The sequence below is a fragment of the Sapajus apella genome, unplaced genomic scaffold, assembly GCF_009761245.1.
Source record: "Sapajus apella isolate SASKATOON/1434 unplaced genomic scaffold, GSC_monkey_1.0 scaffold15, whole genome shotgun sequence".
Taxonomy (NCBI): Eukaryota; Metazoa; Chordata; class Mammalia; order Primates; family Cebidae; genus Sapajus; species Sapajus apella.
The window spans coordinates 29,166,603-29,236,389 of record NW_022436955.1 but is presented as its reverse complement, the minus strand read 5'-3'; the positions used below and the strand labels follow the sequence as shown (position 1 = coordinate 29,236,389).

General features: G+C 50.9%; 2 protein-coding genes and 1 pseudogene across 4 annotated transcripts; 2 read left to right on the top strand and 1 right to left on the bottom strand.

The window, feature by feature from the left end:
- Positions 1-16,238: 16,238 nt before the first annotated feature.
- Positions 16,239-23,080, bottom strand: LOC116555722. Of its 2 annotated transcripts, none has more exons than XM_032284610.1 (5): positions 22,912-23,080; positions 21,384-21,457; positions 18,100-18,267; positions 17,350-17,481; positions 16,239-16,493 (listed from the first exon to the last, which is right to left on the bottom strand). In XM_032284610.1, exons 2-5 carry the CDS (start codon positions 21,454-21,456, stop codon positions 16,357-16,359), a joined length of 510 nt encoding a protein of 169 aa, XP_032140501.1. In that variant the 5' UTR covers position 21,457; positions 22,912-23,080; the 3' UTR covers positions 16,239-16,356. The 2 variants fall into 2 exon arrangements, with proteins under 2 accessions (XP_032140501.1, XP_032140502.1); XM_032284611.1 differs by lacking the exon at positions 22,912-23,080 and adding an exon at positions 22,396-22,417.
- EMC8 (ER membrane protein complex subunit 8) lies at positions 23,057-43,372 on the top strand. 2 transcript variants are annotated; one of them, XM_032284608.1, is made up of 5 exons: positions 23,121-23,610; positions 33,629-33,705; positions 40,763-40,832; positions 41,569-41,663; positions 42,160-43,372. In XM_032284608.1, exons 1-5 carry the CDS (start codon positions 23,380-23,382, stop codon positions 42,317-42,319), a joined length of 633 nt encoding a protein of 210 aa, XP_032140499.1. In that variant the 5' UTR covers positions 23,121-23,379; the 3' UTR covers positions 42,320-43,372. The 2 variants fall into 2 exon arrangements, with proteins under 2 accessions (XP_032140500.1, XP_032140499.1); XM_032284609.1 differs by lacking the exon at positions 41,569-41,663 and having other exon boundaries at positions 23,057-23,610; positions 42,160-42,709.
- LOC116555865 lies at positions 40,177-40,301 on the top strand (annotated as a pseudogene).
- Positions 43,373-69,787: the final 26,415 nt, after the last annotated feature.

Sequence of the window (69,787 nt, the reverse complement as noted above, 5' to 3'; positions counted from 1 at the left end):
GCGAGGCCCACCCTAACTCGTCACGTGGAATTGGAATTGTGGGTTGATGGAAAGTCCCACCACGGCCCCTCTAGCCTCCGAGGGCTGTCTGACCCCACCCCCAGCCACAGCCTGTGCAGGTCACCCCTGAGGACCACCCCTCCCCTCCACCAGCCGTGTAAAAGAGCAACCCCGACGCGAGGAACCTGCAATGCCTCTCAAGCCCAAAGACAGAAAACTGCAAGCTGCTCAGACACCTGAAACAAACACTGACTTGGCTTTCGTGACCCTGAGTTCCACAAGGATCTTTATTACGTAAACATCTGAAAGATCCGTTCTCTGGAAATGGACAAAATACATGATTCACTCACAGCATAAACAGCCCAGCATCCCACTGCTCCAGTCTGCAACTGTCTATCGTCATTTTTATTTCAAAAAATTCACAGAGGGTTTCATGGCCAGTGACCAACGCTCACCTCCACGAGCAGATGGACGGCAGCGGCAGCTCTGCAGGGAGAGAATGTGGGAGGGCCTGGACTTGGCATGATAACTCAAGGTCCCTGGAGGTCCCCATGCCCTTGCCCACCCCTAGCCCTCTTCTGTGCATCTGGCGTGGGGTGGGGGCTGGATTCTGAACTTTAAAATACTGAGATTGCTTCAAGTTGAAAACACTTTTACAGGACAGGCAACTATGCTTTAAAACTTACTTTTTTTGAGACAGAGTCTCAATCTGTTGCCCCGGCTGGAGTGCATTGGTGCGATCTGTGCTTGTTGCAACCACCTCCCAGGTTCAACAGATCCTCTTGCCTCAGCTACCCAAGGAGGTGGGATTGCAGGCATGTACCACCACACCTGGCTAACTTTTTTATTTTTAGAGACAGGTATTCACTACGTTGGCCAGGCTGGTTTTGAACTTCTGGGGTCAAGTGATCCACCCTCCTCGGCTTCCTGAAGCGCTGGGATGACAGGCATGAGCCACCGCACCCATCTTTACAGGTCACCTCTGTGAGCCTGAGGTCTTTCTGTCCGTGACACGGGTGGGTGGACTGGATCGGTGCAGAAAAGGTCACCTCACAGATCCAAGGTGTCTGCGGTGACCCTATGAACAGCATCGGAGGTAGAGGTCTTTGGTCCCAAGTAACGGAAACCTGCCCACGCTGATGAAGCAAGGAAAAGAGAGGTGCATGGACCCACAGAACCAGGAAGTCCCAAAGTGGATCCACTGTGAAGGGGTGCAGAGACTCAGCAGTATGTGTACACATGTGTGCCTGTGTGCGCCTGTGTGTGCATGTGTGTGTGCTTTTCGTGGGCATGCATGCATGTGTACATATGTGTATGTGTGTATGCATGTTTGTGCACATGTGTGTGCTTTGTTCATGGGTGTGCATGCATGTGTGTGCTTTGTTCATGGATGTGCATGCATGTGTGTGCTTTGTTCATGGGTGTGCATGTGTGTGTTCATGTGTGCATGTTTGCACATACTGTGTGTGCTCTGTTCATGTGTGTGCATGCTTTGTGCATGAGCGTGTGAAGCCCAGGACCCAGTGAGGCCTCTGGACACAGGCCTCCTAGGGAGTTAGTTGTGTTGCCTGGAGCAGACCCCTGCAGGAGAGTTTTTCTGTGTTTGTTTCAGAGAACGGAAACATCTCAGATACAGTGGGGCCCCTTCAGTCTCACGATCCTCCTCCCCACCCTCCTTTCCCGAGGTTGGTAGGAATCCCACACGCCTGTATTTCTTCTGCTACAGTGGAAGGCACTGTAGGAACCGTCTGTTGCCACCTTCTGTCTAACATTTGTCCAGAGAGGCTTTATACGGCGCAGACCCTCAGCTGCCTCTCTCCTCACGCCCTGCATGTTTCCAGGATCCTCCCGGCTGACGGAGGTACACCTGCTGCTCCCGGATTCACTGCGGGATGCGACTCTCGGGTGTAGCCCTGTCGCAACTGGTTTCTTTCCTGCCTCGATAAACGCTGGGGCAGGGACCTCTACCCACAGCTACGCCTGGCATGGCCAGACAGCCTCCACAGCATGGTCACACCCGTTCACTCTCCTCCCACCTGCGTTTGAGACTGGGGGACTTATTTCTACTCAAAACAGGGTGGGCAGGGGACCTGCAGTGACGAATGACGGAGAAGAGGAAGGATCCCACCCAGAGCAGGAGCTGAGGCACGGACACCCCACGCTTGCACCGGCGTGGGGATGCCTGGGAGGAAAAGCCAGGCCGGCAGCCCGTCCCATCCAGTCTCCCAGCCCGGAAAGGCTCGATACTTCCAGTGCAGGCTTCCAGGGACTTTCTAAACATTTTTAAAAGTAAAATTTAGCCTGAGATTCCTGACTCCTTGAAGGTCCATGAAAGAGATCCATGGGCCTGACAGCCTGGGTGCAGGAGACTCTGTGATCTTGCCCATACTTGTGGAAGATGGTTGTCAGCTCTTGTTGGGTTTTTAGGAGCTGGGAACTCTGAAAGTCAGGATCGGTGTGTTAGGTCAGGGCTCTTTCTGTTATGAATGACAAAATAATAACAATAATAAATAAATCCAACCTAAACTGGCTTGAGTGAGAACGGAGAACAAATAGAAACGATTGGCTCACATAAGCAAAAGGTCCAGGAGTACCGGGGCTTGCCAGCCACACCAGAAAACAGGGTCTCAAAGGCTTCATTGCCAGGCGAGCGCCCTCCACCTGGGGCCCTCCGAGCAGCTCCGCATGCCACGCAGCAGAAACTGCTGTCCCTCAGTCCCTCCAGCAGAAGCCCTGGAGTCAGTAAACCCATGTAGGTCATGTACCCGTTCGTGAACAATCCCTCTCACAGAAAACTAGGATGAGCAGGTGGGCTCCGGCCGGGTGCCACGCCCACCCCTGGCCTGGGGGATCCTGAGTCACCTGCCCCCACGTGGCTGGGCATGGGAAGTGCGAGTCCCCACCAGAAACGCACACGATTCTCTGCAGGATACAGTACAGTGGAGCAGGACGGGGCATTGGACATCCCTTTTATTCTGGAAGAGGCCCACTCCTGAACCTCAGGCTAAGCTCTTGGGTAGTTTGCTGTGGCCAGCCTGGATGAGGCCTGGTGACCCTGGTACACTGTCTGCAGGCATATGCTGGGGGCGGGGTGGCAGTGCCGTCTGTCGTGGGCTGGATTGGGTCCCCCCACCCCAGAAGTACGTTAAAGTTTTGGAAGTCCTAACCTTATGGATATGCCCTTACTGGGAAATAGGGTGTTTGCAGATCGAGTTAAGATGAAGTCATGCTGGACTGGGGGATCCTAAATCCAATGACAGCTGTCCTTAGAAGAAAAAGCAGAGAGGGATTTGCAGGCACCAGGGAGATGTCCTGGAGACAACACAGGCAGAGACGGGGGTGATGTGGCTGAAGGAAAGCAATGCCAGGAAGCACCAGGAGCTGGAAGAGGCCAGGCAGCCCCTCTGGAGCCCGCATAGAGCGTGCCCTGACAATGCCTTGACAAAGGGCCCCCAGAACCATGGGGAACACATCTCTGTTGTTCTAGCCCCCCAGTGTGGGGTCGTTTGTCACAACAGCCCCAGGACACTGTCACACCCTCTGTCCAGTCGTGCTGTTGGCTCTGACCAGGCGGTGCACCCAGGCACCCCGATGCAGGTGCACTATCACCCTGGCTCATATCCCTCACAGCCGCAGACACTGGCTCCTCCACACCCATGACGATCCCAACCTGGGGTTTTCCAAAAAGGCCACGAGGAGGTTTGAGGAAGTCATGGCCCCAGTGGCTGGGAAAGTCCTCTGGGCAGCCTCATGACTCTGCTTCCCAGGTGACCCCAGAGAGTCTGAAGACGTGTCCTCCCCCAAATCCCCAGGAGGCTCCTGATCAAAGGGAAAACCCCAGGGACCCCCCTCCAGCCCAGCACACCCACTGCTTGTGTGGGACGCCTGGACAGAACCAGAAGCCTACACAGCCATCAGCCAGGAAGCCCAGACATAGAATGACTGCCTGAGTCCCCTGCTGGCGAAAGCCTCTGACCACACATGGTCACCTGCAGTTGGCACTCTCTGGTATCTGGACATGCCTTGTCTCAGCATCCAGTGGAGGAGCCAAGCCACAGCCATTCCTGGCCAAGCTGGCCTCAAGGGCTCGCACCCCCTGAACTCAACTCCTATCTGAAGTCTGCTTCAGCCAGGCTACGATGCTCAAGGCTGAACGCCCAGGCTCTGGAAGTAGACAGACCTGAGTCTGAATCCTGGTTCTATCAGGATCGGCTGTTTTCCAAAGGCATACACTCTTTGGAAGTTGTTCGACCTTTCTTGGTGTCCCCACCTGGAACAGAAAACCATACTTCCTGTCTCTCAGGCTTGTAGGAAGAGCTGAGGTGATGTACAGCATAGGTGCTAGCGTGATTGTATGAGTACAAGGCATTCAGTAAGTGCTGACTGAATGCCTGATACGTGCCAGACAACATCCCAGGAGTAAGGTACAGGAGAAACAGACACCATTGTCTTTACGCTTATGAAGATGACAGATGATGGTGATGTTGAAGATGAAGCTAAGACCACAGGATCCTCCTGAAGAGGAACTGTATCTCACATTTTCTGTCCTCCTCAGCGTGTAGCACAGTGCCTTGCACATAGTAGGTACTCAAGAAACGTGTGTTGATGGACTTATCCTTCTTCAAGTTGCTTTCAGCAAAGGAGAACCCTCTGCCCAGAGTAGCTCCAGCTGGCCTGCATGCAAAGTTCTTTGAATCTGTGTATTTTGAGATTGACTTGGGCTTTTTACTTCATTCCACTGTATATCCATGTTTGTTTTACTTATAAACAACAAGAACTTTTTTCCAAAACTTTGAGTGAAAATGATGCCCCACGAAAACATGGCTTGTTTATATCTGTGGCTTTTGAGACACTAACCACCCCCACACACTCACTGACCCTCCCACCCCTAACCCCGAAGGCCGCCACCGCATGTGTCTGGAGGTTCATGGAGCCCGGGGCCAGATGCACAAACCCAGGCTGCTAAGCTGCTCTGGAAAAAACACTTCTCTCTCCCAGTGGTGCTGGGCTGCAGCAAACCTTTGAAAGCAGGGGTCTCTCCTGCCAGCTCAAGTGTCTCTCTGCAATCTGAAGAGACACTGGACGCCAGCACTGGATTCTTAGAGCCAAAAGCACATCCAAATAAGAAGGCCCTGAAAAGGTCTCTGGAAACTTGGCTTGCCCTTTAAAACCGGGTGTTTCCAGCACAGGGGCCACATCATGGGGCTGAACAGCCGCTGGATGGCTTGGACGCCGCGGCGTGGGTTCTGGTATCACCCCCGCCAGGCAGTCGGCAAGGGGCCAGCAGCTTAGTGAGCCAGGACGATGTGCAGCCAGCACCCTGGGGTCTGCTCTGGAATCCTCGCAACTCCCAGGTGCCAGAAGTTCTCTGATTAGGCCCCTTCCCAATGGTAGGAGCAAGCAGGAAGTGGGCAGGGCCCTCACCCAGGAAGTGGGGCAGCCCAGAGCTCCGCGCAGAGCGGGGCCCATTGTGGCCCCCACCGCCTGCCCTGCGGCACCCAACCTCTCTGCCAATTCCCTGAGTTTCTATTCCCGGTTCCTAAAGTGAGGCCTTTCTTTACTCGACTGCCGAGATGCATTCCACTCTGTTACCCACGCTCATCTTCAGAAGAGTGGGAGTGGAAGGCGCAGTACGGATCATTTGATAACAACACGTGCTCAGAAGTAAATTGAAATTTACTGCGCAGATGAGAATGCTCTGGCTGGGCCCAGAGATGGATGCCCCGTCCTTCCTCTGGCAGAAGCATGGCAGAGATGAGGAGACAGGTGCGGGTAAAGCCCACCCATCTCATTTTCTCCCTCTTAAGTCAGGAGGGAGCCCTGCAGCCCGACCACGTGGATTGTGCCTCTCACGCCAAGGAGACTTGGTCTGCTTCCGAGGGTGCGCAGTGCCAAGAAGCCTGTACGGCCGGTGCGTCTTTGGGAGACGTAACTTGTGGAATTTATGGAAATACTTTTATTTCTGTGTTAAACACAGCAGTGTCATGGAGCAAAATGGGAAATTTCCATGAATTTTCAAGATCAAGCACAAGACTTTTAAAGGAATTTGACATGCGTGGTAGGACAATCAGGTCACTGCCCGGTAATCCAGAGGGCGCAGGCTCCCCCTCCTGCTTCTCAGCAGGTGGTCTCAGAAGAGCGGTTAATGGGGGAAGCGGAGCAGCCGCCGGGGCTCCAGGACAAGCGCGGGGCCCTGGCGCCACCTGGTGCTCACACGGGATATGACCGTCAGCTCTGCGCCGCGGGCTGGGAAGGTGGCCCACATTCAAACGTGGACAGGTGGGTAGAGTCTAAGGGGAGGGGCTGCTGTGTGGAGGGCAACCTTGCCTTACGGACCTTCCCCTCTGCGACCCCTGCCAGCCTTTTCCAGAAGTGGGGCCCCATCCTTTATGAAGGGGTTCCTTTGGCCTCAAGGTGCTCACCTGTGGGCCTGTTAAGCTCAGGTCCCTTCCCCTGGAGATTCTGATTCAGTAGCTCGGGGCAGGGGCCAAGAGATTTGTGTTTTCAACCAGTTTCCCAAGTGACTTTCTTGATCAGGCAATGTGGGATGCAGGGTTGAACCTGCATTAGAATCACCTGAAGAAACTGGAAACTATAGATGCGTCTGGCGTGAGCACCTTGAAGCAGTTGCCCAAGGGATTCAAATGTGCAGCCTTCACTGAGAAACGCTGGAGTGAAGGCCTTGGGCCAACAGGCTGTTGTTCTGTTTTGTGACAAAATATTGCTCTGCCACCCAGGCTGGAGTGCCGCAGCGCAATCTTGGCTCACTGCAACCTCGCCTCCGGAGTTCAATGGTTCTCCTGCCTCAGCTTCCCGAGTAGCTGGGATTACAGGCACCTACCACCACGCCCTGCTACGTTTTGTACTTTCAGTAGACATGGGGTTTCGCCATGTTGCTCAGACTGGTCTCAAACGCCTGACCTCAAGAGATTGTCCCACCTCGGCCTCCCAAAGTGATGAGATTACAGGCATGAGCCACCACACCCAGCCTGGGAATGGGATTTTGATTTTTTTTTTTTTTTTTTTTTGAGATGGAGTCTTGCTCTGTCGCCCGGCTGGAATGCAGTGGCACGATCTTAGCTCACTGCAACCTCTCCCTCCTGGGTTCAAGCAATTCTTCCGCCTCAACCTCCTGAGTAGCTGGGACTACAGGCGCCTGCCACCATGCCTGGCTAATTTTTTCTATTTTAGTAAAGATGGAGTTTCACCATGGCCAGGATGATCTCAATCTCCTGACCTCCCAAAGTGCTGGGATTACAGGTGCGAGTCACCGCACCAGCCTGGGAATGGCATTCCTAACATGCATCCCAAAATGAGGTGCTGGCCACAGCACAGGTCTAGGAGTGGCTCACCAGGTCATTGGATAGTTGGAGACTAGTGGACGTCTGAGTTAGCTGCTTTCACTGTTGACATTTGGTTAGGTTTGGAGTGGTGGCAAAGGGGCAAAAGGTGAGGAAGCTGTTTGAAAAGACCCTTAGAGGCTGCCCCAGGCCTGCGGTTTGCACGTGCTTGTTGATTCAGTAAATACCATGGGCTCGGCGCTCACAAGTACCCCACTGGATTGGACTGACTGAATTCTGGTGTACGCTGATGAAATTCATATCCCAGCTCTACCTTTATTGGCTGTCTGGCCTTGTGCAAGTCACTTAACCTTTCTGTGCTCCTGACCCTTAACTTGTAAAATGGGTATAGTAACCCCAAGGGCTCTGGTGAGGAGGTGGTGCATGCAAGGCAGCGCGGCGGGGCTCACATCAGGTCTGGTGAGTCAGCAACCCTGCACTTAACCCTGTGCCAGGTGACTTCAAGAATAAAGTCCTGGCCAGGCACAGTGGCTCCAGTATGTCATCTAATCACTTTGGGAGGCTGAGGCAGGCAGATCACCTGAGGTTGGGAGTTCCAGACCAGCCTGACCAACTTGGAGAAACCCCATCTCTACTAAAAATACAAAATTAGTCGGGCCTGGTAGCAGGCTGAGGCAGGAGAATTGCTTGAACCTGAGAGGTGGAGTTGCATTCCAGCCTGGGCAACAAGAGTGAAACTCTGTCTCAAAAAAAAAAAAAAGAAAGAAAGAAAGAAATGAAGTCCTGGTGCACTGTGAGTTAGGGCCAAGCAATGCCAGATGCTACATGCAACTGAAGCTGGGGAAAGACACATTTTTCCAGCATTGTAAGCCGGCAGCAGACCCTTATAAACAGTGTGCTTGCTTTCAGGAGCTGTGCCAAGTCAGCGTCTGTGCAAAGAATTCTTGGTGGTGAAATTATGTTTCCAGGTTGTAGGGCTGTCACCTGCTGTAAGACATTCCTGCTGGCCACGACCCTGCAGAAGGCAGAGCCCGGCAGCTGGAGGAGAGGGAATCACGGCAGCCGCCCAGTGAGTAATGTGTTTGTCCAGAGCCATCCTGCAAGTCCCCTGCCTGTAGGCCAAGGGCCACTGCAGGAAGAGATGCAGCCGGGCACGGTGGCTCATGCCTGTAATCCCAGCACCTTGGGAGGCCGAGGCGGGCTGATCTCTTTAGGTCGGGAGTTTGAGACCAGCCTGACCAACATGGTAAAACGCTGTCTCTACTAAAAATACAAAAATTAGCCAGGCGTGGTGGCGCATACTTGTAATTGTAGCTACTGAAGAGGTTGAGGCAGGAGAATAGCTTGAACTAGGGAGGTGGAGCTTGCAGTGAGCCGAGATCGTGCCACTGCACTCCAGCCTGGGCAACAGAATGAGACTGTCTCAAAACGAGAGAGGGCTTGGGAGAGAGATGCATGTCTCAGAAAAAAAAAAGAGAAAGAAGAGATGCGTGTGTCCCTGCCTTGCTCTCTGGGCTGGAGGAAGCTTCAAGGAGAAGGAAGTTCACTGAGCCGCGGGACCAGTTTCTGGACCTCCCCGCTCTACAAACAGGACGGGTTTTGTCTCTGTGCGCCCTCTGCTGTCCAGAGCTGAGAATGCAGCCCAGAGAAATGCAAGTCTAACTCAAGGTGCATGTCCCAGTGCCTCCCATCGCTGAGGTTTGAGATGCCTGCAAGCTGGAAACAACGCTTTAAAAGGCGTCTGAGGCTGGGCGTGGTGGCTCACACCTGTAACCCCAGCACCTTGAGAGGCTGAGGCAGGTGGATCAGTCCAGCCAACATGGCGGAACCCCGTCTCTACTAAAAATTAAAAATTAGCCAGATGTGGTGGTGTGCTACTTGGGAGGCTGAGGCAGGAGAATTGCTTGAACCTGGGAGGTGGAGGTTGTGGTGAGCTGAGATCGCTCCAAAGAACTGAAAGTAGGGACTCCCACAGATACCTGCGTACCTGTGTTCTTAGCAGCGTGATTTGCCAAAAGGCAGAAACAACCCAATTTCCATTGACAGATAGATGGATAAACGAAATGTGGTTTGTCTGTTCAATGCATTGTTATTTAGCCTTGAAAAGGAAGGAAATTCGGACACATGCTACAACATGGATGAATCCGTTAGACAACATGCTAGGTGAAATAAGCCACACAACAAAAGGCCACACACTGTGTGAATCCGCTCATCTGTGGTCCCTAGAATAGGCAAATTCATGGAGACAGAAAGCAGAATGGGGATGGGAGGGGAAAGGGGGGAGTGAGTGTTTGGTGGCGACAGAGTTTCGGTTTGGAAGATGAAGACGTTCTGGAAAAAGTGGCGATAGTTGCACACGATGGAACGCGGAATGTCCACAGTGCCTGAGAGCTGTGTGCTTCAAAACAGCTACCCTGACACCTTCAGTAGGAAATAAGACAGAACAGCTTCTTAAAGGTAAACATGGCCAGGCTCAGTGACACACGCCTATAATCTCAGCACTTTGGGAGGCTGAGGTGGGCAGATCGCTTGAGGTCAGAAGTTCGAGACCTTCCTAGCCAACATGGTGAAACCCACCTCTACTTAAAAAAAAAGAATACAAAACTTAGCCAGGTGTGGTGGCATGCACCTGTAATCACAGCTACTTAGGAGGCTGAGGCACATGAAATCGCTTGAACCTGGGAGGCAGAGGCTGCAGTGAGCTGAGATCACACCACTGCACTCCAGCCTGGGTGACAGAGTCTCAAAAAAAGAAAAGAAAAAAAAAAAAAAAGAAGGCACAGCTGACACTTTTAGGAACAGAAATGGATCATGTTGAAGACAAATCATCCAGCAAGTTTGTGTTCAGTAACCAAAACATCAAAGGAACGCATGACCATGGAGAAAGCTGTGACATTTGAAACCTCAGGACTCCTCTGACCATGAGCTCCAGGAACACGCACAGAAACCCTGGGGCTCGCTGAAGAAATCATGTGATTGCTGCATGTTTCATGCATGCTGCCTTGTCAGGAAAATTAAGCGATGCATTTGAAAATGAAAAAAAAAAATGGTTAAAGTGGCAAATTCTATTTTATGTGTATTTTGCCGCAATTTGAAAAATGGATGTTTTTTACAAAATAATGTACTGCATCTGGTGGGATGGAGCACCATCTCCTCAGAGTGTTGGCGCTCACTGGCCTGTCACAGAGTGTTGGGATGACCATTTCACCTGGGCAGCTGCTTCTGGTGAGGGCAAGGGCAAGGCCAGTGGCGACCTCACCACTGAGGGTTGAGCTCTAATCCTTAACACTCTGGCTGTGAAGGGAGCTTCTTGAGCAGAGCGATGTGTGGGATGTGCAGACAGCAAAACAAGGCATACATGGTGCAGTTTTAGAAAAGGCAACTCCATTTCCAGAATATGGGTCTATTCTTGGGGGACAAATCTCTGCCCCTCCCCTGAAGGAAGAGGTCTAATGTCACCCACCTGGTGGCTGCCTGGTGCCCCCCATTTAGCTGCCGTATCAGGGCTGGGGTTTGCAGATTAGGCCCTCAACAGCAGTCCCTGGCAGGAGCCCTGGGGAGAGGAAGCTGTGGGGAGGCAGTCCATTGCATGGCAAGAGTGATGCCATGTGGGAGCACAACTGTTACGAAGGTCTTTTTTTTTTTTTTTTGAGGCAGAGTCTCGCTCTTGTTACCCAGGCTGGAGTACAATGGTGTGATCTCAGCTCACTGCAACCTCCACCTCCTGGGTTCAGGCAATTCTCCTGCCTCAACCTCCTGAGTAGCTGGGATTACAGGCACACGCCACCATGCCCAGCTAATGTTTTGTATTTTTAGTAGAGACGGGGTTTCACCATGTTGACCAGGATGGTCTCGATCTCTTGACCTCGTGATCCACCCGCCTTGGCCTCCCAAAGTGCTGGGATTACAGGCTTGAGCCACCATGCCCAGCAGGAAGGTCTTTAAACAACGCCATCAGCACTCATAACTCCTCCCAAAGATGCTTATCTAACCTCCCCCGTGGCCACAAGTTTTGGCAAGAAAGTCTCATGATCAGCTGCCCATGTCTTTACCTTAAACGCTTGCCCTATAAAGGTTACTTTCTGTAAGGCAGGTATGGGGATCCACTGCCTCATTGCCGTCCATTCGTAAGTCCCTATTTCTGATTTCTGTACCTGGCCCACACCTGTACTCTCAACACTTTGAGAGGCTGAGGTGGAAGGATTGCTTGAAGCCAGGAGCTCAAGACCAGCCTGAGCAGCATAGCCAGACGCTGTCTGCACACAAAAAATTTAAAGATTAGCCCGGCGTGGTGGCACATGCCTGTAGTCCCAGCTACTCAGGGAGCTGAGGCGGGAAGATGGCCTGAGCCCAGGAGGTCGAGGCTGAATTAGCTATGATTGCACCACTGCACTCCAACCTGGGGGACAGAGCGAGATCCTGTCTCTAAAAACATAATTATTATAATTAATTAATTATTTCTGAGAAACTGACTTTGTCAGCCTCTTTCTTTGGGCTCCCTCAGCCCTTGGGGGTGGGTCTGCACAGACCTGCTCCCTGCAGAATAATAACCCCTGTCGCTGGGCCACGCAGTGCTTCCATCCCTGTGCCGCGGTTCCTTCTCCACAGCCCCAGCTTGTGTTCCCTGCTCTTGTTCCGAGCCCTGCTCATGCTCTCCTGCTGCTTTGCCTGTCCCTCCACCCGGGATTTCTATCCATGACAATGCAAATTCTTCATTGCAGCCCAAACTCACTTTCCCACACTTCTGGAAGGAGGCGGGGCTCAGGATAGCTTCTCTACTCACAAGAGCTCCCACAAGGGTTGTTTTCATTTGTGGTTCAAAAGCGTGGACCTGGCCTCTGGGATTTCAGGCTCTCTTCACTTTCTCCACGAGAATCTGGATCTTGACTGTACTTTCTTTGCCTGTCCTGGTCGGTCCCCTTTCACTCCCAGCAGTTTCTCTGCAGCGTGGGTCCCCGCCCCAGACAGCAGCCCAGGAGGGTGGGTGTAGAAAGTGCACCAGCCCCTTTGGGACCCACTGAGGAGACCTGCAATCGTCTGTTTCTTCGTGGGGTGGCCTCCCAGCTTCATGGGAGGGTCACCGTGCTTCCCAGGGAGTGCCCTGCTGCTGTATCCCAGGCCCACCCGCTGTCCGCCAGGTTCATCTGCTGTCCCCTTGCTTCCCTTTGCATCCTGCTGCACCAAGGCAGATGCTGTGCCAGGCTGTGGCACAGGTAACTTGTCCCCACCCATTTGCATTCTGCAGATCATGGGGGATTTGTGGGATATCTCCTCACCTCATATTGTCCATTGGGTTTATGGTTTTGCTATCTAGTTACTCCATCTTTACGTGCAGATTCAGGGAAATTCACACACTCTGCCACCATCCCTGAACCCCCTCCCCTCTATGTTTTAAACCAATTGGACACCATTGTTTTTACTGCAGTATTCATCCAGTGCTTGAGCAGCTTTGCCTTCATGGTTTTCAGCTCCTTTGCTCGCCATTTCTCCTGGCATCTCACTTCTCTTTGAGTTCAATTTTCTTCTTGCTGGGCCACATCCTTTAGCATTCTTCTCCGCAAGGGCTTGGTAGTGGTAGACACTCTCCATCTTTGCCTGGAAATATCTTTATTTTTTTCTCTCCTCTTGGTTAAGAGCTTAGCTGGTACTATCAATCTAGAGGAAAGCACTGCTCCCTTATCTTCCAGCTTCTAGGATGGCTTTTAATATGTCTGCTGTTGTCTTGCCCTATATAGGTAATCCTTTTTTAAGTGGTCTTTTTTTTATGAGACAGGGTCTTGCTATATTGCCCAGGCTGGTCTCAAAACTGCTGGCCTTGGCTGGGCACAGTGGCTCACACCTGTAATCCCAGCACTGTGGGAGGCCAGGGTGGGTGGATCACCTTAGGTCAGGAGCACAAGACCAGCCTGGCCAACATGGCAAAACCCTATCTCTACTGAAAAAACAAAAATTAGCCAGGTGTGGTAGTGTGCACCTGTAATCTCAGCTACTGGGGTGGCTAAGGCATGAAAATAGCTTGAACCCAGGAGGTGGAGGCTGCAGCGAGCCAAGATCACACCACTGCACCCCAGCCAGGGCAAGAGAGCGAGACTCTGTCTAAAAAAAAAAAAAAAAAAAAAAAAAAACTGCTGGCCTCAAGCAGCCCTCCCACCTCAGCCTCACAAGTAGCTGGGATTACAGGCATAGCCACCATGCCTGGCCATGGTTTTATATTCTGGAGGGTAGAAAACTGTCAGCTGGGAAGAAGGTAAGCAGAGTTAAGAAGGAAGACGAGTCACAAAGAGGGACAACGTATCTTAAATTGCAAGGGGCTCTCCAAGTTTAGGCTGAGGGACGGGGTCTCTCATGGCCCCACGTGGAGATGCAGTGTCTGGACGGGTCCTCCCCTTTGAGGCCTGGGCCTGGGGAGACAGGGGCTCCTCCAGCCTCCAGTGAGCTAAGCTCAGAGTCCTCCTGCTCCAATTTCATGCCTTGATAAAGAGCCTTGATAGTCTCCCTGAGCACCCTGGGAGGGGCGGTCTAGGGGTGAAATGAGACCCCACGCATCACCCAGAAAGAGCTCGGTCCTCCTCCTCCTGTGTCCCGCAGTCCATGTGCCCTGGCATCTGAGTGCTCCTGCCTGGCCCCCACCCTGCCCCCCCCACAGTGGTTCTGCCTGGTGGTTGCCTTGCTGTCCTTTGAACATACCCCGCCCCCTTGCACCTCCCGCATTGCACCTGCCATGCCTGCTGGGTGCTGTGTCCACCTGCCAGCTCGACCTCCCCTCGGGTTTCAGCATGAGTGTCTCATCTCATCTTCACGTCTCAGCTGAAATGTCCTCTTCAGTGACAGCTGCCCGACCAACCCCCACCCATAGCCTTCTCTCCCTGCACCCCTTCCCTCAGCCCTGCTGGATCCTCTCCTCTGTGCCTTTGTTTCACTTGCTGTCTGCCTCCCTGTAAGCCTGGGAAGGTGAAGGCCTGGGGTCGAGTCAGCATCACATCACCATGGCATGTGGGTCGTGACTCATGAAGGGCTGTGGGCAGAACCCAGTCATGAACCCTTGCGGCCTCCCAAATTCCCACTAAAATGGCAGTAATGGGATTTTTATTTTTTTCAGCATGAGGACAAGGAGATCAGGGTGGACAGTCACGTTTTGGAAACTGAATCCAATGGCCAAATGGCAGCTCTCTTAGCAAAGTCGAGAGCACGGGTTCCTAAGCAGGAGGAGGGAAAGGCCGGGAAGAGCCTGACTGTTCTCAAGCAGACTCACTCAGAGCCACTCCAGGCTAAAAGCAGAGGGATCGTGCAGCAGGCCCAATCCCAGACAGACACCTCTGCCTCCATCCTGGGGTGACAGCTCCTTCCTCCCTGCCTGTCCTGAGGGGGATGCAGATGGGGATGAGCCTGGCCTGCTCCCTGGCTCAGGGCAGGTGGCTGTGGCTCCACCAGTGCTCGCTGAAGGGTCAGCAGAGCTAGGCAAAGGGTGGGGGCCCAGGTCAAGCACTTCAGCCACCGCCCCCCACCCCCAGGAGCCCACCCTCAGGGAAGGAGCTAAAAATGGCATCCCCCAGAGGGCTTTTGTAGTTAGGCCATCAAGGGGCTCACACTAGTCCCCACGGCAAGACTTCACAAGGCCCTGTAGCACCCCCACCGCCCCCCATCCCACTCTCCCAGGCGGCTCAGCTGGCCGTTGGAGAACATGGGATCAAGGGTGTTTCCATGGCCGTGGAAGAGACGCTTGATTGGGGTGTATTTGACCTGCTCTTGATTTTGAACTCAGCCCAAACTTTCCAGCCAGCCAAGGTCCTTGTCCTGTGCACTTCCTCTCGTCAAGCTCTAAGGGCCCCATTTCCCTTCCTGGCTACAGCTGGGCTTCTCCGAGCCACTCTCTCCGCTGGCCTCATTCCCACCCACCAGTGCTGGCAGGACAACCCTCTCTGCCAGCCGTCACTGCTACTCCTGGTACACATGCTACGTTGAGATTTGTTCTCTTCTCCAGACAGGGTCTCCAGTTTGGGAACTGGTGCTTGGATGGGACAGGTAACAAGATGAGTCCTGGAGGGAGCGTGCCAGGGACCAGGACAATGCTGGTAAGACCACCTTATTTGACATTGGCTTTGTGACTACGTTTTAGATCAAAGAGCTGAGAGTAGCCAGGCAGCCGAGTAGGCTACAAACAGGCCAAAGCAGGCGGGGCCGGCACCCACAACCCGGTCAGAGCTCAGAGTGGGGCTGTCACCCCAACAATGTGTCAGCTGCAGGGAGGGAGGGACAGCCCCAGAAGAATAGTGGGGCCAGCACCCACAACTCGGTCAGAGCTCAGAGTGGGGCTGTTCACCCCAACAACGTGTCAGCTGCAGGGAAGGAGGGACAGCCCCAGAAGAAAAGTGGTTCATAGGCTGGGCGCAGTGGCTCACGCCTGTAATCCTAGAACTTGGAGAGGCCAAGGCGGGCAGGTCACCTGAGGTCAGGAGTTCAAGACCAGCCGGGCCAACATGGCAAAACCCAGTCTCTACTAAAAAATATAAAAATTAATTGGGCATGGCGACGGCCACCTGTAATCCCAGCTACTCAGGAGGCCGAGGCAGGAGAATCACTTGAGCTGGGGCGGTGGAGGTCGCAGCGAACTGAGATCACACCACCGCACTCCAGCCTGGGTGACAAAAGCGAGACTCCTCACCAAAAAAACAAAAAAATTGGTGTGTGGTAACTTCCGCCGGTGTGCCTACTATAATGGGATTTTACTCATATAAAGATCTCTTGCCAAAAACCTCAAATTCCCCACATCAAGGGATTCTATATTTTCAGTTTGTATGTGTCTCCTTATGCAATTTAAGACACTTGATTTTTGCCATTTCATTCATACCCAAAATATATTTACTCCAGACCCTTGGCAGAAACCTACTGCTTTACTTGGCTTTCATGCAGGCATCATGAAAGACCCGATGACAAGGGTTTCAGGTAAACTGGTCATTTATTAGCAGTGGTACTGTTTGGCATAACGGGTTTCCAGTACAGAGGCATGGGGTCACATGGAGGTGACAGAGCCTGGCTCGGCACAGGACAGCATCTCTCATTTCTTCCACTCCTTCTTGTCGTAGTCCCACTTGGAGGCGAGGCCATCGATGGGGTTCACCTTCAGGTCCAGCATCCTCTTGGTCTGCATGGCCACCCACTCTTTGTCAAAGGTGTGCGGGAGGGGGCCGTACACTACAGGGCGAGACGAGGCTCTGGGCAAGACTGTCCCAGCAGCTTCTTTCTAAGCCAATCCCTTCCAGGTGAAATCCTCCCGACACTGCAGCCACCAGGTCAGCAGAGCCACCTGCCACTCAACACCCGCTCACACACACGGTTTCTATTTCTGACCACTGACAACCATGGGGATTTAAAATTATCCCTCTGTTTGTAAAAAGTTAGCAATGGAGTAAGCTAAAAGCAGCAGGTCCTCTCTAAAGGCTATGGACAACAAGGTCTAACGAACAGCCCATGGTCACTTGGGAGATCAGACTCGGGTCTGTTACTAACCCACGTCCGCATTCAAACCAAAAGTACGAGAATGTACCTATTCAGAATGCAAAAACACCTGTTCTGCCTGAACAGAAAGAACCAGGAAGAGTTGTTACAGTGAGTGCGCAACCCAGAAACTGTCAGGTCGGAAGCCCCCAAATCCCAGCAGTTGAGATGTGGTCCTCACAACAGTTGACATGTCATTAAATGACAGAGTCCCCTTCTTGCTCAAACCTTCACAAAGTCATCTTTCGGTAACTGCCTGGTGAGCGTATAACCACAACTGAAAATGTGGTATGCTGTACGACGTAGTTAAAGCATTTCACCACGAAACAAGTCTGCCCGACTACGAATAATCAGATGCTGGCTTATCAACTAACCCCCCATGACTTCGATTCTGCAGGTCGCCAAGGCCTGGAAACCAGTCCTGAGATGAGCTCCGGAATGGAGTCCCTATCTCATGGCCTCAAGGTGGGGGATCCCCCCACAGCCCCCCATTGGGTACTGCAGGCTGGAGCCCCAGTCCAGGCACCCCATGCTTTCCACCGTCTCTACTCACCATAGCGCTTCTCCAAGATGATAAGAATTGCTGTGAAGCCGATGAAGAACATGGCAGTACCCACAACCGTCTTCCACTCATTGGAGCCCCTGTTCATCTCAGCAAAGCTCTCCTTGAACTGAATACGATACACTGGGGGCAAAGAGGAGAGCCATTTACAGGCACAAAGAAGTGGGTCAGCAGCTCCCTCCTCTACAAGGTTCAACCACTTCTCCCCAAAACCACACTTGTGAAGGAGAAACCCAGAGGTGAAGGACACAGCAGCCTGGGCCACATCATGTTCACATGCGTGTGTCACACATGTGGCTGCACAGTCTTGTGACGGGCAAAGGAGGGAAGAGAATTCATGGAGTTTGCTTTAGGTGGAAATTAAAACTGTGAAATTCTTTGCTATTTGAGTGACAGTGTTAGGGTCTATTTGATCTCGTTATTTTCACACCCCTCTCATACCAAGCAGTAAGCATTTTGCTGAGTTTCTTTCAATAATTTCCAGTAAACAATGTCCTACCCAGCAGATATGCCAAGAGGCTAAATCCAGCCAGCACAGAGAAGGGGGCCTAGCAAAAGAAGTCAGCTGGCAGAGCATGCAAACTGGGGCCGTGGGACAGTGACCCAGAAACCCGGCAGAGCAGCCCCACTGTGCAAGACTGCTCTCCGGACAGTCAGCCCAGAAGTGAGCAGAGGCTCTCGCACACACACACACACGTCCGGGAGCTGCTGGGCTCGCCTGTGGGTCCCTTCAATACCCACACTCGACTTTCTCATCCATGGAGAGGCTGCTCCAGGAGGCCTTCTCCTTCTCCTTCAAGGCCTTCTGGCTGGCTGACAGGTGCCTGACATGGGCCACGTCAGGCAAGGGATAGTCACGCCGATCCACATAACTTGGGAGCGCATAGTCTTCACTCTTCACAACACTTCCTGAAAAACACATTGGATAAATCTTTGAATCCATGTAAGTTGAGAGTCACAAACAAGGTGATACTTCTGAAAACTGAAACAAACACACGTGTGCACACCCTGAAACCCTCAGTCATCTCAGGGGGTCACAGCCACTGTTTCAAACAGGTGCAGGACTGTGTTGGAGGGTGAACAGAAGCACTTTTCATCACTGCAAACAAAAACCCACCAGGGGCAACTGCTAATGAACCCTGGGGCCAAGGTGGCCGGGGGCAGCTCTTCCTACGTAAACAGTTATCCCCTGCCCTGAACTGAAGACTGGACAAAATGAAGTCCCAACTGCAAGGGACTCAAACTACGAGGAAGAACAAAAACAGTAAAACACTCAAAGCGTTTCAAGTTCAGAAACAAAGATACGTGAAAAGAACCACAACAGCACTGTTCAGGGAAAACCTGTGTCCAACCAGGACTGAGTGAGAAATCGTGCTGGCTCTGTGAAACGAGGATCATGGAGCCACTCATTCAGGGTGTTTACCAAGCACCCTCTACAGGCAAGGCAGGGCTCAAGGCATCTGGGCTCATCTGTGAACAAATCAAACATTCCTGCCCAGTGGCACTTAACATTCTAAGAGTGGCAAACAAACAATAAACATAATGTGCAAATCACATGTTTAGAAAAAAGTACTCTGGAGAAAGAAGAGAGCAGGAGGGCATTGGCAATGTGTGGATGGCAGGAACCAAGAGGCAAGGTCCACAGGACGAGGCAGACCTAGAGCCTGAATGCGATGGCAGCGTGCACTCAGGAGCCACAGAACGAGGACAATGCTGTGTGCCTCCTTATGGAAATCAGGCACACATACTCACACACACACTGACAAAGCAAGCCCCAAACTGTTACACAGAGGAGGCAGGTAGAACTTCGTGAGGATTTCCGCTCTATCTGCTTGTGATTTTAGTGCCTTCCAACCAGCAGGTATCACGAGGAAAGCAGTTCAGAAATCAGACAGCTAAGGAGTATCTTGGTTGTAGTGAGAGTCCTCCCCTGTTAAAGCATGTTTCTCACTTCTGTCCTACACCTGCAAGAACTCTGTTAGATACTGATCTGGAGGCCTTATGCCCTGCGACAATGCTTCCCCTCCATTAGCTCAGTCACAGTGATTCCCATCTCCCAAATCACCTTCATAGTAAATCACATTAAGCTTCAAGCAAAGTCACATTTAGAGTTCTCTAGATGTTTATCTTAGCCATGCAAATGACTAGGGTACTTACAAACTTACACTTGACCTCATCCCAAAAATGAGGTGGGATTTAAGGGACATGACGTGGAAATGGCCGGAATTACTTTCTAGTTTTAAAGCCTTGATTCTATGAAGTGATGTGTAAACTAAGAAGAACAGTTGTATACTGAATATTTTTATAAAGTTTAGCACCCCCAAAAGTTTCTAAAATTTAAAACACTCAGTTTACACATGAGTTATTAAAAACAGATGTAAATATGTGTGATGACAGTGTTCTAGAATCAAACATTCATTGTGGTACTAATGACAAAACTCAATGAATATACTAAAAACCACTGAAGCATACACTTTAAATGGGTGACTGTTACATGAATTACATCTCGTAAAGCTGTCGTAAATGCCATGACAGGAAGGCTGAGGGAAGAAATGCTGTTGTAATGATGTAAACCCTAAAAACCTTGAAGCAGGCAAACCTTAAAATTGCATCTTCCAGAATAAGAATAGTCAATTCCTGGTTTCAGGGGTTCTTCAGAGTTTCAGGCCTGGCCCCCAAGGAATGAAGGGAAAGGCGATGGTTAATATACCAAACATTTCTTTTAAAAATAGAGAAAAACAAGACTCCAGATTCTAATGAATGTCTGTCACTGCTTCCACATGGATGGGTTTCTGCTGAGCCTCCGCTGGGGAGATCTGGTACATCTGGGCGCCCCTCACTCAGATGCATCACCATGCAAATATCCCAACGGACTTCAGTGATGGCTGATGGTATTCCAGGCTGCTTTACTATCTTCTGCTGAGAACAGATTCATGTATTATTCATGTATGACTTGCATAAGTTAAAATTTAATAGGCAAGACTTGCCTAAGAGCCCGCAGTTCGTCTTCATCTGCCTCCCAGGTGCTGGAGATACAGCAATGAGTAAGACAGCAAGGTCCCTGGCCTCAAAAGGCTTACACTCTAAGAGGCTGAGAGAGCGATACTCAAACAGACATGCATTCAGGAGGCATCCAGCAAGGTGAGGTGACAGGGAGCTTCCTGAGAAAGGGTGGTCAGGAGAGGCTGTTCTAAAAGCATATTTGTATAGAGGGTGAATGATCAGACAGGAGCCACCATCCACAGCTCAGAGCTCTGCTGGAGGAATGGAATAAGACGGGGGGCTAGGGCAGGGAACAGGTGGGGAGGGGCAGTTCTGATGGCAATTTTTGGTTTTTGAGTACATTATGAAGTAATGAATTGGAAAGGCAGGCAAGACCAGCTCTAACCAGGCAGGGTATAGACTTTATTGAAGCAATGAAAAGACCATGGAGATTCTCCGCTAGAAGCCCTCCCTGAGCCCCGCATCGGGCTAAATGCTTCCACCCGGAGGCATCTCTTTACTGCCTTCATCCATCTGTCCCTCCTCAGGTTGCCAACAGCCTCATGGAAAGAGTGTGTATTTCATATTCTTTTCATTCTCCATGCCTAACAGTGCCCCGCACAAAGTAGACAGATGCCAGATGCATGCAAAACTTCCAAGCTCTTTCGTTTTCATTGCCGCTATGAACAGATGTGATGCAAATGGCTGGAAGTTGTGGGGGCGAGGTGGGGAGGGAGGTCATTAAGGTCAGTTCTGGTGCAGAAGATCTTTTGAAAGGGGTAGATTTTGAAGTTTAGAAAAGTGGAAAGGAAGAGAAGGATAAGGGGGGACATAGCAGTATAACCAGAGATCCAGAAGAGAATCAATCTGATTCATAAACATTACTTCATCTAGAGCCAAGCCTGTGAGAATATCTGTATCTCTGCTGAAGACCCCCAAGAGCAGAATTAAGGTCTTTAAAACTCCAGCACAGGGCCTTATACACAGCAGGAGCAAAATGAAATTAGGTTAGCCTATTTAAAAGTGAGAAAAGTCACACTTACCATGTGCTCGTACACACACCGAGGTGGAAATTGCTCGCTTGCCAACTAGGCTAAATACCCTGGTAGCCAACATTCTGAAAGATAAAAACGTACACCTTCTCTATGAATAACGGCAAACAGCAAGGAATGAGTCTTTTTTGCCCCAGAGCATTTTGGACCTAAATTCTTTTGTTTGCTTCTCCCCAACACAAATGAACCATTCTTTATTACTGACTCATCACAAAATAACCTAGGATGAGGTTTTTCTTAGTAGCTGGCATGCTTTTAAGGAGCTTCATTACAAATTAACTGCCATAACATATAAGTGCTTCAGGCAATTAACACAACATTAGTCTTCTTAAAAAACAAGGAGGCTGGGTGTGGTGGCTCACACCTGTAATCCCAGCACTTTGGCAGGCCAAGGCAGGCGGATCACCTGAGGTCAGGAGTTCGAGACCAGCCTGGGCAACGTGGGGAAAACCCGTTCTCTACTAAAAATACAAAAATTAGCTGAGCATGGTGGTGGGCACCTGTAATCCCAGCTACTTGGGAGGCTGAGAAAATCGCTTGAACTTGGGAGGTGGAAGTTACAGTGAGCCGAGACCATGCCATTGCACTCCAGTTTGGGCGACAAGAGCGACACTCTGTCTCAAAAAAAAAAAAAAAAAAAAAAGCAAGGAGAAAAAATGTTAACAAGGTAGCTAGATATAGAGCATCAAAGCACTGTGCTGCCGTGACAAGCTCCATTCTTCAGGGGTTGGTGGGAGGAGGTAACAGCTTACAGGGACGGTGACACACATCACATTCAATTGAGTATTTATTTAAAACCTAATACCGTATGTATACAGCCTAGAAGGGCAAATTGGAGAAGGCTGCCAGCCCACGCCGGTCTACTTCCAATCCCTGAAGACAGCGGATAACCTAGTTGACCCCCGCCTCTCCAGGGCCCTCCTCGATTCAGGCCCATCTACCTTACACGGCCCCTTTCAAATCGGCCCTTCGGAGGACTGGGGAGAGTGATGTGGGAAAATACCGTCCTTGGGGCAGAATAAACAAGCATGACGTCAGGGCTGAACGCTCGCGTCCAAGCTCTCTCCTCGGGCCTAGCCCTGGCGTGGGCAAACAACTGGCACCTTCCAGGCTGGGAAGCCCAGCGCCGCCCGCGAGCCCCGCAAAACCCGGGAGAGGCTGCAGGGACCGTTCGAAGGAGCAAAGGCGGAGGCTGCAGGCACAGAACACGGGCCCGCATCTCCGCAGCCGGCACCCTCTGCCAGCGGGCGCTCCAAGGTCAGAGCCCGAGGTCAGCTCGCAAACGCGGCGCGGCGGGGGAAGCCGGACAGGGCGCTTCGTGGCGGCCCGAAGGCCGTCGCGCAGCGGCCCCCAGAGCCTGGAGCCCCCGCGGGCCGGCCTCAATATCACCCGGCTCGGAGCCCATCCCGTGCCTCCTGCCGGCACCGGGCGGCCGGGCTGCAGACGTGCAGACTCGATGGCTCCCGGCCCCCGACCCGGCCCGGCCTGGCGGCGCGGCACCGATCGCCCACTGCCTCACCTGCCGTCGCTGCCCGCCGCGACTGCCCTCTACGCCCGGTGTCCCGCGACCGGAAGAAAGCAAGGCCGCGCCGCGGAGCACCACGGGATCGAGGAAGACTCCGCCCGCACCCGGCCGCGCGGAGGTTTCAGTGGAGCGGAAAGAGGGGAGCGCCGCGAACGTCGTAAAATGCCGGGCCGGGTTGCTTTCCGGCAGGCACTGGAGAGGCCGCTTTCCGGCGGCGCCGGGCGAGAAGCGCTAGTCTAGTCCGAGGCTGCGGCTCCCCAGGTCGCGAGTCGCTTTTCGGGGAGCCGAGGCCCAAGCGGGGCCGGGCCTCTTGGCCGGGACTGAGGGGTCCCCGCCAGCCCGCGGCCGCGCCATCAGTGGTCGTCGCCTCTCCCGCTTCTCTGCTGAGGCGCCGCGCGGCCAGGCAGCAGGTCCAGGCCTCAGCCGCGTGCCCAGGGGCCTCCGGGGCCCTCCCGGGTCAGCATGCCCGGGGTGAAGCTGACGACCCAGGCCTACTGCAAGATGGTGCTGCACGGCGCCAAGTACCCGCACTGCGCCGTCAACGGGCTGCTGGTGGCAGAGAAGCAGAAGCCGCGTAAGGAGCACCTCCCCCTGGGCGGCCCGGGCGCGCACCACACCCTCTTCGTGGACTGCATCCCCCTCTTCCACGGCACCCTGGCCCTCGCCCCCATGCTGGAGGTGGCCCTCACCCTGGTAAGCGCGGAAAGGGCCCTTCCCCGCCCTTGCAGGCAGCCTGGCCTCCCCTCAGTCATCGGAGAGGAAGCTGGCCCAGCGGCCGCCCTCCAGCAGGATCCTAGGACCCGCTCCCTGGGGTCGCCGTGGCCGGGAATGGGGTCATCCACGGTGGCGCTTGGGTCTTGGCGCTGAATAAACGGCGTCTCGTAGTAGCGCCGTGAATGCTTTTAGAAGCGCTTTAAGACGACTAGTTATACATTAGCTTCCTGAAATCAGTAGCCTTTGTAGAAGCAAGTCATTGTTAACTTGGTGAGGATTCGACAGAGTTTCCATTGAGGATTTCGAGTTGCAGAAAGTCTTCACGTTGTTGGGACGTTAAACGCTTAGCGTCTGGTTCTTCGCACCTTCACAGAGGCGTTTCCTTTCCTGGCAAAGTGTAAATGCTGTGGTTCTTGGCCGTCGGTCCTCGACCATCCCAGAGCTCAGACACTTTTAGAAAGGTAGTGTAGCATTGGCATCTCAGGCCTCGCTCCCCTTGAATGTGCCTGAGCTTTGTGTAAGGAGAATTTGTCTCCGTTAGAGATCAGCAACTTATCTAGAATGTTTCCATGGCTTTTAAAAAGTTAAAGAATCTGTGTGAAATTAAACAGCAGGAGCAGACGATCTATATCCAACATGCTTTTATGTTTCTGCTTGCAATGACCGCTTTATTGAAGTACAGTGGGAAAAAAAAGCGTAGCATGCAGGTAGACTAGTTGGTAATTGAATTTTAGGCAGCAGCTTTTCAGTGACAGTGATGATGAAGGGAAAAAGACCATCTATAAATTCCATCAAGTTGTTAAAACCTGAAGGAGAAGTGAACTGTAGCCTCATACCTGCATACCTGAGCTGAGTTGCTGTTTGTTTTTCATTTAAGAGTGAACTGCCATACTAAAAAATAGTAGCTAATTCATGCAAGAAGTAGCTAAGCTTGAGAAGGTATAAGTAAAATTTCTTTATCTGTGCTTCCCCCACCAAGTGAAACGAAGCCATTTCATAATCTGCCATTTCATAACTTAACCTAATTATGACACCCAAGTCAGTTCTGGGCAAACAAGAAGTATTTTTTGGCAAACAGTCCTGGCCAAAGGTTACTGGGCACATCTTTGAGTGCCTGTTAAAGTTAAACGTCGTATCATTTCCAGGTAGGATTCAGATGATTCTAATACTTAGATGATATTTATAAAATCAGCTGTTTTAGCTCTAGAAGAAATGTGCTGTCAGTGCTGCAGCACCACTGGGGAGTGTGTGTGTATATGTTTTAATCCAGGTCTTTCCAACCATCTTTTCTTTTTTTTGGAGATAGAGTTTCACTGTTGTCGCCCAGGCCGAAGTGCAATGGCATAATCTCGGCTCACTGCAACCTCAGCCGCCCGGGTTCAGGTGATTCTCCTGCCTGAGCCTCCCGAGTAGCTGGGATTACAGGCGCCCACTCAGCACCCGGCTAATTTTTCTATTTTTAATAGAGACGGGTTTTTACCATGTTGGCCAGGCTGATCTTGAACTCCTGACCTCAAGTAATCCACCCACCTTGGCCTCCCAAAGTGCTGGGATTACAGGTGTGAGCCACCGCACCTGGCCTTTCCAACCATCTTAATTGTACTGTTCAAGAGAATTATTTGGATCTGTGAAGTGCTTTGACCTGCAGGGAGCTAGATTCATCAGCAGCATTTATGCAGGATTATTCACTTGTCCAGTAAATGTTGTTGAGTATCTGTTTTGTCTCAGGCCTGTGCTGGGGAGGTATATGGTTGTGGATCAAACGCAGTACCTGTTTACCACTTGAAGGTGCAGCAAACCAACGAGCGCAGTACCTTAACCTGACAGGCTAAGTAAAAACTGGCAAGGGATTCGAGAGAAGTCAGCCAGCCTAGGCTTGGGCCATCAGGGCAGTCCGGTTGTGCAGAGAAGGGGGGTGGGGGGAAGTTTGAAGAGAGCAAGAGGGTGGAGTGTAAAGGGGCAGCGGGCAGAGAGAGTCGAGCAGTGGACAGGTTGCTTTATAGTGACTTTGTAGATCATGCAGAGGCATTTGGGCACCATCCTGAGGACAGAGGGAAGCCACTGGAGGAGAGTGGCATGGTCAGATCTGTGTCTTCGAGTGATGGCCCCAACCTGCAGCAGAGAGGATGCTGGAGACAGGAGTACACCCAAGATTAGAGGCGGGGAGGTGGCAAAACTGAGCGCAGCGTATGTGCGTAGAAGGGGATAGACGAGGGAGAGCAGGAGGAGAATCCAGAGGTCTTGGTGACTAATTGTGCACGGACCTAGAAGGAAGTGAGGGTGACGCCTGGTTTGCTGGCATGTGCTCTGGGAGGACGGTGCTCCGGGAGGATGGTGTGGGGGTGCCATTTGAGGGAAGAGGCAGAGAAGCAGGTCTGGAGGAGAGTTGCTTACTTCTGTTTGGGGTATGTTAAGTTTGAGATGTTCAAATGAAGAAGTCCTAGTGTTGAAAGGTGAAGAACAGGTCTGGGTACAGAGGCCAATGGTGTGCCAGGGACTTCTGAAGCCATGAGAGTTCGTCCTATCTATCACTTGGGGACTGCACAGGGAAAAACTCTCCACCCACATGCTTCCTCTGCTCTCACCACAGCAATCAACACAGAAGAAGACTTCTGTGATCTAATGTGTAGGAGTTTTCCCCATACACCGAGCAGCGGACACCAGCTAGGTGTCCCTGCATTGTGTTCTGACCCTACCTACCTGGAGATAGTGTCAGATCCCACAGGTTGAGGACTCTGTGGCAAGTCCGGGCCTGTGGAACTTCTGACTCACCAGCTTCAGGTTGGAATTTCCATGGCCTCGTGTTTGGATTTGATTGATTTGCTGGAGCTACTCGCAGAGCTCAGGGAAACCATTAATGTTATGGGTTTATTATGAAGGACACTGGAAAGGTTCCAGATGAAGAGACGCATAGGGCAAGGTATGGGGAAGGGGGCGTGGAAGCTCCTGTGTTCAGCTGCCGGGAAGCTCACTGACCCCTGTCCTCTTTTATGGAAGCTTCATGATATCAGCATTTTTCCCCCCAGGACCTAGGGGGGACCCTCTCCTGGGAGGGTCTTAAGACCCACTGTCAGCAAGGGGGAGGGGGGATTAATAGAGTGGAAGGAGGGCAGGAGAAGGTGAGGCCCCAGCGCCCCTGAGGCTCACGCACCTGGCATTCTAACAGAAGACTAACCAGGGCTGTGAAGAGCCAGGAATGGGTAGGAAAACCGGCATCTCTTACCACACCCCAGGAACGTGGCCTGGGGGACACTCTGGCTTTTATGGGGTGAGTGGAGGAGGAGTTACAGAGCAACTGAGGACCAGCCCAGGGGTGGGAGAAGAAGGCGTGGCTGCTAGCTAGGTAAAATCCTGTCAGAAACTTCCAGGAGCTTCTTAAAGAACTGGAACCTCGCCGGGCACGGTGGCTCATGCCTGTAATCCCAGCACTTTGGGAGGCCGAGGCGGGTGGATCACGAGGTCAAGAGATCGAGACCATCCTGGTCAACATGGTGAAACCCCGTCTCTACTAAAAATACAAAACATTAGCTGGGCATGGTGGCACGTGCCTGTAATCCCAGCGACTCAGGAGGCTGAGGCAGGAGAATTGCCTGAACCCAGGAGGCGGAGGTTGCGGTGAGCCGAGATCGCGCCATTGCACTCCAGCCTGGGTAACAAGAGCGAAACTCCGTCCCAAAAAAAAAAAAAAAAAGAACTGGAACCTCACTTGGAATGTCAGCTGTCACTTATTCTAAGCATTCTTAGGTAATCTTGACAGTTAAACACTTGTGTTCCTACAATGGGATATGAATGCAGTACTTGACGGAATTAAACCCAGGACCTATAAACAACTGCATTTGAATCACCTGTACTTGAATTTTCCCCAGGGGAGCAGGGCTGCCTCCCAAACCACTTACTTGGCAGGGAAGATGCCCAGAGGGGACCTTGCCTGCATCCTACCTGAGCGTGAAAGGGCACCGCAGGCGGCTGCTCTGACCTTGCTCCCTCACCTAGCTCCAAGTTACACTCTGCACTGTAGACACCCAGCTTCAGCACCTCCCCCCACCACGAGTCCCCGCCCAGCGAGTTAGGGCCACACTAGGCTCCCTGCAGTAATTACTCTTCAGCAGTGAAAAGAAGCAGCCCAGGTTTTGTCCTTGCCAAGCAGTAGTTGTTCACACTGACTTTTTTTTTTTTTTCCTAGAGACGGAGTCTCACTTTGTCACCCAGCTTGGAGTACAGTGGTGTGATCTCAGCCCACTGCAACCTCTGCCTCCCAGGTTCAAGCATTTCTCCTGCCTCAGCCTCCCAAGTAGCTGCGACTACAGGTGCACGCCACCACGCCCGGCTAATTTCTTTTGTATTTTAGTAGAGACGGGGTTTCACCATGTTTCCCAGGCTGGTCTTGATCGCTTGACCTCAGGCAGTCCACCTGCCTCAGCCTCCCAAAGTGCTAGGATTACAGGCGTGAGCCACCGTGGCTGGCCCTGAGTTTTCTTTTGTTGGCAAAAACTCATTGCCTCAGCAGTTGACAGATACAAAAAAGACACCAATCCAGTGCACGTGGAATAACTTTCAGAGGAAAATTTGCAGTTGGAGTCCATCCAAAAATTTTGTACTTCAATTAAGCTATTTAAATTTCTGTTTAACTTTTGACTTACTGACTTTCTAACTTGAATGTAATGAAAAGCCTCAGTGTTTACTGCCATAGTTTATCAGGTTCTCAGCTACAGAAGATGCAATTTTAACAAAGCATCGGCTGGGCGCGATAGCGCATACCTGGAATCCTAGCACTTTGGGAGGCCGAGGCAGGTGGATCACAAGGTCTAGAGTTCAAGACCAGCCTGGCCAACATGGTAAAACCCTGTCTCTACTAAAAATACAAAAATTAGCTGGGCATGGTGGCACACGCCTGTAGTCCCAGCTACTTGGGAGGCTGAAGTGGAAGAATTGCTTGAACCCGGGAGGTGGAGGTTGCAGTGAGCCGAGATTGCGCCACTGCACTCCAGCCTGGGCGACAGAGGGAGACTCGATTTTAAAAAAAAAAACATCTACATCCATGCATCTGTGTAAGTGAGGCCTTATTCTCATGGCTCTGTTCTATTCAGAGAGCTTTGCATTAGAATTATTTTTGTTAAGTGGGAAAGACCATAGGCTATGCATCAAAGGGCAACATTAGATTCCTTTAAACGGCTTTTCGTTATTTTCCATTACAAAAAATCCTTGCATTTCTGCATGCTTTTTTTTAAGTACTTAACGCCTATTAACTTATTTATCCTTATAACCCTTTGACGTAGATAGTGAAGGAATTATTTCTAATAGCAGCAACCCATGAAATGCTAGTAGGAAAATTAGCTCGAACCTGTTTCTCTGGTCCCTTTTTGTCCTCCCCCCGCCCCCCCCCCCACCCCCCCGTTGATTTGTGGAGCAGCTTTCTGTGTGTTCTGTTCAGGTGACTTGCTTGCCTGCTGATTGGCCTCATCACCATGATTTCAGGCCAGAATTCTTGCTGCGGCCTCCATGTGGGGCTGCCCTGTGCTCCTCTCAGCGGCTGCCCTTGAGCTCTCCCATGCCCCCTCCTCCCTCCTGGCCTTTGTTCCTCTCCAGAATATTCATGTGCTACCCTGAGCATGGAGAGGGCTGCCCTGGTTCCCCCTTTGAGTTCTTCCCCCTGAACTTCATCTTCCATCCCTGTCCCATTGGCTTCCCAAGCTTTTTCCTGGTTCCCGCTCCTCCTCATTTATAGAAAAATCAGCAGCTGACTTGAGAAGGAGCGTTCCTTCTCAGTGAAAATAGCAATCCCTCTACTTCTCAACTCCAAGTCCTACTTTGTGCTACTGACAGGAAGGTTCAGCAGGTGACCCTCAGCTTGTTGGTAAGTGGCACGTTGCGGTCCCTGCCTCGCCTTCTGTACAGTTATTGTACAGTCACAGGGGCGCTGGGGGATAGTGCGGGTGTTAGCAAGGCCGCTGCAAGACGTTAGTGCCTCTGGGCAGAGCCCCGCTGGGAATACATGGGATGGCCCCAGCCCTTTTCATAGTTCTCTCCCGTGTCTGGAACAGAAGGAGCTGAAAAGGCCATTGAACAGAGGGTGGTAGACTCCTGCCAAGGTGAAAATGACCTTTCTCTACACAAAGTAAATGAAACTGCATGAGCAGATACAGAATGTGGAAGCTGTCTGTATTTATTGTCAGTTTGACTGCATTGACAACAGTCTCCACAGAGTTTTTGCCTGAACTTTTATTTTCATCTTGATTTTTCACAAGATGCACATCAGAGTGTGGGGTGTCACACAGCAAAACAGGGACGTGGAAATAGATCTGTTGGGGACAGAGGTTGAGTAGCTTCTCAGCCCTTGCCTTGCCTCGCTTTGGAAGAAGCTAGTTGCGTTGACTGTAGATGCCACTTAAATCCTCAAATGATCCTCCCACCTCAACCTCCCAAGTAGCTGGGGCTACAGGTGTGTGCCGCCCTGTCCAGCTAAATTTTAATTTTTTTGTAAAGACAAGGTTTCACCATGTTGCCCAGGCTGATCTTGGACTCCTGGGTTTTCATGCAGGAGCCATTTGGTCTGAGGGCAAGATCCTGCAGCCACTGGAGACCTGGCTGCCCCACCCACACCCACACCCCCAGCACACCTCATCCTCTTCCTCCAGCTCACTCCACTCTCACCTGACATCTAGTTCCAAATTCCAGACCATCAGAGGAAGCTGCCCTTGTTGTTAGAACTTGTCTACCCTGCCACTTTGTGTTGAGGCCTGGCCAAGTCTCCGTTCCTCCCTTCGAGTTCTCCATTCCCTAGCTGATGAACTGGCTATGTGTGCCCCTAACAGGCATACATAGAGCTAACTTGGTTATTCTTCTTTGTGACATTCTAAAGCCAGGTCGGCGCTTCTGTGACCTGATTCACTTTAAGGGCAGGGCAGCCTCTTCAAAGAGGTTTGCTGGAAGTTTCAGGTCTTGACGTTTTTCTACTGGAATTTGGTTGGGCTCTTGGAGTTTTTCTTACAGGAATTTGTCCCTCAACAGGCAAAATCTAAATTGAGAGGTATATAGTGTTTGTCACAGGAATCATCTTTTGTACCAGGTGCTTTCTGTACTCTGAGAGCAGGTACAAGGTGACACCATATGTGTTTACTGGGCTACAGGTCCTGACCAGGTGGCTCCATCAGCCCAGGGAAGAGTTGGAGGAGCCAGCTGAGACTGCTGCTGGGCGTCTTTAGGAAGCTGTCTGTAGCTAAATAAAAATCAAGTATGTCCTGTGCTTTTCCTAGAAAACGTTGTATGGTGTCGTCAGCTGAGTAGTAACCCCCAGATAATGTCAACGTCCTAATCCCTAGGCCTTCCATAGCAAAAGGGATTTGCAGATGTGATTAAGAGCTTGGAGTGGAGAGATTATCCTGGATTATCTGGGTGTGCCTCATGTAATCACAAAGGCCTTTGTAAAAGGGAGGCAGGAAGGTCAGAGTGAGAAGAGAAGGATGGTGGAAGCAGAGGTCAGAGTGATGTGGCCATGAGCCAAGGAATGCGGGCAGCCTCTAGATGCTGAAAAAGGTAAGGAAAAGGATTCTCCCCTAGAGCGTCATGAAGAAGCACAGCTTTGCTGATCGTTATAGACTTCTGACCTATAAGATAAAAAAATTTTGGCTGGCATCATCCTTAGCAAACTAACACAGGAACAGAAAACTAACCAAACACCACATGTTCTCATAAATGAGAGTTGAACAATGAGAACACATGGACACAGGGAGGGGAACAACACACACCAGGGCCTATCAGAACAGGGGAGCGAGGGGAGGGAGAGCATCAAGACAAATAGCCAGTGCTCGTGGGGCTTAAAACCTAGGTAATGGGTTGATAGGTGCAGCAAACCACCAAAGCACATGAATACCTAAGTAACAACCTGCATGTTCTGCACGTGTGTCCCACAACTTAAAAATTTAAAAAAACATATGCTTTAATCGAGTACAGTTTATTTCAGAAATGGAAGAAATTAGGGAGTTAAAAGTTACAAAATCCAAAAATGTATACATTAAAAATTCTAAGAAAAACAATCATATGATAATCTCAATGGATGGCGAAAAAAGCCCTCAATAAAATGTATTACTTTCCTTAAAAAAAAAAAAAAAAAAAAAAAAATGTTTTGTCTGGGCATGGTGGCTTGCACCTGTAATGTCAGCACTTTGGGAGCCAAGGCTGGAGGGTTGCTTGAACCCAGGAGTCCAAGATCAGCCTGGGCAACATGGTGAAACCTTGTCTTTACAAAAAATTTAAAAATTAGCCAGACAGGGTGGCACACACCTGTAGTCCTAGCTACTAGGGAGGCTGAAGTGGCAGTATCACTGGAGCCGAGGAGTTCAAGGCTTCAGTGAACTGTGATCTCACCACTGCACTGTAGCCTGGACAACGGAGCAAGACTGTCTCAAAAAAAAAAAAGATGTTGTTTTAAGCCACTAATTATGTGTAACTTGTCACAAGGGCAATAGGAAACTAAGACAGTGGCCAATCTATGAAAATAAGGGCAGCCTGCACTGGAGAGCATGGATAGGGACGCCCCAAGGGAGGGCACACTCAGGAGGCCAGCTCAGGATGGCAGATGCAGGCTGGGAGCATGGTGCGAAAGGATCAGCTAATCAGGGAACTTGACCGCATTTAGAAGTGGGCCCTTTGATAGTGGATAGAGATGCTTGTTGTACGCAGCAACAGAAAGCTTCTGGAATCTACTCCAGTCGGAGGTGATAGAAACAGAATATGAGTTGTTTGGGAGCTGTTTTCAGCAAAGTCACAGTGATAGCACCATTATAGATATTTTAGGGACATAATCCTGATCTTTTGCATGGATGACCAGAATGTCTAGTTGGTTCACTGAGCCCTAGTTTTGACCCAATATGGTAATTCATGAGCTCTTAGGAGGCCAGAAATGTCCTAATCCTATGCAAGCCGGGGACCCTTGGACTGTAAGTGTCTTGTCTGCTTTTGGTCACGAAGGAGACTCAAAGGCCCAAACCAGAATTCAAAAAAAAGAGCAGTAGGATTGTGTTTAAAAAACATACACAAATTTTTAATTCACTGCAAAAAGAAAAAAAAGGCACCAATTTTGTTTCCTTTTGTGCAGACTGAGAATAGACTCTATTGCAGTGTATTAAAAATCCTTATGACAAAACAGAATAGCCTTTTGTTGTTTTTAATAACAGCCTTAGACCTGCAGGAAGCTACATCTGATAAGAAACATGGTATCATAAAAGCAACGCCAAAATGTCAATGGTCCGCCCCCATGCTCCCATTTCAGAGCACACCGTAGAGAATTCAGGACATGGGCATATGTGCGCCTCCTAACTTTGTGCCTCTTTACCCTACACCCCAGCCGAAGGGGATGTCGTGATGTGGTGCTCACAATGCTGAAAGGCAGTATTAAAAGACTTGATTTGGCCGGGTGCAGTGGCTCATGCCTGTAATCCCAGCACTTTGGGAGGCCGAGGCGGGCAGATCACCAGAGGTCAGGAGTTTGAGACTAGCCTGACCAACATGGTGTGACTCTGTCTTAAAATAAAAAAGGCTTGCTTTGAAAGGTACTGAGATTCCCCTTCATGCTCTACTCTTACCTGGTTGTGCAAACTTAAAACCTCTCTAAGCTTTGTTTCCTTAACTATGATCGATTGATTTAAATAATTTTAAGGATTTCTGAAGCCCCAGAAAGCCCCACTTATTTATAAGAGACGGTGGGTAAAGATGCTCTCCCCTCTGACTCTCCACAGCCCTAGACTAATGTAGTTCCTGTAGATGAAAGGGCCTCCCGCTGGGACTGAGGAACACGCTCATTCCTTATGTTCGAAGTCCTGCCCTTCCTGACCGTTTTTTCCTGAGTCCTTAGCCTTTCTTCTGGGAGCAGGGTATGAGGATTAGGGTTCTGTCCTGTCTTGTCCCGGCAGGTGGGGTGGGGTCTCTGTGCTTGGTATTTTTTGTGGCATGATATTTAAGGGAGAATCTCATCTTTTCCTGGTTTTTGTTTCTCTTTCAGATTGATTCTTGGTGCAAAGATCATAGCTATGTGATTGCTGGTTATTACCAAGCTAATGAGCGAGTAAAGGATGCCAGGTAGGTGGATGCGGAACCCTCTGCGGGCGAGAAAGTGTGCGCTTGATGGGCAGAGCCCGTCTCTCTTGTGCTTTTCAACAAGATATGAAACCTGTGGGCCCCACACACCTTCCCTCTGTGCTTGTTTATAGTATTTGAGGTGAGCTGTGGTGTGGATAATTCCAAACAGAAATTCTAAACATTTCTGTTAACTTTGGGTTTCTGTTTTGTGTCTTCTTTATTTTGCTTGAAGGGAATTCATACAATGAAGGTGACATTCGGGGCTCCGGTTTCTGTCCCTGCTCAGCTCTGCCTTGCCTCCCCTTCCCAGACCAGGGACGGTGTCGGGTGGAGCACTGGGACGGAGTGCTGCTCTATTTGCTGGTAAAGAGCACAGCCTTTAGGGTTAGGGTCAGTACTCTGATGAAAATGTGGTATTTGCTGCCCCCTTTATACGGGCTCCAACTTCCTTTTACCAGGACCCTCTCCCCACTGAGGCTCTCACTAATAACAAAGCTGAGAACTTTTCTATGTGACTGCGTCTTGACGCCAACAGAAAAGGAGATGACACACCCAGGTTGGGATAATCTGAGAAGGGCTTAATAAACAGGCTGTTGACAAAGGCCTGGGCTGTAGAGAAGAACGCACAGGGGTCGTGGAGTAACCATGGCTGGCGACAACAGCCCTGGTCGTCCCTCGGCTCAAAGGGTAGGGAGGAAGGAGCTGGTTAAAGAAGTCCATCTTGAGAAGAACAGCAGTGTCCTTGGGCAGGTGGCCACAGCCAGCCTGACGTGGCCTCCCATTGGGAGGGGGGCCCACAGCAGTCACTACATCATGTCCCTCTTCCATTTTCCTTTGGCAAGCCAGAGGGGCAGCTAGAAAGTGTCCACACAGTACATCACGGGGGTATGTGTCAGGCTGCCCTGACGTGGCGTGCTCACGTTGTCAGATAGAGCCGACCTTCCAGTGTCTGAGGAGATGGGGGTGCAGTGACGGGTCCTGGCGTTGGGTCCACTTGCTCAGTAAAGATGAGAAGGAGAGTTTGAGCACTCTGGAAATAACACAGTGAGCTGGTGGCAGCATTGCTGTCACTGATGAGGCACCATGGCACTTTAGAAACACAATTCTCTTACCCTTGGAGGGCTGGGTCCGGGCACAGAACCTGAGGGAGACCGATGTCCTAGGAGATGCTGGGCTCAAAGTGAGTCCTTCGAAGCGCCTGCCGGGTGGTTGGGAGCACATGGGAGCCCCGTGCACGCTGGCTGTCCTGCTGCTTCCTCTGAGCCCATGGGCAGCTCTTGCCTGCCCTCCTCAGTGCATCTCTTCTGACTCTCACTTCTGGAACGCCCTCTGTTTGATACCACCTGCCTCCCTTTGTTGATGACTCGGTGTCTTCTGTCCCTCGCTGAGCGAGAGCCTGCCCACAGGGCCACATCCATCTTAGTCTTTGTTAGATGAGAGGCTGGGCGTGGGGCTGAGCTGTGTGCTGAGGAAAGCACAACACTCTGGGCCTTGCCCTCACATGGCTAAGTTGAACATGAAGGGCGGTGCAGGACAGCCACCCCTGCAGGGGGCTTGGTGGCAGGGGCCCGGAGACTTACACCCTGTGGAATGATCCAGGAAGTCCCAGGGCATGATGTCCTGTAAAGCAGGCCCTCGAGAGTGTGCAGGGTCTTGTCAAGTGCAGACGTGGAGACTAGGAGATCAGCCTTCCCAGCTGTGGGACAGCAGACACAGGTGGGGATGGGGCAGGGGCAGGGGCAGGGGCTGGAGCTGTGCCTACATGGAGGGAGATGCTAAGAAGTGAGGCTGCACGAGAAGGTTGGGACGCACCTGAGGGCTCCTCCGTGCTCAGAAGCGTTTTGAACTTCACCTTGCGAGCAGTGGGGAGCATCCTCGGCAGGAAGGTTGTCCTGAACCAAGCAGCATCTCCCAAGGCTGGTCCTGCAGAAGACAGAGGAGACTGGGCAAGTGGGAATGGCACCAGCTTGCCAAATGAGTGCAGGGGCCTCCCTTTCCTTAACCCCCCACTCACAAATTCATGCCCGGCATGGTCGCCCCACACGGACCCACGCAGACTCTCCTGTCCTCCTCTCTGCGTGTGCCTCATCTGGCTCCCAGCCGTCATGTTCTTGCCTCTGTGCTGACCTCGTTACAGCCCAGCTGGGAGTGCTCCTACTCAGACACAGTTTTCCTGCTCTCCATGCCTTCTTCTAGATTGTCCGCGTCCTCCAGGAGATTTTGCAGTCCTTCGTGAATACTGACTTTTAAATGCATCCCGAGCAGCCATTTGTCAGATCGTGGAGAGGGTAAACCTCAGCTAGGGGTCTTCCACCCTGGAATAGGCAGTCCACCCCTGGTGTGCCCCGTTGTCTGAGGAGTAAGCCTCAGGTAGCTAATGCTGTCCTAGCCTTGGGCTCTATTGGGTCATTTTATTTAAGCCTCACAGCATTGCACAAGTGAAGAAACTCCAGCCAGAGAAAGTGGCTTCACAAAGGCCACACAGCGTAGGAGCTCAGGAGCTGGGATCTTGCCAGCTTCTGACTTAAGTACGGTTTTGCTTCTGTCTGGAAAACGTCACCTCTCTTCAGCCAGACCTAGCTGAAAATTTGCTCTTCTTATTCTAGAACTATCACCTGATTACAGCGTCTTACAGCATGATTTGGAAGCGGGTAGACCTAGATTCAAATCCTAGGTGACTTTTAACCTCCTTTGGCCTCCGTGGCCCTGTCTGTGAGATGGAGCTGAGCTCATGCCTCGGAGAGTAACCGTGAAGACAGCATGAAATGGTGCACAGTGTGTTTGGCCTTGTGCTTGCTTTACCGTAATGGCCGGTACTGTTACTAGTGCTGCAATTACTTTCTTGGTTATACTATTCTGTGGTGTTTATACCTTTTATGAATTTCCTAAACTTTAGGTCATTCCGTCAAGTTTTATCCTATGATTCATTTTTCCTGGTGTTTCGCTTCATAGTTAGCATTTTATATGGGCAGGTTTCAGTGCCCGGCCTGGGCCTGAGGCAGACGCTCAGGAGGAAGCTTTTAGATACACAGTGTAATACAGCACCTCCATGCTGGCCTGCCATGGTGCTGGTGGGAGGGGTGAGCAGAGTGGTCTGCCCTTGGGGTGCTGGCAGTTTTGGCTGGCAGCTGGCTCTCCTGGGAACAAGGAGTTACCGACTAGCAGTACACAGAGTGTGGCAGTCTTCATTAGGGAATGAAGTGGGTCAGTACTAGAGATGTAGTGTCTAAGACAGAAACGCAAAGTTGGCAGCTTTTTCAAACACTTACTACAAATTTGTTTTAGGGGGGTACGGACGGAGTCTTGCTGTCACCCAGGCTGGAGTACAGTGGCACGGTCTTGGTTCACTGCTACCGCTGCCTCCCAGATTCAAGCAGTTCTGTCTCAGCCTCCCAAAGTGTTGAGATTACAGATGTAAGCCACCACACCCAGCCAACTACAATTTTTTACACTTCTTTTAAAATAATAAATTTTAAGCCAGGCATGGTGGATCACACCTGTAATCCCAGCACTTTCAGAGGCCAAGGCGGGAGGATCACTGGAGCCCAGGAATTCAAGACCAGTCTGGGCAACAAAGCAAGACCTCATTTCTGCAAAAAAATACGAAAATTAGCTGGACATGGTGGTGCACACCTGTGGTCCCAGCTACTGGGGAGGCTGGGGCAGGAAGATTACTTGAGCCTGTGCTGTTGAGACTGCAGTGAGCCATGGTCTTGTCACTGTACTGCAGCCTGGGAAATGGAGCAAGACGCCATCTCAAAAATCGGCGAATAGATAGGTAAATGTTAAGAGTTCTTGAGCATCTAAAATGGTAGTTTTTCTTTTTAATGAGTATTTCTTCACCCTCTTCCCGATAAAAATCACCAAGCCCATGCAGCGTTAAAAGTATGAGGGAAAGGACTTTGCAAGCTGTTAGTAGCAAGTGGCCCTGCCTTCTGCTTTCCGAGTTCCTCAGCAGATGCAGGAGCAGGCATAGGTGTACATGGGCACCCTGAGGGCTGTGTAGCGGCTCCTCACCATGTGCTGTCGGTGCCATGGGGACCTGGCACTCACCAACTCCTGATCGGTACAGTGAAGCACTGCCTTGTCTCTGCACTAGGAGCTGCCATCATGCTGCTTTCTTAAATACAATTTGCTTCCACCTGGAAAACGTCGCCTCCCCTCTTCAGTCATGTTTTTCTTAACACTGCAGACTTACAATCAGTACATCACTTTGTCAATTTTGAAAATAAAAATAGAATCATATAAGATAATTTGTTTTCATAAAACATTGTAAAATTTTTTGACCTAATCACAAGGGAAGGATTGTAATTGCATATAGTGTGTGTTGTTGATTAACTCAAAAAAATTCATGTATTTTTGTGGCTGTTAAATATGGATGGCTCTCGGTCCCTGCCTCAAAAAGCTGAAACTCTTAATTTTGCAGGGCAGATAGGATGCACAAGAGGAGGGCTGCACGTTACACAGGCTCTGTGTTGGAGCCTCTTAGAAATAAACCCTCAGAACTCCAGCAGGGCGGGGTTGGGGGTGGCTCATCCAGGGCGATTTGGCAGGGCTTTGTGGCAAGGGTGGCATGTCTTCTGGGCACTGGAAGAAGGGAAGCAATTCAGTAAGGAGAGCTTGGTGTGGAGGGCCAGGCAGGGAACAGTGTGAGTGGAACAAGAAGGGCATGTGAGGGAGAAAACATAGGCAGAGTTATTGAAATTAAAGACACAGCATTGCTCCTGTGAATAAGCGTGGTAGTTCAGTTTGCTGTGAGGAAGGCCCGACTCTGCCAGCTGAGGATGGCAGACTGCATCTTGCAGGCAGTGGTGAGCAGTGGTCTGTGGGGCTGTGGGCACCAGGGGATGCGATGGAAGTTCTATTTTAGGAAAATTCAGTTAAGGAAAGTTTTCAGGTTACATCAGATAAGAAGAGACTAAGCTTGGCTTGGTGGCCTGTGGCTGTGGTCCCAGCTCCTTGTGAGGCTGAGCAAGGAGGACTGATTGAGACCAGGAGTTTGAGGCCGTAATCATGCCTATGAATAGCCACCATGCTCTGGCCTGAGTGATAGAGTGAGACTCCATCTCCCTTTTTTTTGACACGGAGTCTCACTCCGTCAGCCAGGCTGGAGTGCAATGGCGCAATCTCAGCTCACCACGGCCTCCACCTCCTGGGGTCAAGTGATTCTCCTGCCTCAGCCTCCTGAGTAGCTGGGACTGCAGGTGTGCACCACCACGTCTGGCTAATTTTTGTATTTGTAGTTAGAGACAGGGTTTTACCATGTTGGCCAGGCTGGTCTCAAACTCCTGACCTCAGGTGATCCACCCACCTCAGCCTCTGATAGTGCTGGGATTACAGGCCTGAGCCACTGCACCCAGCTGACCCTGTCTCTTTAAAAGCAGAGCAAGCGAGTCTAGAAATTATGAGACCCTTTAGGGAGCAGTTCCAGAAGCCCCTGACTAAGGTGCAAGCCTGAAGTAAATGAATGGCAGGGAGAGTGCAGGAGGGAAGGGCAGAGAAAGGACCTGTGGTCTGCAGGGTGGGGAATAACAAAGGGAAAGGCAGCCTCAGGTCAGAGAGGCTGGAAACAGAATGGGTTGGCCTGCCTGAGCTTGGTAGGTTCCCACAGGGAGGCTTTTAAGGGGCTAGCGATCTTTGGACCATCAAGCAGTGCTCAGGAGACTTCCGGAGTGCTGCTCTGCAGGCGAATGGGTAGACGGCAGATGGCGCAGAGCTGTGTGGAGGACATGGAGCAAGACTAGCAAGCAGCCTGTTAAAGAAGTTCAGGAAACAGGCTTGGAAGGGAGGAAGGAAGTTGGACAGCAGCTACAGGGAACCAGTTAAATGCTTTTGTTTTTCCCTGAAAATAAAGACTTGCACAGATTTGAAGGCAGAACTGGGGCCAGGGCACAGAAAGTAAGGCCCCCAAGGAGAAGGCCCCTTCCTGCCATAGGTTGGAAGAAGAACTGTGTTTGGAGACGTGGAGCAGGAATGGTATAGGAGCCGCTCTATGATTCGCTCCATTAACTTCAGGTGGAAAGGTGTCACTCATAAGGGTTCGGTGGTGGCAGCGCCAGAGCCAGCCGTTGAAGCTCATGAGCATGGAGAAGATGTGCAAGGCTGAGGATTCCTAAAGCGGGATGGACTGCCAGCTGCCCTGAGGTCGCTCTTGTTGGAGCGGACAGGTTGCTTTGCTAGCGTGCAGATGGAGAAGGCGGGCCCAGGAGGCTTGGAGTTTGGCCCCGGGCTGGCAGGCACCCAGCAGCGCAGTTTATCTGCCTGCTTCAGGCCACTCTCCGCTGGGTTCCTGGGAGCCTTCATTAGGAGATGCTCTCTCAAGATCCCCATCACCAGGGCTTTCTGGTTGGAGGGAGGCAAAGGCCTGTTTGCATGGTATGCCCAGTTGCCCAGCAGCGTTCCCTGTGCTTGCTGGCCACACCCATCACAGTGCGGCTGTAGTCACCAAGAGCCACTTGAAATGGGCGAAACGTATTTACCTGGCAGAAGGACCTCCATGATCACAAAGCTGGCCTTCCCACGGCAAGGCTCATCCATTGCACTCCAGATGAGCTGACCCCTGTGGTTTCTTCATACGTGGGGAACTGCACTCACTCTCCCCTGCAAAAAAAATACATAAGTAGGCTGGGCACAGTGGCCTGTGCCTATAAGCACTTTGGGAGGCCAAGGCAGTAGGATTGCTTGAGGCCGGGAGTTCAAGACCAGCCTGGGCAACGTAGCAAGACCTCACCTCTACCAAAAAAATAAAATTAACTGGGCGTGGTGGCATGTGCCTATAGTCCCAGCTACTCAGGAGGCTGAAGTGGTATTGCTTGAGCCCAGGAATTCAGGGTTGCAGTGGGCTGTGATTGGGCACTCCAGCTTGGGCAACGGAGCAAGACCCTATCTCTACCAAAAAATTCAATAAGTAAACAGGCAAAATGAGCACCTGCAGCACGTTGGCTCTGCCAGTCTCTGTCATTGCTTGTTAAGTCTTCGTGGTGTGACTGTGCCTTTTGTAAACAGTGTTGAATGACATTGACTGGAAGGTGGTGGCCTGACTGTGTTTCTTTGGCAGTCCAAATCAGGTTGCAGAGAAGGTGGCCTCCAGAATCGCCGAGGGCTTCAGTGACACTGCGCTCATCATGGTAAGTGGCTTCTGTGCTGCCGGCAAGGCCCCTGCGCCTCCTCCGGCCCACCTGGAGCTTGCTCTGCAGCGGTTTCCTTCCCGCTAACCCTTCACTCATTATCTGCTTGAGACCATTGCCGACTCTTGCAGTTTCTCCCAGCTGCAGACCTAGGGCTGTCAAATCCCAGGCCGTGGTCGTGTGCTCCCGCATCACCACACAAGTGGGAGTGGGGTCCCCTGCCAGTTGCGCCACCACCTGGGAACCTCTTAGAAATGCAAATTCCAGGCACCCACCCCAGATGCCACTGAATCAGAAATGCGGGGGGCGGGCCCAGCAGTCCGTGTTAACACACCTGCCAGATGATTCTGATCTGAACACGCCAAGTGTGAGAAGCACTGGATTAGAACAGCCAGCACAGCCTCTGGGGCGCAGGGAAGGAAGGCGCTTGTGTGTGAACCGATGACCTCGAGGGCCTTGCTGAACAGCCTTAATTCAGACAGAATCCTAGGATGAGGGAAGAAGTCACGTTTGGAAGCTTCACTTTTGTGAAAAAACAATGAAGGACTTGCCATTTTCCTACATAACACAACAGTTTTTCTCGGGCCAGGCCCTCGTGCCACACCACAGACCGACTCTGTGGGAAGAGTTCTGCCTAGCCAGCTTGGGTGCTGCTGCAGGGAGAGCTGAGGAGGTGCCTGCCGATGCTCTTCAGCTAGCATTCTGTTCACTCTCGTGTCCTTTGCCTTGTGCTCAGGTGGACAACACCAAGTTTACGATGGACTGCGTAGCGCCTACGATCCACGTGTACGAGCACCATGAGAACAGATGGCGGTGCAGAGACCCACACCAGTGAGTGCCGCCACATGCTGCCGCGCAGGCTGGGCTCCGTCGGCACCGGCTACGTGAGAGCCGCTCTCGCCCGCCCCGCCCGTGTTTTCAGTTAGTGTTTTCTCCAGAGGCGTGAATCCGAGCATATTCCCCGACACCTGTAGGCCCCAGTGCTCCAGCACTTCCAGGCAGTAGAGGGAGCTTCCCTCCCCGGGCCCCAGGGTACAGACACTCTTCCCAGGCCTTTGCGTTGATGCACCTGTGGCCACTCAGAAAGCTTCAGTCATCTGCCTCCAACTTTTTCAGAATTCCATGTGAAGGACATCCCTTCCATGTATTAACCATGTTTTCTGTGCTCTACGTACGTCTTCATGTGGTTACAGTACCCCCGGCTCTCAGTACCCTTCGTCCTCCCTCCTCATACCACTGTGCATGTGGCTGGCCTTCTCTCTTGATGCTCTTTACGAGCCGCCCATTTTCATTGTTAGATGCTGACTTCTTCATGTTTGACCCGTAGTGACTACTGTGAAGACTGGCCAGAGGCACAGAGGATCTCAGCGTTGCTCCTGGACAGCCGGTCCTACGAGACGCTCGTGGATTTCGATAACCACCTGGATGACATTCGGAATGACTGGACAAACCCAGAGATCAATAAAGCTGTTCTGCACCTGTGCTAGGCAGGCGTCGCTGTGACTGGGCTCTGGGCATTTCCACTACGTCGAAGGAGAAAACCTATTTTTAAATGTAAATAAAATCTCTTGTATCCTGTGTGGAAAGCTGACCATTTGAAGAAGTGGCATGTGCCTTGAAAGGGGGCAGAGTGTTGAGTCGGTCATGTTGATAACACAGAGTCTCTGGAAGAGGTGCAGACATCCCGTCTGACGGTCCCTGTGGACTCTTACTCAGTTGTATGTTGCTATAGTCCTCCAAATCAAAGCTCTTTCTGCTTGTGCAAGATTGTTCCTATTAAACAGTTTTAACTAACCTTTTATAATCTGGAGAGAATACTTTTTAAGGCTTTTCAGCTATCTTTTTTAGAAAAACAAAGCCCACATCTTATACTCCAATGAGTGTGTTTGTGAGTTTTTATCCTGTTTGAATTTTGATGTCGTCCAGGCATCTGGGATCAGGGTAGACCCGTGGAGTGCTGGTGCAGAGCTGTTGGAGAAGCTCTGCGTGGGTGTTTCTGTGGTAGGCTGGGCTGTGCACGGCACTGCGCGCAGAGTTGGCTCACAACCACCGCAGCTCTGCACAATGGGAGTGACACCACTGATGCCGGAGAAGCCTTTATCGTTAGGGGCAAAAGCAACATCTCTGGGAACAGGAGCTCAGTGCGGTGCTCCCCAGTTACCCACAAAGCTCATGTGCCTGCAGGCCCAGGAGAGGGGAACGATCATTTCTTTTGTATTAGGAAAAACAATATGTAGACTTCCTGAGTTGTACAGAGTAGCGTCTTGCTTTTATACTTAGAACATTTGGTCAAGTTTTCTAACCAAACCATAGAAAATTGAGAGGGAATCTTTATGGTACCTTTACCTTTTTCCTTTTTATATGAATTATTTTGTACAAAGTTCAGAGAGCGGTACCTTTCCTGTCTTTTCTTGGACTGCATGGAGGAATTTGTCACTATCGGTGTGGCGTATTGCAAGGGTTTGTGATATAGCAGTCACTATTTTAAAACATAGGAAAGAATTCAGACGTCGCCACAATAAATATGCTTTATTTGATCCACCAAATTCTCTCTTCCCCTTTCTTCTAATACCTCTTACTCTTGATTTTTTAAGCTGACGTTCTTTCACGTGGGGAGCACAGGAAAGAGTGAGGTGCCTGTGCACCCGCTTCTCTCCCCCGCCCTTAGATGCCACAGCGTCACAGCTGGAGCAAGGTAGGCAGTCTTGTTCAGAATGGGCTTGGGTTTGTTTCATAAAGGGAGAAGAATCGCCTCCAGCATTTGCTCATAAGAAGCTGTTGTGTCCCGAGACTGAAACAGGAGCATAGGTCACCTACAATGAGAAGTCCGGGGAGCTGGCAGAGCCGTTTGGAATGCAGGTGTGGTGAAGGTTAGTTTAAAAATACACCCTTCCTAAAGCCCTGCAAGGTTGTTTTCCCTCTGTGTCACCTCCCTGTAGAATTATTTTCCTTGGTTCTCTTGCCTCCCAGGAGCGTACGCCGTTCTCCATTTTGGATTTAGGCCAAAGCTTAAACTATATACCTGTTCCGTGTCTGTGGCTGAGTCAGGCTTACATTTTCTAAAGAAAGTATATGAGATACCCTGAAGGGAAGGATATATTTGTGAATAAGCCAAAACAGATCTCCAAAGTGCAGATACCTGCTCCTGTATTCTTTGTAAAAATAGCAGAAGCCTCTGCGGAGCCCCTAGACCCCATGCTGACACCTCCCTCTCTTGGTCTCCACATACTGTGCTATGTGGCCTCTGCTGCCTCCCTCTTACCATCCCCCCAAAACATAGAGCCTGGCCCTGAGCTTAGGTTCTGCCTCGCCCCACCCAGGATGAAAGAACAAGCCCATTACAGAGCCACCTAAAACTTCACACTCTGCCTTTTTGTGGAAAAGACTTGGAGGAGCAACACAGTTTGTTTGTTGAAAATTTGTATGTTTGTATGTTGAAAATTTGCCTAACAAAATGCTGAAGCCAGGTCCAGCAGCGTCCACCTGGAGTTCTGACTACTCAGGAGGCTGAGCAGGAAGATGCTTTGAGCCCAGGATTTTGAGGCCAGCCTCAACAACTAGCAAGACCCCGTCTCTTAAAAAGCAGATAAATCTGAGAGGGGTTGCACCTACGTTCATGAACCTTCAGAGCCAGCCATCTGCTTCTAGTCATTCTGGTGGCCATTTTCATCTTTCATAGCATCCACCCATTCAGTAAGATACAATACATTATTAGTTTATATGAAAATGTCATTTTCTATTTCTAGCCAGGGTTACCTTTAAGAACCAAGGATAGTAAACATGAAAGATAGGCAGTAACTGCGTAAATACTTTAAAAAGCAGTGCGCTTACTGCAGAAAAAGCTTTGCTAATTCAAATGAAATTGGATTCCTTTAGAATAGAAAACTAAGAAATCTTAGTTAATTTAAATGTTCAAGTCAATTTTCCATGGATTGGGTATTTGTAAGCCTCCTCGACGTAAAAAGTCTGTGTATAATTAACTCTGGTTTATTTTATTTTTAGACAGGGTCTCATTCTGTCACCCAGGCTGGAGTGCAGTGGCAGGATCATAGCTCATTGCAGCCTTGAACTCCTGGGCTCATGTGATCCTCCGCTCTGTCCTGATATTACTTGAATAGCTTATTTTTCTGACAGTTGTCTTGAAAAACTTGTTGTTTTTGCACATTGTGTTTCTCAGCTTTTCACACCTGCCTTTTGTTGTTTTGCATTTGCAAGTCGGCGTTTCCAAAACCTCCTTTTTAGCATTACACTTCTCTTGCCGCAGCAGCTACTTTATGGCAACCTGGTAAATGGAAGCAGAAAAATTGCCTTGAGCAGCAAACTGTATACCCAGTAGACATTTTTAGCAATTTCAGTGAAGAGAGCTGAACTTAAAAATAGACTTCCGCTTTAGTAATTGACATTTCTTGAGGCTTCCCATCATTTCTTAGTGCCTCTTAGTTATTGGTTTTTTTTTTTTTTTTTTTTTTTTTTTTTTTTTTTTTTCAGTTCAATAAAAAGCCTGGTAGGAATTAGGGTTGCCCTTGCCAAGTGCTCAGGTATGTGGTGTCTTAATCTGACTTCGTTTCCTTACATCTCAGAAGCCAGGAGGTAATGTAAATGTTTTTATCCTCACAGAGTTGACTTGTTACTCCTTAAAATGTTCACAGTATCCTTGAATGGGACATAATATGTAATCAAGTTTGCTGTTTCTAATCATCGGCTGGGCGCAGTGGCTTACCCCAGTAATCCCAACACTTTGGGAGGCCGAGGCCAGTAGATCACCTGAGGTCAGGGGTTCAAGACCTGCCTGACCAATATGATGAAACCCCATCTCTACTAAAAATACAAAAGTTAGCCAGGTGTGGTGGTGTGCGCCTGTAGTCCAAGCTACTTGGGAGACTGGGACAGGAGAATTGCTCGAACCCAAGGGAGGTTGCAGTGAGTCGAGATCACACCACTGCACTCCTGTCTGGGCAACACAGCAAGATTCAGTCTCAAAAAAAAAAAAAAATCCCGGTTCTTCTGAGGAGCCTTTTTTTCCCCTTAGGATTAACTTCTTAGAGAGGACGTTGCAGGTTTCTGAAGTGCTGCCATTGGAGAAGTGATCTGAAGACTTCTGTGGAGTGTGAGATCTAGCCCAGCTTTAGAACAGCCGAGAATCGTGTCCTTGTCTTTTGCTTTCAAAGCCGGGTGACAGGCACCCACACAGCAGCCACTTGAGTTTGACTAGAGGAGCCCTTCGGCTCCCACTTGCTATGTTACTTTGTAAAGCCGAATAGCATCCTGTCTTTAGTGCTGACTGAAAAAGTTCTAGATTCCATCAGTACACCTAAAGAATTGCAGTTCAGAATAGTCATGACATCCTATGGGCCAGGCGTCTGCCCTCTCGGCCCCCGGAGGCAGCCAACCCCAAGTTCCACCAAGCACCCTGGGTGCCTCCCCTCTCACCAAGGAGTTCAGTGTAACCTCAGAGGTGGGCCAGGATTTAGTAGCCTCCAGGTCCTCTCTGCATGCCCTTCAGTACTAAGAATACAGACTCTTCTTCACGGTAGGACTTTCTCAAAAAGAATCTTGCTCTTTGTTACAGCAGTGCCTGTTCCCCATTCTTTTTTCTTTTTCTTTTTTGTTTTGCTTTGTTTTGTTTTTTAAGAGTCTCTCTGTCACCCAGGCTGAAGTGCAGTGGTACAATCTCAGCTCCCTGCAACCTCTACCTCCCAGGTTCAAGCGATCCTCCCATCTCAGCCTCCTGAGTAGCTGGAATTACAGCCGCCCACTGTCACGCCCGGCTAATTTTTATATTTTTGGTAGACACGGAGTTTCACCATGTTGGCCGTGTTGGTCTTGAACTCCTAACCTCAAGTGATCCACCCACCTCGGCCTCCCAAAGTGTTGGGATTACAGACGTGAGCCACGGTGGGCACCATTCTTAAGATAACTGAACAGAGCTGTGACAGCCCCTGCGGTTTCCACCAGCAGAGGGAGCTAGTGTGATGTGGGTTGGAGTCCTGCTCCCAAAGCCTCCTGGGGCACGGGTGTGAATCACTTTCTAGTTCTGCGGCCTTGGATAACACCTGACCCAGAGGGAAGAACACTTTTGCTAATACTTAGCAGAAGATTAGAGCCACAATGAAAAAAGTTCTTAGCTGGTTTGTTGTTGTTTGGTAAATATAGAATATTCTGTGGGCCAGATTGACCTGAGAGGTACTTATTCATAGCAAACCTTCAGTGAACATTTATTGAATAAGTGAATCGAACCATTCATTCCCAAATTCGAGCAGTTTACATTGGCCTTCCCAGCAACCCTGTGATGTTTCCATTTGACAGACAGGGAAACCAAGGCCCAGGCTGCGGATGGCACGTGGAGCAGACACCATCTCATCCACAGCTTCTCATAGTCCCCCATCCGTATTCTTGCCACCCTCTACCGCGGTTTTAATACATTTTCTTACTTTCTACAAAATTGATGTATGTTCGTGGTAGAAAATCAAAGAGAAATGGCTGGCGCGGTGGCTCTCGCCTGTAATCCCAGCACTTTGGGAGGCCAAGGTGGGCGTATCACGAGGTCAGGAATTCGAGACCAGCCTGGCCAACAAAATGAAACTCCGTCTCTACTAAAAATGCAAAAACTTAGCCTGGTGTGGTGGCGGGCGCCTGTAGTCCCAGCTACTCAGGAGGCTGAGGCAGGAGAATTGTTTGAACCTGGAAGCCGGAGGTTGCAGTGAGCCAAGATCACCCCACTGCACTCCAGCCCAGGCAACAGTGCAAGACTCTGTCTCAAAAAAAAAAAAAAAAAAGGTAAAAGGGGCCAGGCACGATGACCCACCCTTAAAATCCTAGCACTTTGGGAGACCAAGGTAGAAGGATCACTTTAGGCCGAGTTCAAGACCGCCTTAGACAACATATCGAAACCCCATCTCTACAAAAAATATTTAAAATTAGAAGTGGTGGGGCACACTGTAGTTTCAGCTACTCAGAAGGCTGCAGTAGGAAGAGTGCTTGAGCCCAAGAGTCTGAGGCTGCAGTGAGCCGTGATCACACCATGGTACTCCAGCCTTCAACCTGGGGGATAGAGGAAGACCACCCCCACTCTGTCTCCTGTCTCTCTGTCTCTCTGTCTCTCTCTCTCTCTGTACTTTAGGCAACAGGGTCTTGCTAGTCTTTAACTCCTGGGCTCAAGCGTCCTTCTCTCGGCCTCCCAAATCCCTGGGATTCCCTGAGCAGCCACAGCCAGCACCCCGTTTCTTGTTTTGTTTTTTGAGACAAGACTCCGGCTCTGTTGCCCAGACTGGAGTGCAGTGGCATGATCTCGGTTCAGTGCAGCCTCCACCTCCCAGGTTCAAGCAATTCTCCTGCCAGAGCCTCCAGAGTAGCTGGGACTACGAGAGCGCACTGCCATGCCCAGCTCATTTTTGTTTTTTAGTAGAGACAGGGTTTCACCACAGTGGCCAGGATGGTCTTGATCTCCTGACTTTGTGATCCTGTCGCCCCGGCCTCCCAAAGTGCTGGGATTACTGGCAAGAACCACCACGCACCCTGCCAGCACCCCATTTCTTAAAGAAAAAAAAAAAGACATAAGTACCAGTAAAATATTAGACAGTTTGTGCAGATTCCTGGGCTCAGGTCCAAAGAATTCAGATTCATTGAGATTTGGGGCTTAACACCTGCATTTTTAGCTGGTGGATTCAGGCCATACTGTAAATACCCCTGATCTTTAAGCAAAACCTGCATTTTACTATGAAGAATTTCATTTTATTATTAGTATTATTGAGACAAACTCGCTTTGTCACCCTGGCTGGAGTGCAGTGGCACAATCATGACTCACTACAGCCTTGGCCTTCCAGTCTTAAGCCATGCTCCCGTCTCAGCCTCCCAAGTAGCTGGGACCACAGGCGCATACCATCATATCAGTTAATTTTTATAGAGACGAGGTCTTGCTTTGTTGCCTAGGCTGGTCTGGAACTCTTGGCGTCAAGTAATCATCCCACCTCAGCCTCCCAAAATGCTGGAATACAGATATGAACTACCCAACCACGCCTAAGAATTTCAGATATGCAGAAATAAAGCAATTTTCCCAATGGCACAAGCTCAGCCAGGAACTGAAAAATTGGGCCATACGGCTGAACACTATGAAACTGCTCATTGGATAGGTCAAAACCTCAAAATCAGCAATTTCATAGGGGTCGACCTAACAGAATTCAAGCCACCTGAATGAACCCTGTTATATGTCTCCACAGGAGGCCATCTGATTTTCTTCTTTCAAAATGTATTGCACAAAGAATGCCCGAATGTGATCTTGCTTAAGAACATTGGAGCAATGTGAAGCAGAGTGTGAACCATCTCAGCCCGGGAGCCAGGACAGCAAGAAAGGACAGGGCTTTACACTGCTTTCCGTCTCCCAGAGCATCCTACACATAGAAGACCTAGTTGTTTCTTGGGGGTTTTTTTGTTTGTTTTTTTGTTGTTGTTTTTGAAACAGAGTCTCGCTCTGTCACTCAGGCAGGAGTGCAGTGGTGCAATCTCAGCTTGCTACAACCTCTGCCCCCTGGGTGCAAGCAATTCTGCTGCCTTAGCCTCCCAAGTAGCTGGGACTACAGGTAGGTGCCACCACACCCAGCTAATTTTTTGTATTTTTAGCAGGATGTTAGCCAGGATGGTCTTGATCTCCTGACCTCATGATCTGCCCGCCTCGGCCTCCCAGGTGTGAGCCACTGTGCCCAGTGTTTTGTTTGTTTTTTTTTTTTTTTTTTTTTGAGACGGAGTTTCGCTCTTGTTACCCACGCTGGAGTGCAATGGCGCGATCTCAGCTCACCGCAACCTCCGCCTCCTGGGTTCAGGCAATTCTCCTGCTTCAGCCTCCTCAGTAGCTGGGATTACAGGCACACACCACCATGCCCAGCTAATTTGTTGTATTTTTAGTAGAGACGGGGTTTCACCATGCTGACCAGGATGGTCTCGATCTCTTGACCTCGTGATCCACCCGCCTCAGCCTCCCAAAGTGCTGGGATTACAGGCGTGAGCCACCGCGCCCAGCGTTTTTTTTTTTTTTTTTTTTTTTTTTTGAGACGAAGTTTCACTCTTGTCACCCATGCTGGTGTGCAATGGCATGATCTCAGCTTCCTCCAACCTCTGTCTCCTGGGTTCCAGTGATTCTCTGTCTTTGCCTCCCGAGCAGCTGGGATTACACCCAGCTAATTTCTGTATTTTCAGTAGAGATGGTGGCAGGGGGGGCGGGGTTCACTTTGTTGGCCAGGCTGATCTTGAACTCCTGACCTCAGGTGATCTGCCCACCTCGGCCCCCCAAAGTGCTGGGATTACAGGCCTGAGCCACCATGCCCGGCGTATTTGTTATTTTTACTTAATTTTTGAGAAGTTGAGTCTCTAATCTGTCATGTACTTCCTGCTTCCAGCAGGCAACTCTGTGGCAAGACCTCTCTGTCAGCAGCCTCTCTGGTCTCTAGGGCCCTGCCCTAGTCCCTGTGTATGCAGGACATGGCCCCAGAGACGTGGTATTGATCCCTACTTCTTTCAAAATAGCTCTACCTTTGTCACCAGGATAATGACTTGTTGGTTTTTTTTTTTTTTCCAAACAATAAAAGGTACAAACTAAAAAAGCAAAATCACCTGAAATCCCCCCATTTGCTGAATATCCTTCTAATCATCTCTCTCCTAAATGTTAGGATTCTCTATTTCTGGCTTCTGAAGTCTTGAATTTAAATTTGTTGATAGCGATGTGTGGTGGAACACTTTGCCTGGCAAGACTGTCATTCATATTTTCAGGATTATGTAAACACTTCATCTCCAGAACCAATATTTCCCTACTATGTGAATATCCTAAATTCTGTTTGTGTCCTCCTCTTAGATGGATTTGGCAGAGAGCATTTTTGAAAATAAAACTTACAGCCGGGTGTGGTGGCTTACGCCTCTAATCCTAGCACTTTTGGAGGCCGAGGTGGGTGGATCACCTGAGGTCAGGAGTCGGAGACCAGCCTGGCCACTGTGGCAAAACCCCATCCCTACTAAAAGCACAAAAATTAGCCAAGTGTCGTGGTGGGCACCTGTAATCGTAGCTACTCAGAAAGCTGAGGCAGGAGAATAGCTTGAACCCAGGAGGCGGATGTTGCAGTGAGCCGAGATTGCGCCACTGCACTCCAGCCTGGCGGATGTTGCGGTGAGCCGAGATCGCACCACTGCACTCCAGCCTGGCGGATGTTGCGGTGAGCCGAGATTGCGCCACTGCACTCCAGCCTGGGAGACAAGAGCAAGACTCCGTCTCAAAAATAAAATAAAATAAAACTTATTGACATTTAAGAGGTACCCAAAAAAGGACACAAATCACAAGTGGATAGCTCAGTGAACGTTCACCAGGTTAACAAAAGAACAGGCTCCTGGAAGCACCACCAAGCTCAGAAAACAGGATCTAAGACACCCCGGCACCCAGGAGCCCTGGTGTCCACACTTGGACTGGTTGTGCCTGGCTTTCAGCCTATGTAAATGGGAGCAGACAATATGTATTCTTACTGCGTGTGTGACATTCACCCGTGACATGGTATGCAGCAATCTTTTCTTCATTTTCACTGCTGTGTGTTACTTTGTTGGATCAATGTACCCTCATTTGATGGATATTTGGGTTATTTCCAGGTTTTAGCTGGTACAGATAATGCTGCAGTTAACATTCCTGCACATGCCTTGCCACACACCTACGTATGCTTTTCTTTCAGGATATGTAGACGTGGGCTTGCCTAGCTGTGTGTGTGTTCACGTTTCAAGATATGTTGCCAGTTTTACAAAGTGATTGTACCATTTGAACCTCCCACCCACAGTGTCTGAGCATTCCCGTTTCCTCCGATCTTCAGGACTTTGTGTTGTTAGTCTTTTTTTTTTTTTTTTTTTTTTTTAAACCAGGGTCTCACTCTGCTGCCCAGGCAGGAGTGCAGTGGTACAATCATGGCTCACTGCAACCTTGACCTCCTGGCTCAAGCAATCCTTCCACCTGAGCCTCCTGAGTAGCTGGGACTACAGGTGTGTGCCACCACACCCAGCTAATTTTTTTGTAGAGACAGAGTTTTGCCCTGTTGCCCAGGCTGGTCTCAAACTCCTGGGCTCAAGTGATCCACCTGCCATGGCCTCCCAGAGTGCTGGGATTACAGGTGTCAGCCACCGTGCCCGGCCATCCGTCTTTCTGATTTTAGACATTTTGGGGTAGGTAGTAGTATCTCACAGATTGTTGGTCTAAATAGGAAAAGTAAAACCATACAGCTTTTAGACAGTAACAGGAGGAAATATTCATGACCTTAGGCTTGGCAAAGATTTTTAAACAGGACACATAAATGAGAAGCGGTGCTATGTTAAAACTAAGAATTTTGTTCATTAGGAAACACAGGGTGGTGAAAAGGTAAATCACACAGTGGGAGATATTTGTAACATGATTATCCAACGAAAGACTTCTTTCCAGAGCCGGGTGCCATGCCACATGCCTGTAGTCCCAGCTAATTGGGAGGCTGAGGCGGGAGGATCGTTGGAGCCCAGGAGTCTGAGGTTGCACTGACTTTTGCTCACACCACTGCACTCCAGCCTTGGTGAGAGAGTAAGACCCCATCTCAAAAAAAAAAAAAAAAAGCTTCTTCTTTCCAGATTAGGCACATCCCCAGTAAACATATGAAAATGTGTCTCACTAATGTCATCAAAGAGAAGCAAAGTGAAAACATGAGTCTGTTTTTGTTTTTGTTTTTTTGAGACAGGGTCTCACTCTTTGGCCTAGCCTGGAGTGCTCAAGTGATCATCCCATGTCGACCTCCCCGAGCGCTGGGATTCCAGATTTAGACGATGGCACCCAGCCATGAGTCTGTTTTCTTTCCTTTTTTGTTTTTTTCTGACAGTCTCCCTCTGTTGCCCAGGCTGGGGGGTAGTGGTGCAATCTCAGCTCACTGCAACCTCTGCCTCCCAAGATTAAGCAATTCTTGTCCCTCAGCCTCCCAAGTGGCTGGGATTACAGGCACACACCATCACACCCGCCTAATTTTTGTATTTTTAGCAGAGACAGGGTTTCACCATGCTGGCCAGGCTGGTTTCCAACTACTGACCTCAAATGACCTGCCTGCCTTGGCCTCCTGAAGTGCTGGGATTACAGGCGTGGGCCACTGTACCCACCCATGAGTCTCTTTTGTTTTTTTTGTTGTTGGGTTTTTTTTTTTTTTTTTTTTGAGAAGGAATCTCACTCTGTCACCTAAGCTTGAATGCAGTGGCACAATCTCAGCTCACTGCAACCTCTGCCTCTCATGTCAACGAATTCTCCTGCCTCAGCCTCCCAAGCAGCTGGGATTACCGGCAAGCACCACCACGCACAGCTAATTTTTTTGTATTTTTATAGAGATGGGGTTTCACCATGTTGGCCAGGCTGGTTTCAAACTCCTGACCTCAAGTGATCTGCCCACCTCAGCCTCCTGAAGTGCTGGGATTACAAGTGTGGGCCATTGCACCTGGCCATGAGTCTGTTTTTTAATGGGAAGAAAATGTTTAGAAGCAGAATCCTCTTTATGTGCACAATTCAAGTGCCCTGGTTACCCCAGGACAATTTCACATGTGTGACTGAGCATCAGATGCCTTCAAACAAACAGCAGCCTCCACTACCGCCTTCAGTCCTAGGTCCGAATATTCTTGAAACTCTTGGCTTCAGTACTGTGAAACTCACTCTCTGAATGAAGAGACCTCCCAAACAGGCTTTGTGTGAGAAACATGGCTGTGTACTCACCCGGGTGCGGGCAGGCCGAGTCAGAAAAGAGTCAGCGGAGGGCGGTGGGACCGGAGTTGGTTTTATAGCCTTGGGTGGCCAGTGGAAAGTTACAGAAGTTACAGTTCAGGGTGGTTTCGCAAGCTGGGAGGGGGTCGTAGGGTCTGGAGTCCCAAGGTTGACCAAGGTCAGTTACAAAGTCCAGTTGTCTTATTAGTTGAGGCAGGAATAAAGAGAAATAGAAGAATGTCTCCAAGTTAAGTAGGCGCCACAGGGGTTGATCATTCTTCGTCTTTTTGTGGTCTTACTTTGGATTTTCCAGGAAGTCATCTGGAGTGTCCATGCAGGTCACAGATGTTACCATGCCATCCGTGGTACGGTCAGTCGGCCTAAAAGACCTTATAAGTACCTGGCCTGGGCACATAGGCAGCAGTGGCTCTTGGTCTGAGGATTTCAGCCATGGATTTCTCCTGTACTATTGAGTGACCTTCCTCTGGGGGGCTTTTAAGAAAGGCTACTGCAGTCCCAACCTGGATGTTGTCACCTACTGCTGCCACCAGCCTGGCCTCCCATCAGTCCTGCCCTGGAGCACAGAGCAAGACCTCCCAGAATCCAATTGTTCCGTTAATCACCTATGATGCCTGGAATTCTCTCAGTGCCAGCTTTCTGAGGAGCTCAAAACCATTTGCAGATCCTGCTGGTAAAATGGTTGCCCTGAGGTCAGCTGAGCTCTGTGCTAAATTACTTTCGCAATATGAGACAGTTTTCCAAACTGTGCCTGAGAATCCCAGAGACTCAGAACTGTGCACCCACTGGAGGCCCTGGGAAGAAGGTGCTGTTCAAACAGACATTCTGGGACTCCCCTGTCAGGCAGACGCATCTGCACATGCAGCCACTCCACCTTCACACCTAGGCAGAGGGAAACAGGCAGGACTGGGTCTGGGCAGGCAGGTAGGCTGGAAGTAGAGAAAGAAAGGAAGGATGCGTTTTCATTGGGGGACCCCTGGAGCAAAGCAGGTGGGGGAAAGTCCAGGACCCAAAGAAAGTGACAGCTTACCTGGGTATCTCCCCAACTTCGGCAAGGGGTCCCTTGGCTCACTTCCCATATGCACTTCCCAAGCAGCCCAGCCTGGCACAGTCCTGGACGTCCGGAAGAGCCCATGTCTTCCCTGGGCCTCCCGCAATGTTGGGCATAGCTGCTGTGAGCTGCCCCACCCAGACTCTGCCTTCGCAGGTCTTACCCACGCTGACTCACTGTCCTTCTATTACGCAGCCAGCAGCCCTTCTGTTACTTGGCCAGAGCCTGTCTTTTTGGGTGCCGTGTTTGGGATAATGGAAAACGTGAAAAGTAGCCTGGGGGCTGCAGGCAGTGTTGAGACTGTAATGGGGTGCAGGGCAGACCACAGATGGGAAAGAACCTGAGTGTCTGGAGGGGTGGGGAGGCATCCTGGGGAGGATGGAGCCCCAAGCAAGAAGGGCCGCAGGTGGGGCTCCCAATTTCGTGTCCAGGTGGCAGAGCGGTGACATCCTGTGGGAATTTGGGCAGAGAAAGTCAGGTGGGACAGGAGAGGCAGCTGAAACGGCAGGAAGCCCTTCCTGCCCCAGCCACTGTCCCCTGCGCTGTGGTTCCACACAGCGTCACTCCCTCTGTGCCTCCTGGGGCAGCCCATGGGGACGGATGGAGTCTGAAAGTGGGTACAGGAACATTCGCCACAGTGGGCGGCCTCGGGGGTCCAGGGCTACAGGCGACACATCTCATTCCATTTGCCCCCCTGATGTTTCCTGTGCCTGGAGATCTAGAACAGGCAGGGTCCCAGTGTGCATGGCAGAAGTGTGGGTGCTGTCTGCACAGGCTCCACCGAAGGGGGCTCCTAGGAAGGGAAGTCATGCTCCATGAACAAAGCGGCCCATTTTACACACATCCCTCATCGCCGTGCCAATGACCTAAGGCCCCAAAAACATGGGGTTTGGGGCAAAGCCCTCCCTTCTGCCCTCACTCAAGTTTGCCCACTTCCCACACTGCCAGCATCCCCCGTGAAACCCCTGGTCACGAGCAGCCGAACCACCTGGGGGCACTGATGAAAGACAGACCCCACCACCTGTGCTTCGGAGACCTGGGCTTGTGCGACTCTAACCTGCCTCTGGCAGCCCCTGGCTTTCTGCCTCATCTCGGAGGGATTTGGGTGCGAGGTGGAGCATCACTGGCCAAGACTGGAGCTGAGATGAAAGCTTGTCATTTATTCTGCCTGTTCCTAAGGGTGTTGTTGGCTGGGGCAGGAGCTCTGCGGGGTCTGCCCATGTGGTCAGTGGTCGGGGCACCCAGCAGTTGCTATGTCTCGGGGAAGGAGCTGCACAGGCTGGGCGGGTCCCCCAGCCATGGCCTCCACCTGGTCTCCCTCGACCGCAACTCACCATCCCACCAGCCGGGAGGCTGTGTTTTCCTGGTGGCACACTCGACTGCTTGGCCAGAGCCTGTCTTTCTCACCCCATGGGACAGGCCTAGCCCCCTACCAACCCAGGCTCTGTCAGGATATGCTGCCTGCGGCCGGGAACGTGCGGGGGCACCCCCCTCCCAGGTGCCCGTAGCCTGGGAGTGAACACAGTCACCAGGGCCTGGGCTGGCCGACAGCTTGGTGCTCAACACTGCAACCTCCGGCTCCTGGGTTCAAGGAATTCTGCCTCAGCCCCCTACGTAGCTGGGATTACAGGCATGCACCACTGTGCCCGGCTAATTTTTTGGTATTTTTAGTAGTACCCGAACTGCTAGCCCAGGGCTTGGACAGGGGCTTGGACTTCTGGCTGGGGGGTGGGTGCCCCTAGACATAAGGATCGGAGGGGCCAAGGAGCAGACGGTTTAGGCCTCACCAGGGCCAGGTGACAGCCCAGGCCCCTGGGAGGGAGGACGCAGCTGGCATGACGGCCAGATGTTTGCTGCCATCTCCCTCCGTCCCAGGCGCCTGGCTTTCAGAGCCATGTGGCTGAGCATCACCGCCTCCTGGCTGGCAGGGTTTTGTCTTTTGAACTCCGTGGTTCCCTCCTCTCTGGCCATGCTTCTCCTGTCCTTGGCTCCCTGCCTCGCTTGGCCATGACGTGTCGGGGCTCCCTCTTCCTCCCAGGAGAAGTGAAAACATCTGTCCACACCAAAGACTATGCTTAGGTTTGCACGCATGTGCACAGCAGCAGCAGGACCCACAGTAGCCAAAAAGTGGAAACAACTCAAATGTCTCTGAGCTGATGATGGATAAACACCACGTAGTCCATCGGCACAGTGGAGTACTGCTCAGAGGTGGAAAGGACTGAAGTGCAGATCCACGCTGCAACATGGCCAGCCCTGAAAGCGTGGCGTGGGGTGAAAGAAGGCAGAGCCCTGAAAGCGTGGCGTGGGGTGAAAGAAGGCAGAGCCCTGAAAGCATGGCGCGGGGTGAAAGAAGTCAGCTACAGGAGGCCACTAGCACATAAGGCCCTTCATACAGACTCCCTGTGTCCGGAACAGGCTGGTCCACAGAGACAAAGCAGACCAGAGATCGGCCGGGGCTGGAGTGGATGAGGGCAGCAGAGGGCGATGGCCAGATGTCGGGGTTTGCTTTGGGGGCAATCGAAATGGTCCGGATTTAGATAGTAGTGATGGCTGCATAATTCTGAATACACTAAAAATTACTGTATACTGAAAAAGAGTAGCTTTCATGGTACATGAACTTTATATCTTTTTTTGGGGGGGGGGCCGGTTTGAGACAGTCTCACTCTGTTACCCAGGCTGGAGTAGTGTGGTGTGATCTCAGCTCACTTCAACCTCCACCTCCTGGGTTCAGGCGATTCTCGTGCCTCAGCCTCTAGAGTAGCTGGGATTACAGGCACGTGCCACCATGCCCAGCTAATTTTTGTGTTTTTAGTAGAGATGGGATTTCATCATATTGGCCAGGCTGGTCTTGAACTCCTGAACTCAAGTGATCCACCCATCTCAGCCTCCCAAAGTGCTGAGATTACAGGCATAATCCCACCATGCCTGGCCATGAACTTTATCTTAATTTTTTTTTTAATTTTATTGCATTTTAGGTTTTGGGGTACATGTGAAGAACATGCAAGATTGTTGCATAGGCACACACGTGGCAGTGTGATTTGCCGCCTTCCTCCCCATCACCCACATCTAGCACTTCTCCCCTTGCTATCTCTCCCCAACTCCCCTCTCCCCACTGTCCCTCCCCTATTTCCCCCCAACAGACCCCAATGTGTAGTGCTCCCCTCCCTGTGTCCATGTGTTCTCATTGTTCAACGTCCGCCTATGAGTGAGAACATGCGGTGTTTGATTTTCTGCTCTTGTGTCAGTTTGCTGAGAATGATGGTTTCCAGGTTCATCCATGTCCCTACAAAGGACACGAACTCATCGTTTTTTATGGCTGCATAATATTCCATGGTGTATATGTGCCACATTTTCCCTGTCCAATCTATCATCGATGGGCATTTGGGTTGGTTCCAGGTCTTTGCTATTGTAAACAGTGCTGCAATGAACATTCGTGTGCACGTGTCCTTATAGTAGAACGATTTGTAATCCTTTGGATATATACCCAGTAATGGGATTGCTGGGTCAAATGGAATTTCTATTTTAAGGTCCTTGAGGAATCGCCACACTGTCTTCCACAATGGTTGAACTAATTTACACTCCCACCAACAGTGTAAAAGTGTTCCTATTTCTCCACATCCTCTCTAGCATCTGTTGTCTCCAGATTTTTTAATGATCGACATTCTAACTGGCGTGAGATGGTATCTCAATGTAGTTTTGATTTGCATTTCTCTGATGACCAGTGATGGTGAGCATTTTTTCATATGCTTGTTGACCTCATGTATGTTTTCTTAACGGGGTGACAGTTGTCGCAGCCAGATCACCCTCACATCCTTATCTTAATTTTAAAATAAGGTGGAGCACAGTGGTTCACACCTGTAATCCCAGAACTTGTGGAGGCCAAGGCTGGCAGATCACTTGAGGTCAGGAACTTGAGACCAGCCTGGGCAGAATGGCAAAACCCCATCTCTACTAAAAATACAAAAATTAGATGGGTGTGGTGATGTGCATCTGTAGTCCCAACTACTCAGCGACTGCGGTGGGAGAATCACTTGAGCCCGGGAGGTCGAGGGTGCCATGAGCCATGATTGTGCCACTGCACGCCGGCCTGTGTGACAGAGCAAGACCCTGTCTCTGAATAATAAATAAATAGTGGAGCATCAGGAACGGAAATCTGGGAAGGGGACATGGGGAAGGGGGAGCCCTCCTGGGCTACCTGAAACCCCAGTATAGGGATTACCACCAGCCACCACCTCTCTCCCACCCCCATGTTGAGGGTGCCCAGCTGGGTATGGGGGGGACTGCCTTCTGCTTTTCCTCCCTGAGGTCCAGTCTCAAAGAGCCAAGGCCACACACAGCTAGTTGTCATGGGGAGACTGGAAACTCTCCTCTAAGCCTCTCAGGTTTGCAAGGAAGTGAAACCAGCATCAGATCCAAGCTCTCCAATAAATCCAGTGCAGAGATCAGCTCAACCCCCGACACACAGGGAACTCACCGGGTCTTGAGCAGCTCAACCCCGCTACAGACTGCCAGAAATTCCCCCCTTTTCGGTATGGAAACCATTTCCTGAAGCTCCCGTACTGACCCCAGTGCCACCCCTTGGGTGCCCCAAGATCCCCACCCGTGCCTTCCCCGGGACACACTTCCAGAACTGGGCTCCTCTTCCCCGGGAACATGCTGCTGTCAGTCTTCCTCCTAGGTGGAGGCTTAGTTCCCCCACCACGTGGGCGTCTCTCTTCTGTATGGGCTCCAGTTGGTCCATTCCTCTAACCTCAGACAGACACTGGGATATGGAAAAAGGGATTAAAGCTTCTGACAGCCACTGGGGCAACGGCAAGGCCTGAGCTTAAGGATAATTTCCCTTCTCTGCAAAGGCCAGGCATTTAGTCCGAATGGGCAGAGTCTGGAAAGAGTGGGTCAGGAAGAGCTGGGGAGCAGCCACGGCCCAGATGGCCCAGAAGAGCAAGCAACTGTCCCCAACCTGAGTGAGATCCCTGAGGCGAAAGGCGGCCGCGGATCTCTTATCCCCAGAGGTAGGAGGGAAGGTGGGTGGGAGCATGGGAGGGGGCTCTGGGAAGAGCTGGGGGCAAAGCAGCCTGGTCTTCCGCCCTGCCCCAGGTCCCTGGGAGGTGTGGGGAAGAGCTTCCTCCTCTTTGCCCTCACTCTTCACCTGCTCTCAATACTTAATGCCACCTTCTGGGTGCCCACTGTGTGCCAAGCACTTTCCTGTACACCTTCTCGGTGAATTTTGAAAGATGTTATCTTGAGTTTCTCATAGCAGAAGTCATATGTAGTCTAGTTTGTTTGCAGTGTAAAGATAACAAAAATCTATACAGAGAAAGCAGCGGCTGTGCTGTGGTTTCCCTCCCACCCCCACCTCCGCCCCCACCCCCACTACCACCCCCACTCAGGCACGTTGGAGTGTGAGTCATTCCAACTGAAATTAAATGAGATATTGAAATTAAATGGCATGTAGAGAAGAGAGTTCATTTTCTTCTCACTGTTGGCTGGCAGCGCCTAGAGGGAAGATTGTGTTCATTTGATGCACAATTCATTTGCTGGTGGAGGAGAATTCGCTGCCGGGAGAGAATTTCTGAGCATCCAGCTTTTCTCTGTGGAGCTGCAGGGGAGCTGTAACCACCCTCCATCCTCAGCTGAGGCAGCCAGGGACTCCTGGGGAGGTGAGCTGGCTCTCCCAGCTCCCAGGTCAACTTAAGGGCGGATGCTAGGACTCAGGCTTCCCCGTTCTGTGCAGATGCCACCCTGTCAAATATGTGTATGTATATATGTGTATATATATATATTTATATTTTTTTTTTTTGAGACAGAGTTTTGCTCTTGTTGCCCAGGCTGCAATGCAATGGCTCAATCTTAGCTCACCGCAACCTCCACCTCCTGGGTTCAAGTGATTCTCCTGTCTCAGTCTCCGGAGCATCTGGGATTACAGGCATGCGCCACCGCACCTGGCTAATTTTTGTATTTTTAGTAGAGACGGGGTTTCACCATATTGGCCAGGCTGGTCTCTCGAATCCCTGACCTTGTGATCTGCCCACCTTGGCCTCCCAAAGTGCTGGGATTACAGGCGTGAGCCACCGAGCCTGGCATCAAGTATTTTTATAGCTGGAAGATGGAAAGATGGGGCGATTGGTTGTGAGGTCCTCAGCAACCTTTATAAGTAGATGCACCCTGGTATGCTGGGCGTGCCCTTCCAGAGAGACTGGGCCACGTTGGAAGAGGGCCCAGCCCTGAGGCTCGGCTGTCAGCCATCAGCAACTGGCGCGGGTCCCACCGGCCTCTGGAGGAGTTAGCCCAGCATCAAGCGCTAGAGGGTGATCTGGCGCCTATAGACTAAAAACAATCTTCAATCTCTGGAAAAGGAAGGAAATGAGCATCACTTAGAGGCAGTATACAGAAGGGAGTAAAAATGCAAATGTGGAACCTGGCCGAGGTCAAATCTGGCAACACCGCTTGCCTAGCTGGTGACCCTTGGCACCTTCCTCAACCGCCCTGTGCCTCGGCGTCCTGGCTGTAAAATGAGTGTCTACCTTTTATGCGTGTTGTGCTTAGGTGGCTTTTTGGTGTCCAGCCCATAGCCAGCTCTCACTAAATGTCCACGGCTGCAAATAATGAGAGGCTTCCATTTCCAGATGCTGCTCATAAAACTCAGATGCGTTTTTGTCCCACATCAAAATAGTACCACCGACACAGCCACTGTCATCCCGTTGTTCAGATTTTCAGATGTGGAAACTAAAGCACAGAGAAGGTGGGTGGCTTTCTCAAGGTCATTCATTAACTCTTTTTTTTTTTTTTTTTTTTTTAAGACAGAGTTTCGCTCTGTTGCCCAGGCTGGAGTACAGTGGTGCGATCTCGGCTCGCTGCAACCTCCACCTCCTGGGTTTAAGCGATTCTTTTGCCTGAGCCTCCTGAGTACCTGGGATTACAGGCATGTGCCAGCACACCAGGCTAATTGTTGTATTTTTAGTAGAAACGGGGTTTCACCATGTTGGCCAGGCTGTCTCGAAATCCTCACCTCAAGTGATCTGCCTGCCTCAGCCTCCCAAAGTCCTGGGATTACAGGCATGAGCCACAGCACCCAGGCCTAATTCATTGTATTAATTGAGAGGGGGTTTTCAGTTTTTATTATGAAATATTTCAAGAATGGGAAAGTACAGAGAAGACTTTCGCACCCACCAGATTCTTCCCAAAGGTGCCGTACATTGTCGTATCTGCTTAATTGCTTAACGGATGAAATGCTCTGAGAAGACCCTCTTTGTCTTCTCTGACCTGGGCTGTGGTATTTTTTTAGCGGTGAGGAGGTTTCAGACAGAGTTTCACTCTTGTCACCTAGGCAGGAGTGCAATGGTGCTATCTCGGCTCATTGCAACCTCCACCTCCAGGGTTCAAGCAGTTCTCCTGCCTCAGCCTCCCAAATAGCTGGGATTACAGACGCCCCCTGCCATGCCTGGCTAATTTTTGTATTTTCAGTAGAGATGGGGGTTTTACCATCTTGGCTGGCTGGTCTTGAACTCCTGACCTCAGGTGATCCACCTGCCTCGGTCTCCCAAAATGCAGGAATTACAGGCGTGAGCCACCGTGCCCAGCCTTGACCTGCCTTCTTCCCCTTCTCAGAAGCACCCCCTCCTCTGCAGCCAGCCAGCGTCCCTCCCGGGTGGTCCTTGGTGTTTCTGTGTGCTGGATGCTGCTGTGTGTCTCAGACACGCTCGTGCCGGATGTCACTGTCCAATTCTGCTTTCCCCCACCCAGTGTGTCCTTGGCTGTTTCCTGTGGGTTCAGGAGGACCCGGCGTGTTCCTTCTGGCTGTGCCGTGGGCTTCCACCGTGTGAACAGGCTGTGATAACAGGCCACAGCTGGTTTATCCGTGCTTCTGATGAACATTTGCTTCCAAGTTTTCAGTTTCACCAACGATGCTGCAGTTGCACCCCACGCCCGCCTCTTTGTGCTTGGGTGTGTGAGTTTCCTAGGGAGAAGGACCTTGAAATAGAGTTGCTGGGTCCAAGGCATGGGCTTTCCAGAGCTGCCCAGTGTCTTCCAAGAACCACCCCCCTGCCACTCCCAAAGCAGAGGGGAGTTCCAGACGCCACAGCCTCAGCTCTCTGGCAGGGACTGGCTCTGAGTTTTGCCAGTTGATGGGCGTGGAGTGGAATCTCGTAGTGGTTAATGCATGAAATGCTGACTAGCATTCTGCAGCTGGCCAGGCCCAGCGCACAGTTACCACGGGACAAGCCAGCAGTCCCAGATAGGAGATTGTAAACAGGCCCATCCCTGCTCTCCAGCACTGCAGCATTGACCAAGCCTGGAATTAGATCAAGGTCAGCTTCCCAACTAGGCAGAAATCCCTTCAGCAAAGGGTCTGGGTTTCACTGTGTTTTGTATCCCTAGACCTCAGCTGTCCTGACTGGCAGCCGCCAGCCACAGGTGGCTCCAGAGCCCTTGCCCTCTGGCTGGCTCAAGTCAAGGTGTTTTTTATTTTTATTTTTTGAGATGGAGTTTCACTCTGTCACCCAGGCTGGAGTGCAATGGTGCAATCTCAGCTCACTGCAACCTCTGCCTCCTGAGTTCAAGCAATCCTCCTGCCTCAGACTCCCGAGTAGTTGGGATTACAGGTACCTGCCACCACATCCAGCTAGTTTTTTTGTATTTTTAGGAAAGATGGGGTTTCACCATGTTGGCCAGGTTGGTCTTGAATTCCTGACCTCAGGTGATCCGCCCACCTCAGTCTCCCAAAATGCTGGGATTACAGGCGTGAGCAACCACGCCCAGCTCAAAGTGTGTTTTAATATTGATGACATGCTGAAATGATAATTTTTGGATAAATTGTGTAAAGTAAAAGATGTTATTACAGTGAATTTCACCTATTTCTTTTTTTTCTTTTTTTTTTTTTTTTTTTTTTTTTTTTTTTGAGACGGAGTTTCACTCTTGTCACCCAGGCTGGAGTGCAATGGCGCAATCTCGGCTCACCGCAACCTCCGCCTCCTGGGTTCAAGCAATTCTCCTGTCTCAGCCTCCCAAGTAGCTGGGACTACAGGTGTGCGCCACCATGCCCAGCTAATTTTTGTATTTTTAGTACAGACGGGGTTTCACCATGTTGACCTGGCTGGTCTCGATCTCTTGACCTCGTGATCAACCCGCCTTGGCCTCCCATCACCTATTTCTTTTTACTTTTTTTTTTTATCGTGGTTACTAGGAAATTGTAAGTGGCACTTGGGGCTCAAGCTAGATTTTTATTGGATTTAGGCTTTGCCGGCCTGGCACCCCACAGGAAGTGCCCAGGAGAGCTTTATAAATGGACAAACGGATGAATGAATTAATTAAGCGAATACCTAAGAGAATGAAGGAGTGTGGGAGTGGCCAGACCCTTGAGAACAGGACCACGGTGCGTCAGAGTCCCCGCTGGCCCCGTTCCTGGTGTTCTCAGACTGTGCAGAGAGGCAGGTCCCTTGGTGAGGGTCTGACACCCCAGGTGAAATGAGTGGACTCATTGGGGTAAATGAAAGATGTTATTACAGTGAATTTCACCTGTTTCTTTTTACTTTTTTACTTTATTTTTAGTAGAGATGGGATTTCATCGTGTTAGCCAGGATGATCTCCATCTCTTGACCTCGTGATCCAGCCGCCTCAGCCTCCCAAAGTGCTGGGATTACAGGCGTGAGCCACTGTGTCCAGCCTACATTTTTTTTTTTAACATGGATTTTTTTTAACGGGCTGCAGGAGCTGTGCCCATGGAGGACGGCCTGAGCATCCTGCAGCCAACCTATCCCCACCCCTGGGCAGGGCCTCACAATGGCCGGGAAGCAGCATCCTGCAGAACAGCTCGGTCCCCTCTGGGGTCTGGTGTGCACCCCCGGCCCCTCCCAACCACTGACCGATGCATGTGACACCCCCACGCTTCTAGCGCCGCCTCCAGTGTGTTCATGCAAAGTCCCCGGGGCCAGGACCACACTGTAGCAGGCTTTCATCCAGCCACTCTGCCTGCCCCTGAGGCCTCACGGAAGAAGAATGCCAAAGCTGTGCCCAGCCCCCAGGATGCGGTGCCTGGGCCAGCCCAGGCAGGGGCCTGCACACCACAGTGCCCACTCTGATGCTCGAGAAAGGTTAACTAACTTTGAAGCTGCCAGTCTGAGCATCTGAGCCAGGCAGGCTTTAGTAAAAGAGTGCTAAGGCTTCTAACCCTGCAGCCGCTGCTTCACCCAGGCGCAGATGAGGCGCGTGGTCCGAATTTCGGGGAGGGGGCTCGCTGGACTTAACAGCACTCCCGTCTGTTTTCAAAGATGTGCGGAAACCCTGCCCATTTGGAACACTTGGGAAAAAAGATTTTACTTGAGCTTCCGGGTAGCTGGCTTTTAGCCCTCGAAGCGCAGTGCTTAATTGAGCATGGTAACGGTTAGGGGAGAAGTGTCTAACAAGGGCATTTGTCCTTTTCTTTATGACACATGGTGGCGTAGGGAGGTCTCTGGCTAGACTCTGTTGGACCAAAACGCTCTTGGCACTACTGGGCGTGGAACACTGGGCTGGGGGTCTCTCCACAGCTCTCGCCAGCAGCCACACCGTTTGGATGCTGGGTCTCCTTTTCACAGTTCTTCGTTCTGGCTCCTGCGGCGTCAGGGCAGGGCGCGGTGTTGAACCCCCTTCCCTGCGGCCCCTCCCCCACAGCCTACCTAAACCACCTTCAGACAGCTGCTTCTGCCACGCCCAGCTGGAAAAGCCAAGCTTATTCAGTATATGTACACTTAGGCCAAAAGTGAGCCAGGCAGGGTGGCTCACACCTGTAATCTCAGCACTTTGGGAAGCTGACGGGGGGCAGATCATGAGGTCAAGAGTTCAAGACCAGTCTGACCAACATGGTAAAACCCCATCTCTACTAAAAATACAAAAATTAGTTGGGCGTGGTGGTCCTCGCCTGTAATCTCAGCTACTCAGGAGCTGAGGCAGGAGAATCACTTGAACCCAGGAGGCGGAGGTTGCAGTGAGTCAAGATGCCACTGTATTCTAGCCTGGGTGACAGAGCAAGACTCCTCACAAAAAAAAAAGAAAGAAAACCAGCTAGGCCAAAAGTTTGGGCCAGCTCTTGCCTCTGATTGCTGGGTGGGCTTTGGTGCCAGGCTTTGAGGCCCCCTAGACTCCTCTGCTGCCTCCTGATTCTCTGTCGAGGTGCCGACAGTGCGGTCCCCAGGCATGCCCTCACATAAATGGCATTACTCTCCTTCTCAGGATATAATTGGCCTATGAACAGAAATGCCTGTTGGTCGAAGGCAGCAAGTTCCCTACAGACAGCAAAGTACCAATCTTTGTGTCTTCGAAATGGTTTCAGCATCTGCTACTTCCTGAATTTGGCAGGAAATAATTCAACAAAGCAAGCTCACCCATGGGCTGAGGGGGGCGCAAGGCTGAAATCTGGGAGCTGCACTTAATCCCCATCCACTTGGCCACAGACCCGTCCCCACCTATACCCCACCCACCCCGCGTCACAGGGACTCACTTTACCTCTCCACTCCCCCACACACCCATCCCACCTTTCCATACCCACGGCGTCAACCCATAAGCAAAGCAGGGGCCCCCCACCCTCTCGTTTTGGGAGGTCCCACTCCTGAGCCCAGCAAGCTTATAAAAAAAAACCCCACCCACTTACACCGTGAAATACCACTTGTTCTGGAACATTTAAAAAAATATTTTTTTCCCATTTCCTATCAGAGCAGCAATTTGATGAAATATATATATATTTTTAATTTTGCATTTGAAATTATTTGGCTATAGGTAACTTATGAAATGTAATAGTGGGCCAGGCGAGGTGTCTCACACCTGTAATCCCAACACTTTAGGAGGCCAAGGCAGCCGGATCACCTCAGGTCAGGAGCCAAAAAAAAAAAGATGACAGGATATGAAAGCTTTGTCATTCTGTGTTTTTGTTTGTTTGTTTGTTTGTTTTTTGAGACAGAGTCTTGCTCTGTCACCCAGGCTGGAGTGCAGTGGCACAATCTCCAATCACTGCAGCCTCCACCTCCTGGGTTCAAGCGATTCTCCTGCCTCAGCCTCCCAAGTTGCTGGGACTACAGGCATGTGCCACCTCGCCCAGCTAATTCTGTGTATTTTTAGTAGAGTCGGGGTTTCCCCATACTGGCCAGACTGCTCTGGAACTCCTTACTTCGTGATCCACCCGCCTTAGCCTCCCGGTGTGCCGGGATTACAGGCAGGAGCCACCACACCCAGACGCTTTATTTCTTTATGGTTACAAAGCAGTCTTTTGCTTTTAGTTTTGGGGTTTTTTCCTCTCTCTGGAACCCCTTTATAGGTTCCTGGAGAGCTCACTAACCCAGGCATTGCCCACCTCGTGGCACAGCCCCCTCTCCCCTGACTGAGTACTCTGTGCCCCGCCAGCCTTGCTGAGCACCCACTCACCCAGCAGCGGGTGAGCCAGCTTCCCAGGCAGCCACTGATCCTGCCGCCCGCCCCTGCTGAAAACATCTTGGTAGCCAGCTCCTAGCATCGGCAGAGTCGGGAGTTCAGACTCCAGAACAGGACCTCAGTGCCTGCAGGTCTCCAACACTGCCCATGCCCTTGGGTCCAGCCCGCCAGCCTCCTAACCAGCTGATCCTGCCCTCCTGGGCCTGCCAGCTCTAACCCCAGCCCTGCCATCTGCCCCTCTGGCCCCTCCACTTTGCTTCCACACCTGCCTCACACTCACCGTCAGTCATGGTCTCTGCCCGGGGCTGCAGACTCCATGAGTGGGGGAGGAGGCCTGGGGGCGGGGGTTCTTGCTTGTCTGTTCGCCAAACTGCCAGCACCTGACCGAGTGTCCAGCATGTATGAGATGCTCGGGAAGTAATGTCAGGAATGAGGGAGGGAGTGCCAGACTGCCGTACTTCTTCCTGTCCCGAGCGTGGGCTGGGAAATTCTAAATCCTAATCCCAAATGCCCCCTAACCCACGGGGGACCTGCGGCAGCTGGCTCCCCTCGTGACAGCTTGACTCTCCTCACCTGCGACATTGGGGCACCCTCCAGGACCCAGCATGGCTCCCCCGTCCTCTCCAGTGCTCCGCCTGTCTCTTTTCCCACCCTTCATCTCCTGCTGTGCGGTGGCTTCTGCCTTCTGGCTTCCTTCCTCTTTCCATGTGAATCTTCTTGTTTCCTTAGCACCCACTTTGCCCTTGTACCTCCTTCCCGCAGGAGGCTGCCCCCACCCTAACTCGGGGCCAGGTTGTTCCTCTTGTTGTGTGTGTTTTTGAGACAGGTTCTCACTCGGTCACCCGGACTGGAATACAGTAGCTTGATCATGGCTCACTGCAGCTTTCAACTCCTGGGCTCAAGCGACCCTCCCACCTCAGCCTCCCAAGTCGCTGGGACTACAGGCATGCACCACCATGTCCAGCTCATTTTTTAATTTTTTGAACAGACGAGATCTTGCTATGTTGCCCAGGTGTGCAACTCCTGGCTTCAAGCCATCCGGCCTAAGCCCTCCACAGTGCTGGGGTTACAGGTGCACACGGCCATACCGAGCTATTTTCTTCTCTGCTGCAGGGCCAGCCACTGGGACTGCAGGGCCCATGCACCCTTGGCTCTGCCGCAGCAGTGGGGCTGCCTGGCATCTGCGGGTGATGTGGAAATGCCAGGGCCTGGCTGCTGTGCTGGGTGAAGCGCCCCTTCCTCCCTTGGCCCTCATGGCCACACCTTGGGGGTGTGGCCATGGTGGCTGTCGTTGCTGTCATGATTGTTGCATTACAGCCTCACTGAGTAGGCATTTCATGCCATAAAAGTCACTTGTTTTGCCAGGCATGTTGGCTCACACCTAGTATCCCAGCCCTTTGGGAGGCCAAGACGGATCCCCTCAGGTCAGCAGTTTGAGACCAGCCTGACCAATGTGGAGAAACCCCATCTCTACTAAAAATACAAAAAATGGCCAGGCACAGTGGCTCACACCTGTAATCCCAGCACTTTGGGAGGCTGAGGCAGGTGGATCGCGAGGTCAGGAGATCGAGACCATCCTGGCTAACACAGTGAAACTCCCTCTCTACTAAAAATACAAAAAATTATCCGGGTGTGGTGACATGCACCTGTAGTCCCAGCTACTCGGGAGACGGAGGCAGAAGATTCACTTGAACCTGGGAGGCGGAGGTTGCAGTGAGCCAAGATCATGCCACTGCACTCCAGCCTGGGCGACGGAGCAAGACTCTATCTCAAAAAAAAAAAAAAATTAGTCTGGCATGGTGGTATTTGCCTATAATCTCAGCTACTCAGGAGGCTGGGGCAGGAGATCACTTGAACCTGGGAGGTGCATGTTGTGATGAGCTGAGATCGCGCCATTGCGCTCCAACCTGGGCAACAAGAGTGAAACTCCACCTAGAAAAAAAAAATTCACCTGTTTTAAGTATACAATTCAATAGTTTCAGGGAATCGGCAGGTCTCTCTGCCCCTTTGGAGGCCCTCTTCCTTCCCAGCCATGGTCCCAGGTCACCACCCGTCTACTCTCTGTCTGTAAACACTTGCCCGTTCTGGACATTCCGCAGACATGGACCCATCCAGTATGTCGTGTTGTGCGACTGGCTTCCTTAAGCATCATGTTTTTGAGGTTTATCTACATTGCAGCATGTATCGGCACTTTATGTATTTTTATGGCAAAATAATACTTCACTGTAGTCCGGGCATGGGGGTTCACATCTGTAATCTCAGCACTTTGGGAGGATGAGGCGGGCAGATGGCTCGAGCCCAGGAGTTCCAGACCAGCCTGGGCAACATGGTGAAACCTCGTCTCTACAAAAAAATACAAAAATTACTGTATTTTTATGTACCAAATGCTGTGGTGGTGCAGCATGCCTGCAGTCCCTGAGGTGACAGGATCACTTGAGCCCGGGAGGTTGAGGCTGCAGTGAGCCAAGATCACACCACTGCACTCCAGCCTGGGTGACAGAGTGAGACCCTGTTTCCAAAAAAAACCCTCTATCATCTGTCTGAACCATATTTTGTTTAACTATTCATTCGTTGACCCACAACCCACAGTTGTGTTGTTTCCATCTGTGGCTACTGTGTCAAACACCGTGAACACGTGTGTTCAAGTCTTTGTATGAACATGTGTTCTCTTGGGCGGTACCTAGAAGTTAAATTGATGGATTGTATGGCAAATAAATGCTTAACTTTTTAAGATTCTGTCAAACTGTTTTTCAAAGTGTCTGCATCATT

Bases quoted from the DNA above. Each gene is read 5' to 3' on its own strand.
- LOC116555722 (XM_032284610.1), bottom strand. From the start codon at position 21,456: ATGTTGGCTACCAGGGTATTTAGCCTAGTTGGCAAGCGAGCAATTTCC. The intron at 17,482-18,099 runs GTGGGTATTGAA...CTTTGCCCCCAG, and splicing joins CATGGATGAGAAAGTCGAGT to TGTATCGTATTCAGTTCAAG. The intron at 16,494-17,349 runs GTGAGTAGAGAC...CTCGCCCTGTAG, and splicing joins CATCTTGGAGAAGCGCTATG to TGTACGGCCCCCTCCCGCAC.
- EMC8 (XM_032284608.1), top strand. From the start codon at position 23,380: ATGCCCGGGGTGAAGCTGACGACCCAGGCCTACTGCAAGATGGTGCTG. The intron at 23,611-33,628 runs GTAAGCGCGGAA...TTTCTCTTTCAG, and splicing joins TGGAGGTGGCCCTCACCCTG to ATTGATTCTTGGTGCAAAGA. The intron at 40,833-41,568 runs GTAAGTGGCTTC...CCTTGTGCTCAG, and splicing joins GTGACACTGCGCTCATCATG to GTGGACAACACCAAGTTTAC.